The sequence below is a fragment of the Glycine soja genome, chromosome 13 (genome assembly GCF_004193775.1).
Source record: "Glycine soja cultivar W05 chromosome 13, ASM419377v2, whole genome shotgun sequence".
In the NCBI taxonomy this organism is placed as follows: Eukaryota; Viridiplantae; Streptophyta; class Magnoliopsida; order Fabales; family Fabaceae; genus Glycine; species Glycine soja.
Window position 1 is genome coordinate 17595578 of NC_041014.1, and position 72089 is coordinate 17667666.

Sequence of the window (72089 nt, forward strand, 5' to 3'; positions counted from 1 at the left end):
TCATGATAAAGACCAGAAAAACATGACTTCTACTACCAATGTAGTTTTTAAAGAGGTCTTCAAAAATCTTACAAGGTAAATTTTAATTTTCCACCAACAGAAGTTTTATCATTTATTGGCAATAATTCTAAACTGCTATCTTAATCATAAACATTCTAATATGCAGCTAAATACAAGATCATATGACCCACTGTTAAATATTATATTATGAGGTACGTAATCTTAGTTACTACATTAAAATCTTGCAACTCAAATTTATAATTCTACCTCTGACTTAAAAATTCCATTTGTTTAACTTACTTTTAATAACGTCATATTATTAATTGCTTTACGAAGATATCCATAACCTGTGAATGTTTAGCACTTGACCACATTTTAGTCTGGTTCAGATATCATATGATTATTATCCAATTAATAATCACATAAATCTAACTTACAACTAAATTTCTTCTTGCCAAAAATTACTTCTCACACATGCAATCCACTTGGCACACAAATCATAGTTCGTGTTCATACTTGATTACTCTCCAAGTATTAATAAATTTAATATATGATTTAATCTATATAGATTATTTTGTTCTACTATTATTAAATTTAATCTCCAACACTACAACTCCGATTCAATTCTGATTTTCGATGCTTTTATTACATGTCTGCAGAAATAGTCACATCCATTCATAAAAAAAAAAAAACTGCACTATTAATACTATAGCATACAAACCGTCTTAAGCTTATCGATTCATCAAAAACTCTTCAGTTTCTTGCCACCTATTTCACTTCACAACTATTGACATATGCACTAAACTTAAAACGTCAAAAATAATAATGAAATCTACCGCCACTTACAACACCGGGAACAACCATTACTTAAATGCTACACCTACTACAAGAGCACCCTGCAACACGCGAAAACCTATCTTCTCCTGAAAATTCTATTTCACTTTCTTTACATAAAAATTCAAGTTCATGCCATCACCAAAATGACCACCGCATCTTCAACAACATTAAGTCAAGTAAGTCATTCCTTATCTTCTCTTTTCCACAAAACTACATTTCCTCCTTTTCTTCAACCTCAACACTTCAAACACTAAAATTACAATGGTTGTGACACTGCAGATGAAATATCTGATCATAGGACCACTATTGATCATGCAATTTAACGCTGCTTTTCACAACGACAAAGTCATGTTTTACTATCCTTTCATTGCCTAATTTTTTTATTATTATTATCATTCAATATACATGCACTTACCTTTTTCGACTTTTTTCTTCCAGACTATCATAGGAGTTCCATCATTCTACCATAAACAATGGGCACCAGACTATCCCAAGTATGTTCATTTAAAATATGATGGAGCCATCTACGAAATACGGGTCAGACGACACAAAGCAAGATGTTATTTGGCAGATGGACTCGAAAACTTCAAAAGAGAATTAGAAATCTACAAGTCCACAACAATCAAGTTCTTTGCCTGCGATCATAGCTACCACTTTGACATACACTTCACCCCTCCACTAGACCAACAAACATGCGGCAGACCAAGACATATATCCAGAGACCATATTTGGACGGTTGAAATTACTCAGACAATGCTCGATACCCTTGAACCCTTGGTAAGTTAACATTACTTAGATTAACATCCTCAATAAAATATTAATTTGTATATTAATTTTACTTTTCTTTTATCTACAGAAACTTCCTCCTTCTACAGAAGTGTCTCTTAATTCTTGTGGACATCAAATGACAATATTAAGATGATTTGGCCCTCCATTGCAATGGATTGTTGAAACCCTCAACCATGCCATTGCTGGTACAACCATTGTTCAACCATGGTATGACTTTCTTGTGGAAAGTAACTTTGATCATGGAGATGAAGTCTCCTTTTATTATAGACATTATGAAAAAATTTGGGAAATTGTGATTAGAAGATAAAAGAATTGGGATGATAGTAACAGCGATTAAAGTTCCTTTTGTAGTTTGAAATGTTAAACAAATGTTTTCTGGATCATGTAATTTGAACAATCAATTTATTATAAATATTAAGTTTGTGCATGATTCAACTATCTATTTGATTTTAAGTCTATATTGCAATTACAAAATACTTGCAACCTCACTCACCAAACAAACAACCCATGCATGTGCACGGACGGCAGACTATATATATATATATATATATATATATATATATATATATATATATATATATATATATATATATATAATCACTCAACTTTACAATAGCAATCAGATTTAACTTAATTTAAAGTTCCTAAATGTGTCTAATCAAGAATTAATTTATTGTTATTATTATTATGATTATTATTCTTAAAATAATAATAATGTACTATTAGTTTTTGTCATACCAATAACTAGTTTTAAAAATAAAATATATTTAATTTTTATTATACTATTTTATTAAACTTCTGAATATTTTTTAGATATATAACTTTTATAATAAAAACATTGAGTATTATATTAATACATATTATCTAATTTATTATATTTTTAAAAATAGCTACTTTAAAAATATTTTATAATAATAATTAAAAGTAATAATTTATAAATATGAAGTTAATTAATTTAAATAATTCATAAAAATTTATTTATTTAAAAATTAGGGATGTATATTAAGAAATAAATTATTTTATATAAAAATTATATTTTTCAATTTAATTATTTAAATAATTTTATGAACAACTGAAATTTGTTTATAGATATTTGGATCATTTTAAAGTAATATTTAAAAATAAAAGTAATCAAAAAATTATATATATATATATATATATATATATATATATATATATATATATATATATATATATATATATATATATATATATATATATATATATATAACTTCACTTTAACTTTACTTTTTTTTTATAAAGAATTACATCAACTACATTAATATAATAATTATTACATATCTATATTTTAACCACATGTTTGCGAAAACAAACATAAAAAATCAAATTATTTTTGTTCTATTCTCTTATTATTAACTAATATATAAGTAGATTTTGATTAGTAAAATTATTATAAATCATTGATTCGTCTAGTATTTAATATATTTAAATTCATTTGAGTTTGCCAGATTAAAAATTTTGAATTTTTTATATTGAAGAATTACAATCCAATATCACATTTATCATAATCGTTTTCAACTATTCAAATAATATAGTATCTTTCGAGGCTTTGCCACTTCATAATCTTGAGTGTTGCTAGGTGCACTGGTTTTATTGCTTGTGCACCTAGTATTTTTTGTTAATTCCAAAATTATCCTACATTGAAGGTATGTGAGTTCGTGGTTGATCCATATAAAATATACAAATTATATAATCCGTAAATATAATTTAGACATACGGATCATGTTGATCTGTATGAGTCATATAAATCAACTTGAGTGAAAGGTATTTTCGTCCATTCACCTAAAATGTTGGTGCACCAGTAATAATACTGGGTGCACCTAACATCATCCCATAATCTTATAATTTTTTGTTCTCATAATCTTTTCCTATTAACAAGTATAGCAAAAATATGCTGCAACCAACTTGTTAGTACTATCTACATATATTCATATCCACTAAAAATGAAATAACATGAATACATGATTTATGGTCAACTTTAAATAGTAACCTGTCTACAACTTATATTATGTGATACGCAATACAACTTAACATTTATCCTTGTGTCATTTTCCGCTCATTCAACAACGTGACTAACTACCCATGTGCAAATCACTACCAGCAAATGTACACTATTTATAATTGATATCCACATATATCCACAATGATCATTCACCTACAAATTTGTTTTGGTTATACATTCAATTTTAAACAAAGACCGTATTGTTGAGAATGAGGTATACGTCATGAGTTTTATTTGGTGTTATCTCAAATGGAGATCATATCATGCTACCTATAAGTTTAAACTTTTGTTCCATGCAAAAACAAGTGTTCTCTGTTGTGACGATTTTAACATTCCTATGAATTCATGACTTAATCCAATAAGTTCCAGTGAAATTTTAAACCGCAACGATCAATCTGATTTCTTAATAGGTATGAATATGTATTACAAAATTATACTATCCTTATCCATTAAGTTATAATGATCTAAGATCAACATATAATTATAGATGTCTTGGGTGTCATGAATGGCATTTCTGCCGAAAAATTTCTGTCAAGGATGGAAAGTCTACAAGACACATTCAAATGCAATTGATCGATGAAATGTAAGATTGTATTTTTTTTATTTCTTTTTTTTTTAAGTTTTTATATATTTATTTTAAAATAACTACTTATTGACTGATATATATATATATATATATATATATATATATATATATATATATATATATATATATATATATATATATATATTAAAACAAGTGGAACAATTCAATGTGCACTATTTGACGATTATGTTGACATGGTGAATGGAAAGATTGATGCATCTCACAGTGAGGCTCCACTTCTGGCTATACAATTTTCCAAGATAACATGATATAATGAATTTTCTTAAATAAACAACATGGTATTTCATATCATATATACAATTTTAAGATTAGTATTTATATCTATATAAATGAATATATTATGAATTTATCATGTCATATATTTTCAGGTGAGACTGTTATACAGAACGTGATGAATACATCTAGGGTGATATGGAATCCTCAAGATGAACACGCAATGTCGTTTAAGGAAAGGTATTACATCGTGGGAGTTTATTTAAAAAATTTAGTTACAATGGAAATCTTTTTTAAGTCATTTTTAAGTTTTAATCTCTATAGGTTAGTTTTGACTGGAATTGTTTTCAATGGCCCTCTACTCGAACCATTGGAATTGGAGGGCCATATGTTCCTTTGAATGAAGAGTTTTTAACTGTGTTTCCAAAGAAAACCGTTCCTGAGTTCTATAATTGTGAAGAGGTAAATGAATAATTATTTTAAAAGTAATATAATTATGTTTTTTCAATTTTTTAATTAATTATATATATTATATTACAGAATATTTATTGTGAATGCAACCATATTATTCATACTCAATACCGATCAGTGGTATTGCAAATCATGTAACTGCAAACCAGCAGTTACTACAGATTCTGGTGTTTACTATTGTTCTTCATGTAGGAAAAATGTCCTTGATACTACCCCAAGGTATGTGTAATATAGTTTTATTTGTTTACACATGCAATGAATAATTTTACGTAACAATAACATTATCGTACGTATATGTAGATATAAGCTGAAACTGGAAGTCTTTGATGGGTTTGACACAAATGCTTTTGTATTATTCGATACTGATTGTGAGAAGATCATGAATCAATCGTGTGTTGATTTGTTGAGTGAGCTGAAGGTAAATCCTTTGATTTATTGATTTATTGTAATTTTTTTATTTTGTTTTCTTTGGCAAACTGATTTTTTTTACAATTTAGAAAAATAATGTGAAGTTCTACGAAAAGGATCGGAATTTAATAAGCTAACAGGAGTCAAACTTCTTTTCAAAGTGAAGGAGGCTGATTATGCTTTTCGTTTTGACGATTCTTTTAAGGTGAAGAAAATATGTGACAATGAAGATATTATCCAGCAGTTTCATTCTTCTGGTTCAGTTAATACTCCTGAAAAGGTTTGTAAGTCAAACTATATTTTCTTACAACAATAAAATCTTGTGAAATGACTGAGTATATATTTTTCGTTTTGCTTGATACAGTCAAAATTTCCAATTGACTTTCAGACCAATATTGATCGTGACATTGAGCTCTCCAAATCTTCAACAAATGAAGGAAAAATGAACATGATTGATGGAGACAATATTAAAAAAAATACTGAAGTTTCATCATGTATCAATGATGAAAATTAACACTCGTGATAAACACTACAAAAGACTTTCAAAGACGATTATTTTACACTTTTCACCACGGTTTCTAATGTTTTTGAATCCATTGTGGTTTAAAGTCAATATTTTTCACGATAAAACTTTTAAACTGTCTTAGAATCTCACTTTCTACATTGATTTTTGTAAAAATCATCTTAGAATATTTTCTTTTATTTTAAAAATATTAAAAAAATTAAGGATTTGAAGATGATTTTTTGAAAAATCATCTTAGAAAGTAGACATTCTAAGATAATTTTTTTTATAAAAAAAACCTTGATGAGAATCGAACACTTTGTTATATCCCTTGAGACTCAAATCAACTCATGCAGATAGGTTGTTATATCAACTAAGAATCAAATTAACTCAGATAGGTAGGTTGTCATACTGAGAATCAAATCATCTCATGTGGATAGGTTGTTATATTCCTCGAGAATCAAATGAACTAATGCAGATAGGTTGTTATATTCCTTGAGAAACTTTTGTTTTACTCTTCTGGATAGGATGTCATATCCCTTGAGAAAGAAGTAGATTCCATATGAATAAACTATCATGGACTTTGTTAAGTGTGAACACACAACCATGTATCCTGATATATCTCTCTCTGAAGTAGGCAGGATCGGGAAAATCCAAGTTGACCGGGTACAGGTTCGGGTTCAAGGATTACTCGACTTTATTAATCGGGGTTGGGGTCGGGGACGGGGATGTCACTACCCGTCCCATACACATTCTCGTACCTGCCCCAATGATGAAATTACTAAAATTTTATTAATTACTTGTTAATTTTTTTTATAATTTTTACATAATTTAAGATTTTTTCTTGATAATTTTTGTAGACAAATGCTCTACAAATACAAGTAGTTAAAAATAAATGTGTAACAATCATTTTTTTAAAATCAGGTTTTCAATATAATTTTCTTACAAAAAAAATTTACAAATCTAAACCGAGGACGGGACAGGAATACCCGATATCCGACAGATACGGGGATGGAGTGACAAATTTTAACCCATCGGAGACATCAGAGATGAGTACAGGTATATGTTGGGGAGTCGGGGTCGGGAACTAGGAAGACAATACCCGTCCCCACCCCGCCCCGTTGACATGTCTACTCTGAAGGAGTAGAGAATGATAGAAAAAAGGGGATAAATTGCATACATAGTTATTGATTAATCCTTGCTTGATGTGGGGGTGTGATAAAATAAATTGTCTAAGTCAGTTGTCAAATTCTAAAGTATATGTATGTATAGATCACTCACAAACTTTTTTTTTTGTGGTATCTAGATCAGTGTTGTCAAATAGCGGCTATCGTGGTGCTATCACACTATAGCATAGCGGGTTTTTGGGAAAACGCAATCACGGGCGCCTTACGCGTCGCAAAATCTCATTGTGTTGCGGTTGTTGTCTCGTCGGTTTCTGGCAAGGTTGAATCTAAAGAGAAATTGCATCTACGGTGTTTAGGGTTTATTGGTTCATCATTATGAAAAAAAGCAAACTGGGTTAGGTGTGGATTCGGGTCGCGTCTACAGTCTACACAACACTTCAGTTTAGAGTTGTTTTGGGCTTGCGGACAAGGTTTTTGGTTTTGTTAAACTCACGTGGTGGATCTTGTGTCTCTATTCAGAAATTGTATAGCCACAAAGTTTCTCAACCCCGATAGAGCAAAGTCGAGGTAGTTTCAGATTTAGGTTCCCATAAAGGAGATTTATGGGTCTTGGACAAATTGGGCTTATGTGCCTTTTTAAAACATAATAAAGATTCATATTTCTTTTTGTTTTATTCTATACTAAAACTCACATAAGTTTTTAAACTATGGAGTTAGAGTCAAATGTGACTTGGGCTTTCTTATTATAAAATAGGCCCAACATAACCTTTTTTATTGAGTGAATAGGCAATTTAGTCTCTGAGATTGTACCCATTTTACATATTAGTCTCTAACTTAATGTTAAATTCAAAATAGCTCCTATCTTTGCATAAGTGTTGCAAAATAGTCCTTCCGTTAAATTTTAAAGTAATGCTGTTAGTGAGGTCAATTTTAGTGTCACGTGAACTATCCAACGTGGCTCTAAAGGATGACATGCCTCTTAAAAGATGTCACGTCATTTGATGATAATAAAACGAGTAAATAGACAATTTAGTCTCTGACTTTGTACCCCTATTGCATATTAGTCCCTAACTTAATGAAAAATTCAAAATAGTTCCTATTTTTTGCATAAGTGTTGCAAAATAGTCATTCCATTAAATTTTAAAGTAACGTTGTTAGTGAGGTCAATTTTAGTGCCACATCATTTGATGATGATAGAATGAGTGACTTCTTCAAATCTAATGGTTCTGAACCAATTGAGGCATATATACGAAAAAGAAGCCACACACACTTGCACAAATAAAAAGAACCAAAAATCCACAGCAACAACCTTATCTCTATAGTCGTCAACACCAATGGATAAGGTTTGCATAACCATTCTCTTTTCCTTTTTTATTTCTTCAATTACCATCAATGTATCATTTCGGGTTCTGATTTTTTTTTTTGTGTGTTCTGAATAGGAAGAGAAAAAACCAGAGGAAAACAAAGTGGAGGAGAAAAAAGCAGAGAAAGAAGAAAAGAAAGAAGAATAGAAAAAACTAGAGGAATCAAAAGATGACAAGGAATCCAAGGAGGAATCTATGCCGCCAGAAATCGTGCAAGGTACACCTTCGCAATGCATGGACACTTTAAGCACGATTTCTGACATCTTTTAAATTAGAGACTATTTTGCAACACTTATGCAAAAGATAGGGATTATTTTGAATTTTTCATTAAGTTAGGGACTAATATGCAACAGAGGTACAAAGCCAGGGACTAAATTGTCTATTTACTCGTTTTGTTATCATCAAATGACGTGACAACTTTTAGGAGGCACGTCCACGTGCCATGCCACGTCATCCTTTAGTGCCACGTTGGATAGTTCACGTGGCACTAAAATTGACCTCACTAACAGCGTTACTTTAAAATTTAACGGAAGAACTATTTTGCAACACTTATGCAAAGATAGGGACTATTTTAAATTTAACATTAAGTTAGAGACTAATATGCAAAATGAATATAATTTCAAGGACTAAATTGCCAATTCACTCCTTTTTTATTTGTATTGCCTTCAACCTTTGAAGATCATTGCCACTTAAACATCTCCTTTACATAAATCCTTCCTCCCAAAATTCAGAACCCTCCAGCCTTCTTCTCCACTCCTTTACTAGGACTTCTTTAGTATTTAGCTCTTTTTTTAATGTTTCCAACATATTTTGTCTTGCACAATTTAACTTTTGAGTTAATATTATGTCAATGTTTATCCTTTTTGCATATAGCTTAATTTTTTATACATATTTAATCGTAATATATATATATATATATATATATATATATATATATATATATATATATATATATATATTATATTTCAACTGGTATGTTGCTTCCGATATTTGCCTGCCACACTATACGCTATATGTTATAGCAGATTTTCAACTCATTGCGATTTTCCACGATCGGCTATTCACAACATTGGTCTGGATGAACTGTATTAGTTGTTTTACGTGCTTGTGAAGTGCTTCAAATTCTTGTTTCAGTATGCAAGTGCATCTGCTCATGAATTACTGTGAGCACAACTGTCTGCATAAATGTATAAACGCATATGGTAATGATTAGCATGGATGTATAATTATATGTACATGTTCCTTGTGTTTGGAATGAGTGTTTATCTCTCCTGCCTATTTCACACATTACTGTGAGGCTCACTTCTCCTTTGTTTCTCTATGTTGTCTGGTTCATCTTTATGATGAACAGCAGGGGGAGTTTATAAGCGCAAGGACAATCTAGTGGAGCAGGTGGATGTTAGCACTAGAGACAGCTAGATCTCTCTTGAGGAGTCTCTTATGTTTGTGTTTTGTTGTTTTGCATTTGTAGATATATATATACTACTAATGTGAGGATGCCTTGTCGGAGGAGAGAATTAGTTGCTTTAAGTATGTTTCATATATATGTACCTGCACTCTCATGACCTTAGTAGACATGTAATATTTTGAATAACTTACACCTCTTTATTTATGTTCTAAATCTCTAAAACCTTAGGTTATATCATTACTTAGTTTACCTTTATTTGATTTACTTCCGCTAACATACTTTAATTATTTTGGGAACTTAATTGATCATGATTGTCTATCAGGTACTTGAGAGCTTTAGAAGTTTATGCATTGTTTTATGATTTAATTGATTATTAGTTTATTACGAGATCATGTTTTTATATTCAACTGCTTATCAAGTACCTACAAATAGCAAAGTAGCCTTTATACCTGCAATTGTGTATAGTTACCTAATAATAATAATAATAAAATTATATATTATTACCTTACCATACAATATTGATTTCTTCGCAGAGGTTTTTATTCATGCTTTTACAAGTAAACAGGTTCTTCTTTTAAACGCACAAAAAAAAAATCCTACCATTTTCCCAAGTCTTTACTAAAGTGTTTTAAATCCTTGAAGAAAAAAAAATCAATTTTTTATTCTAGCTCCAACATGGCCAGTCCTTACACAAAACAATAATGCAATTTATGTGCCAAAGTCTTCGACAAAAACATACCTCTTTCTCGTTTTTTCCAAAATTGGCAAGAAGCCCAAATTTTGAGTTTGGACTATTTTTGCTATCAAAGTGACCATATTAAGCTTACACCTTAGCTAGATTCGGTATGCTCATCTTTCAACAAACTCATTTACGAAAGGATACTAGTCAATTTGTTGATGATAGATCTAGGTAGACATATGTGAGTGAGGCCATTCTCTTACATTTTTTTTATTCTTTAAAATGTTTATTATATTTATGAAATAATAACTATTTATGAATGATAGAAAGAATTTAAGGCTAGACTATCTCAAACTAGGTTTGGTACTGCATCAAGTGTTGGTGAATCACAACTCACTCCTTTAGACTTTGCTGAAGAACAAAGACTTAAGACTCGGTGTTGGGTTGCAGCTACGAGATCAAAGCGTAAGGGACACTTTTACAATACTAGAGACATTGCTCTTTTAAATGCGGAGATGACAACTTCATGCAACATACACAAGGATCTTCCAGACGCACTCTAGATGTCGGCAGAGATTAACCGACTAAAGGATAAGTTTTGTCAATCAAAGGAGGAGATTAGTATCTTTCAGTCAATTGTCATTCAGTTCCTACCTCATGAAGCACGAAACATTGTTGATCAACATCAACACCCTCACTAGCAGTAGCAGGACTAGCAGCAGCAACAACAATACAATGACTAACTAGATGACCACAAGCAGATGACCAGAGACACTCTCCCAGTGAATATTTTGATTACTAACTTAGCAACACTAAATTACTATTGACATATTACATTGTGCTTTTCTTTTACATTTTTTTTCAATTTAACTTAATAATTTATTTTACTATTTGTTTTGGATTTATGAATTTGAGTATTTCGTTAATTATATGTATGTGTTAATTAAAATTTTGACGTTAAATAATATAAATACAAAAAAATGAATATTAAATTATCGATGTTAAATAATAAAAATGAAATAAATAATTCTACATAAAATAACATTTCCAACGGATATATCTGTCAGTAATTTCCCACATAAAGATTCCGTTAGAAATTTCTGACGGGAGGCAAAAATTCGTTGGTTAAAATTTCCTATGACTATTTTACTAACAGATCTTGGTCCATTGGAAATTTTGAATTACCAACGGATTTTCGAGGTTTCCGTCTGACCATCGAAAATAGGCTTTTTTGTAATATTTAAATAAATAATGAATAATAAAAGAACAAGGTCATGGAGTATTCAATTAAAATTACTTGGATTAATAAGATGTTGGTCCGAGTAGTGCTAGACTTAATTCCTTCAAGCAAAGTTTTGAGTTCAAGTCCTCTGAATGAAAAATACGTGATTGGAATGGAAGAATTCCACTAAGTGATCAGCTAGGTTGACAGAGGATTATTCAAGGCGTAGGAGATTTTAAGAAGAGTTTGACGAGAGACTAAATTATCTCATAAAAAACAGTAAAACTCATAAATTTTAATCAACTTTTAGAATAGGATTTATTTTCATTTTTAATTGTATTTTGGGCTTATTATTGGACTTGTAATGAAGTACCACGTCCTTTTATTGTTGTTTTGAGTTAATGGTATTTCATAACTAATCGATTGAAGTCTTTTAACTATTAAATTAGTTATTAAGCCTTTGATCTAATATAGGGTTATTAGTAGGAGCTACAAATAAACTTCCTAAACACTTTGTTAGGATTTTTTGATGAAATTTTATGTTAGAACAGTTAAGAAACTGTCTCCCTTGGTTCTTATGTAAAACTTTAGGTTCTTATCAAAGAATGAATTCTATTCTTTGTGACAAATCATCCTTAACTTATAAATCTTCCAAAACTATAATGTATTCTTTCTATCTCCTTTTCTATTTTTTTTATTTTTTTTATTTTCCCCAATTTCAATTTGAGAGTCTTAAATAAGTCCCTAGTTTAATGATACTAAAAATTAGATCTGCAAATTAGAATTCATCACAAGTTCCTCAACAAAAATTACTAGAAAAGTCAAACGATACTTTATACGAATAACATGCTAAAAAAAATACTTAAAAAAATTACTTACTACTTATTTATCTTTTGTATATGACTTTGTTATCTTATACATTATTCCTGGAAGATGGACTATGATAGTGCACTGAAGACAAGCTTTCTACAGTATCATTGACCCTCGTCCACACAAATTCAATGCAACAGAAATTGTAATCAAACTATACCTGTCTTTATCTACCAAAAACTATATCTGTCTTTTCTTCCACTATATGCTAATAATTGCAGCACTTAACTAGTACTAACACGGAGATAATTTCTCAGCCTGCTTATAGCTTGTGCTTTTGCAGTTCAATAGTAATTAGACTCAACAATACAAGTCTTATCTGGTTAAAATGAAATCAGTTACATAGATCATATGACACCACTCAACTCATTTAAAAGACCAAATTTTCAGATAAATTATCACAAGACTTGTTAAATTATTTTTTAAGACACTTGAGCAACTGCTTTTTGGCTTAACCTGTTTAATAGTGGCCTTACACTAGTGGAAAGCACGATTTCTACATCGGTGGAAGTCCACATTCAAAGACAGTGCATAGACGATGTAGAATGTAAAGTCGCTAATAGGCTAACGTTTCAACAACGTTTGTTAATTGCCCGATGTAGAAAGCCATAATATTCTATATCAGTGCCAACATAATGATCGATGTTGAAAGCTTCGTATCTAAATCGGTGGTGCTTTCAGCAACGACGTTGAGCGCGTTCATTCAACATCGTTTGTTAAGCCATGCAGGTCCTTGAAATGTTGGCATTTACAACGGTGCTGGCGAAAGCACAGACGTTGTAATGACACCATCTAAGTCAGTGTTCATTAAATGCCCGATATAAAACATTGCGTTTTTGAAGTCGTTTCTGCGAGCGACCGATGTAGAAATCGCGGGTTTCGTAGACGGTGCTAGCGTAAGCACCGTCTTTGTAAGTTAGTATTTCAACATCGGTGCTTACATCAGCACCGATGTTGAAAGGGGGTCAACCTGCAATTAAAAATTAATTATTTTTTTAATGAATATTTGAAATTTATTAACTATATATTACTAATAATAAAGTTACTTCACACACAGTAACTGCAACAATACAAATAAAACAACTCAAATCTTAATGACTAGAGCTAGCCATGCATGCGCTTGAGGAAAATTTCTGATACCCTGTGCTCGAGTAAATTCATTTAGTCACTACACAAGTTGGGCAAAAATATGTACAATGGTGAATACACTTATGCCCGTTTAGGATCTGGAGCATTGCAATCAGCACAAAAGCGATTATCTTTTTGAAGCAATAAATCCTTCACTCTTCTTTTACCTATAACAAACCTACCCAAGAATAATTCAGTTTAAAACTTGGTGTTAAGACTTAGAAGTATTATTATCTGGATGGGCAACCTAAAACTATATATGTACTAACCATAGAAAGGAGAATCCCTCATTTGGTGTCAATTTTCTTCATTCTTAAAACCTTTGAACCTTCAAACTCACATCTATATCTTAGAAACTCCTCACAAATACAAAATAGTACCATAATGGGCAGAATAGATTCTCATGGTTAAAGTTTAAAAGAGAGAGATGATTGAGAACAAGTGTACCTAATGGCCATTTGGACATGTATATAAGAAAAAAATAATGAAATGGACCTGAGAAGGTGGACTGAAGGAGACATACATGTGTATGAGAGATAGGAAAGTATGCTGTCGTGAATTAGGATGAAATGGTGGAGGGAGAGTAACAAATGTAAATGTGGCAGCGGGGTATTGGATGCAATGATGAGAGTAAAGAAAATGCGAATAAGGAGGGGGGATTTTGCAATGTGGTTTAGTGGCCCAGGCCAAGGACGGAAGAATGTGTGAATTCAGCTCGTTCTCTATTCTGCCCACTTTCTATGTTACTTGCTGATTTTTTTTTTTTGTGAATGTGGCTGAATTTCTTCTTTCGTAAATGAGAGTTTCTGGTTGAACTTTATCTTAGTTTCTAAATATATATTCCTAATTTTCTTGTTGGATGTGCATTGTGGATGCCTGCTGCTAGTGTTGGAAAATGTGATTCAATGTCTATTGGTAAATGTCAAATGATAATATGAATTTGTTCTCTTTCTGTCTGCAGCATACTTCATTCAGCCTTGATGGGAAACTAGATGTTATTGTTGGAGACTACCCAGAAGGGTTACTAGTGGATTCTCAAACAGGAAAGGTTGGCATGCTCTCTTTGTCTATATCATAGGTTCATGGCTGTATATTTCTCTAAGGACTCTCTTGAATGGGATGAGGGTGGGGGGTGGATGTGCCAAGTGTGAGAAGTTGTGAATGTCTAATTTTAATTTTGATTGTCTTTGTAGACTATCACACCTTTTCGTGGACACTTGGATTTCTCTCATTTGCATTTGCATGGCATCTTGATGGCAACATATTTGCTACTGGGAACCAAGACAAAACATGTCGTGTTTGGGATGTTCGGAACTTGTCAAAATCCGTTGCTGTTCTTAAAGGCAACCTTGGAGCTATACGCTCAATACGTTTCACATCTGATGGACAGTTCATGGCGATGGTCGAGCCAACTGACTTTGTGCATGTGTACGACGCAAAGCATGGATTTGAGAAGGAGCAAGAGATTGATTTTTTTGGGAAGATCTCTGGTGTATCCTTTAGCCCTGATACATAATCACTCTTTATTGGTGTTTGGGATCGCACCTACAGAAGCCTTCTACAGCTCAATCGATGCAGAGAAGTAGTCGAAATGGATGATTGTCGTAATGGTGATGGTAGCAGAGTTCATTGTCGTTTGTAATGTTGTCAGATTTAAAGTTAAGACTGTGTCAATAAATGTTTGAAGTGTTACCATATAATCGTTTGTAATAGAGTGAGATATAAAGTTAAGAGTGTTCAATAAATGTTTATAGTGTTTTGTAAATGTTTAAAGTGTGACTAAAGGCAAAGTTAAAAAATACTTGTTTATATATATATAGACACACACACAAGATAAGTTGTTTCTTAAAATTATTAGATTGAAGGAGGGTGATAGAGACCAGTCTAAAAACCACTAACAAACCTAGAAGCATTGATGATATTTCTGATTTTCTAATGTCTTTGAACTGTTGGTGATTGGGTTATTGTAAAAAAATCAAGTGGGGGAGGGAATGGAGAAACAAAAGAAGAGTTTGGAATTGTTTAATATGGTATATATTGAGAGAAAGAGAGAGAGAGGTGGGTGAGCTTTGAAACTAAGTAAAGAAGACTAATGGCGCCGCTGGTTGGAACAAAAGGTGGGGTCCACGTTACACATAAGACAGATAGAGACAGATATATGTCGAGTGCAAATTGAGAATTATTGGGTGCTTCAATCTAGCACCGCCTTTCCTTTTCTTCTTTCTCCTTCCTTTGGAAATTCAAACCACTATCATTTCCATTTCGGTCAAATACTCCTCACTTCTCCTTAACGTTGTTTCTAAACAATCCTCATCAATTCTGTCACACTAAATCGCTCATTATGCTAGCTAATTACCGGTTAGGTTTCTTTTAATCCAAAATCCAAATCCTACCAACCTTACTAATTCGTGTGTCTTGAATAAAGCTGGCTACCTCCTCTCATTTTCACCTAGACCTACTCAATCTCCTGATTAATTATTATCCTTTTATAATTAAAAAGAATAGGGTAGTAGTATAAGTTTTTTGTGTGCTGCCAAGTAAATTGATAGCAGAAACAAAAATCTCTCTCATAATGTTTTTTTTTTACAGGAATGTCTCTAGTCATTGGTTAAACTCACTTTCTTTAGCTACAACTTATTTCTAATATTTTATTTTTGGTCAGCCAAAAATATAATATATTCATTAATGAGTTTAGAAGTTCAAATCATAGCTGGTTCACTAACAGGTCTTGTGATTACACAAGCTGAGAGATACTACAGTAAGGTATTAGTACAGGAATGTAGCCTATTTCCCTATGATCCAGTCTGGTCAAGAAGATTTCTGTTATTTACAATATTGAAGAGAGTGGCTCTAAATTTTCACCCACCCCCGATGTTTACCATTTTCCCCCCTACATTTTGCTTATTTGTATAAGCAGTGTTCATGTTGTGTTTTCTAGATAGTTAAAACATCTTCAGAGAAGTTGGTTTTCTCTATATAATTACATGATAGGTAGCAATCCAGTGCCAATAACTTGATGCTCTTCAAGACAAGAATTACAGGCAGCCATATTTATATGCTAGACCATAGTAGTTGATATTAGTAAATGATTTGCTATAATTAATCTACATGTGTGGTTGACAATTAATAAAAAAAAAATATTTTTGCTACATCTTATTCCTATGAAGACTTTAACTGAGGGCCTGTTGTAAATTTGTCAGTTGTTCTGCAAAACTATCTACTTTCTTATTTTTTTTAATCCTTAGCAATCAAAGATAGATCCTAGAAAGTTTATGACAATAGATACTTAGGACTAGAAAGTTTATAACTATAGATACTAGGAGATTTATAACATAACAGAGCTGGACTTCATTGGTACTGTTTATCTATTTATGGTAATCTAAAGCTGTAGGAGATGCTATCAGTACTAGGCCAGTTGCAAAACTGGAAATTTAGGTGATTTATTTTTTAAATGAATTTTTTTTCCATGGTTTGTGATGCTGCTTTACCTGATGCATGCCATGCTGTTTCAGGGTTTGAGCCTATGCTTCCTCTCTCTCTCGCACACACATATTGTATCAAAGGATAAATCATTCAAACCATGTTCTAGGAGAGTTCTGGAAACTGTATATTATATTTATATTGTTTTTATATAAATTGTTATTATTCTAACTTAATCAGCAACTCAATTGTGAATAACTAAATTTTGTTTCATATATTGTATTTAAGGATACTAATGACTAAATTCATTTTTCGAAAATTTTCCAAAAATGTATACCATGATGCAGGGCATTCTGTCAAACAGTAAACCAATAGCAGTCAAACAACTATCACCTAAATTAGAGCAAGGAACCCATGAGTTTATAAAAGACATAGGCATCATCTCTGGTTTGCAACACCCTAATCTTGTTTAACTTTATGGCTGTTGTGTTGAGGGAAAACAATAGCCTTGCAGCAGCGTTATTTGGTTAGGGATTGCTTTATATACTCAATTTTGGTTCCTTTTAATGTAGCATTTCAATGTTGATAGTACTGGTTGTCTAAAATCTGTCACTGTCACAAAACACTCACCAGATAGACATTTCAAATTCAGTTGGCCAACAAGGAAGAAGATTTCTGTTGGTATTGCTAGAGGTTTAGCTTTCATGCATGAAGAATGAATTCTATAAAAGTTGTTCACAGTGATTTAAAGACCTCTACTACATAATGATTTTCCTCTACTACATAATGATAGTACTGGTTGTTCACAGTGATTTAAAGACCTCTACTACCTAAACCCATAGATATCTGATTTTGGTTTTACCAGGCTTCGTGAGGGAGACAATACTCACACCTTTATCTCAATTATATGTTTAACAAATAGCTTCATAATGATTTTTCCTACTACAAAACCATAATGTAAGCTTGTTTCAACATTAAGGCACCAACAATAATGAAATCTTGGTACCGTACTTTGACTGCATTCTCACATAATTCAAAGAAGAACTTGGGCAAAAATATTATTTTTTTTGTTATAATATGGCTTATGGGTGTGGACCTAGCTAGGGTTTGCAATTTTTTAGCCTTTGCCTAGGGCATTGGACAGAATGCAGGACATATCCTGCCTTCAGATGTACACACTACATTCATTGGCTCAGATGATAGGATCAAAGCTTCCAACGCACTGCTTGGTGACCCTTTCATTTACTACATTGGCTTTCACCAGCTTAAATACTCTATAATTAATTAAAATTTTGAACATACAGCCAAACGAAAAGGTCCATACATTTGTTTCAAGTTACAAGCAAAGACCATAACACAAAGCAAAAAATAACAACTACCCTACATGAGGCCAAACAACAAGCATAAGTAAACTACGTATAGTCATGAAACCAGACAATTACATTGGGTTCAAGCATAAAACCCAACATACACACACAAATAGTGGGACAAATAGGGCAAACAACCAACATACGCACACCCAACATAACTTAAATTGGGCAAACACCCAACATAAATGCGTTCAAGCATTGTTCAATGTTTGAAGGAAAACACTCGTTCACAGTACTTACATTTCATGCAGACTTCACAAATGAACTTTTATGGCATTCCTTCGCAGAGATTGAACGGAACGGTGAAGGCTTCACTTCGAGGGATTCTGTAAACAGGAAGCACAAATTGAGGGTCACACAGTTAAAGTGGAACACAAATTAACGGTAATGGGCTTTTGAGGGAGTACACAACTACCTTCGAAGACGATGAACGGAAGAAGAACACATGCAAGGTCACTAGCTAGGGTTCGAGGTCAATCTTCACTGAGACCACAGTAGCGCGCTACACCAAATTAGTGTTTTTGCGAAATTTTTAAAACCATATTCAAAGACGGTGGTTATGATATCTTCAAATAAACGTCATTGCACTGCTTATAAACATTGTTAAAAGCGGTTTTCTTAAGAAACATCGTTGTAAACTTTATCAAAATTTCAAAAATGCCACCGCGTGACCAATTACAACGTTTCTTATGCGACCGTAGTAGTTAGTGCGTCTTAAAAAACATATATTAAAGTAGTATTACCTTCAGCATTTTCGGGGGTTAGGCAAAGGCAACCAAAATAATATTAGATTAAATTACTTATTTGATCCATATAGTTTCACAATTCGTTCCTTTTAGTTCTTATAATTTGAAAGTAATTTTTTTAATCCCCATAATTTACATTTTAATTATCTTTTAGTCTCTATAGTTTAAAAGTGATATTTTGAGTTCTTATAGTTTGTATTTTAATTATCTTTTAGTCCCTATAATTTGAAAGTGATCTTTTTAATCTTAATGATTTGTATTTTAATTACCTTTTAGTTCTTACTACAAAAAATATATATATAAATAATTAGTTACAAATTAGTTATAAATTATCAACTATTTTTTATTACAAATTATCTTACGATAAATTAATTACAAATTAGTTGCTAATATTTTTATAGTTAATTGTAATTGATAATATTATTCATATTTTGATGATAAGGACTAAAAGTAAATTAAAATATAAAATATAGGAATTAAAAAGACTACTTTCAAACTATATTGATTAAAAAAAATTAAAATGCGAATCATAAGGACTCAAAAAACCACTTAAACTACAGGAACTAAGAGATAATTAAAATGTAAATTATATAAACAGAAAAAACCACTTTCAAACTATGGGGACTAAAAAATACAAATAATGAAACTATAGAAACAAAAAAGTTCATTAAACCTAATATCTATCTTCAAATCTACCCATTACAACTTACAAAACAAAACAAAAAAAGCAAAACAATTCAAAAGCTTTAATCAAACAATTTTTCTTTTTCCACCAATCTCCTCATCAACATCGACCTCCTTTTTCATTCGTGGAATGAAATGATGCAAACCATTTCTTCCAAGGTGTGTCCTTCTGTTGCTCCAACCATGACAGAAAAACACTGTCCAGCAAGCAGAACAAGTTTACATAGAGAAGCTGGTACTTCACGGGAAGATACCAAAAATTAAAAACCTGGACAACGGGCCACACACCGCCTTCTAAAATCAGGGCCGGGACGTAATTCCTCTTCAAGTCATCCTTCACTTGAGCAACATTCTTGCCAGCACATAATCCCATGTAAGTAAAGAAGACAAACAAATGGAGAGGACCAAAAATTATGCCATCCATTGCCACTTTAGTGGCCACGGAACGCACAGACTTTGGCTTTAGTTGAAGCTTGAACCTTATAAATTTGTCCAAACCTTCATACCTACAAAGACATGAAAGTTGGTTCCATGTGATTACGACTCCTTTAGCAGCAGGAATTATAACTTGGTCTGTACTTATTTTCAGAAGAGCTGTTCTTTAAGCATGTTAGTGAAATAAATGTCACACTTTTCAATCTTAAAATCCCAAAGCAAGTCAACTTGAAACTTGAGAGCTATGTCAATGCAGTTCCCACTTTTGAAAATTACAACCACCTTTGAACAAAAATTCATGTAAACTAAAGATTCAACAGAGTTAACAGTGGCAACAGTTATGAGGGACCTAATTGCTAACCAACGCTCTCACTATCCTACTGATGGAAAGATCTTGTCTCTTAATTACTAGGTGAAATCCAGTGGGTTCAAGTGCACATTTACAAATCAGAATGCATATAATTACTAACCCAGTAGGTACTTAGTAGATGGCATGATATGGTCAGCAAATGCTTGAGAATGATATCAATATGATTAAAAATTAGTGTCCCCATTTATATAGTATCTTGCATTCATATATACCCCCTTGCTTATAGCCTTTCTAATTCACTTCATAATCTTTCCCCACACGTTCCAGAAAATAAATTCCCAAGTAATTTTCATGATTCAGAAGGTCTTTACTCTTGACGGAAGTTATGAAAGCAACATTTTAGGTAAACTGAAATCAAAGCTTAACATGCCCCCTGCCAAATTCTGAGAAGTACCTAACTCCTACTAAGAGCATAAACATTTACAGAGGGATTTCCAAAACCAGATGCACTTATTGCCGAAAAATCACGAAGTCCAAAGTCCTATATATGTTACGTCTCAAAAATTGGATGCAATCTCATGTTGTAACAAAGTCATTTACAAATCCCCCAGTCCCCACATAAAAGATCATACTTGTGCCATTACTTTGCAAATTAAAATCTGTCTCCTTGATATGAATATATTGAAGAATTTCTTTACAGGTGAATTACATGATAATTGATCAGCGGATAAGTAGGCAGTATGGAAAGCTGGTAAATAAAAAGAAAATATGATTCACATACCAGAAGTGGCCCACTGGTCCAACGAAACCGAATCCAAACATACTTGTAACAACCAAGCGATTCCAGTTTATCGTAAATTTAGCATCTGAATCCTACCACATACATCAATATATTATTAACTAAGGTTGCCAAGAAATCTTGTCCATAATCAATAAATCAAAACCAACTTGCTTCAACCAAAAAATTGTAGATGCCAACTTAACTTCCCAACAAGGCAAATTGCCGAAACCACCACCAGGAGATATCAAAATTCAAAATCAACAATAAAGCTGGAAATCAAAATGATGTCTATTGATGGTATATATATTTTTCATTAAAATCAGCTTCCATTTTCCATTAAAAATACAAAAAGAAAGAAAAAAAATGTCATCTTTAGAAATGCAAACCATCTTAGCAAGTATAGAAGCAAGCAATTGGGAATCCAAAACATGTGAACACTTCAACAACATTGCAGTATTTGTTAACATAACAACAATACAAAAATTGATAAATGAGAAAGGGAAATGGGTTGTTACATACAGATAGTTGAAGGGGTTTTTTTGCAGCTGAATGAGTGATGTACTGAGCTGAAAGATATCCAACGCCCCAGAGAATGGCAGAACTGATGGCTTGGGTCTTTACTGGATGAACAGAAAGGCAATTTTGGTACCAGTTCCACACCTTCATCATCTTTTCGTTCCACCAACGTACGTAGCAGACAGATACGAGATGCTGTGGTGTGGTAGTAGAAAAAACAAGATATTGAAGTTTGGTTTCGAAAACAGTATTTAATATGCAGATTTTGGGGAACTTCGTAATCGCTTCCACTTTATGGCAAAACTTGTTTGTCACTTGTTTGCTGATGGGCTTGGGCTTCAGCTTTCCCATCACTATCTCATTAGGTGTTTGCTTTGGGCACCTAACATGTTTTTTTGGACACCCAACAACCAAAGTAAAAGGATTAAAATGTCTTTCACCTGTTCACTATAAAAAAAATAGTGACTCATCCGTACGAAGCACTCGTTCACACTTCTTCGACATTTTTTCACGCTTCTTCTTTCTGGTTCTTCATCTTCTTCCTAGTTTGTGTTCTTCTTTCTAGTTCAGGCTTCTTCTTTGTGGTTCATCTTCTTCGTTGCTTCCTCATCTTCGTGGTTCCTGGTTCATGCTTGTTCTTCTTCTTCGTTGGTTCATCTTCTCCCAGGTAAGTTATTCTTCTTTCCATGTTTTGCTTGATTCGTTGTTTTTGTTGTTGGTTGTTTGAATCATTGTATTGCGATTGTTTGAAGCATTGGCGATGAAAAAAATGGAATTTTTCTGGAGAAAAACCCATACGGATCAACATCCATATGGGTCATATGGATTGCTAATATGTATGAGTTTTTTTAAAAAAAAAAATTGAATTCTAAATATATATTTTTGAATAGTTTTTTAAGTTGTTTTGTAATAGTTAGTGTAATTTTATAATTTTTTCTGATTTATTTGTTAAGTATTAATTTTTTTATAAAAAAAATATTTTATTTATTACTAAGATTAAATTAGATTGCTAAGACTAAGATTAGATTAGATTGGCCAAAAAATTAATTTAAAATATTGTAATATTATTTTTTTAACTTTTTCAAAAAAAATTGAAACAAATATTTAAAGGATATTAAATTTGTTACTTATAAAAAATATTGAAACCATAATTTAAAATAATTTAAATTTTTTCGTTATAAAAAATATTGAAACAAATATTTTAATTGTATAATAAATTTTTTAGTTATAAAAAATTATTGAAACCATAATTTAAAATATTTTAAAATTTTTAGTTAGTTTTAAAATATTGATGAAACCAAAATTTAAAATTTAAAATATATTAAGATTTTTAGTTTTATAAAATGATTGAAATCAAATTTTATTTGTTAGTTATAAAAATATATTGAAACCAAACTTTAAAATATATTAAGATTGTTAGTTTTAAAAAATGATTGAAACCAAATCTTAAATATATTAAATTTGGTAGTTATAAAAAATATTGAAACCAAAATTTAAAATAATTTAATTTTGTTAGTTTTAGAAAATAGAGGCAGATATTTAAAAGTGATAATAAATTTGTTAGTTTAAAAAAATGATTGAAACCAAATTTTTTTTAAAATTGTTGAAACCAAGATTTAAAATATATTAAAATTGTTTGTTTTAAAAAATGATTTAAACAAAAATTTAAAAGATTTTAAATTTGTTAGTTTAAAAAAATATTGTGCAGATAATAGTTAGAGCTAGAGGTTTCAGACAGACTTTAGGCCGAGCAATAGGAAAAGCCCTGGGGAAGAGAGAGGCTAGTGATGATGATAATGATGTCTCCAGCAGCGAAGGCTTACCACATCTACCCATAGGTAATGACAAGAGACGCATGTGGTTAAGGATCCTCCTACGATCACGGAGGATTTAAATGAAGAGCAGCAACAACCACCTATTGAAGAAGGTGTTACTGATGTTGAGGATTTTCCAGGTGGACCCCATGACACATCAGTTTTGAGAGATTTTGAAAATCAATTGCTTTGAGTGTCTGGAATGGAAAGTATGTAAATCTTAAAAAACATAAAGCATGTAGCTTATAACTTATTATTTTTTTGTTGCATCATCAACATTATTGTTTGCAAGAGCGTCCTGAGTTGAAGCTATCTTTCCATGGAAGGAAGATGGCTAAGTTCAACAGGCATGCTCCAGAGATTGAAGTCCTTGTGCCTATTAGCGAATTAAGTCCTTTGATCGCATGTTCCCTAGATACATGCAATCGATGACTTATGTCTGCTTTTGTGGAGCGCTGACATAAGGAAACTAGTAGTTTCCATTTGCCCGTAGGAGAGGTGACTATCACCTTGGATGATGTGGCGTCGTTGCTACATTTGCCTATCGTAGGGGCGTTCCATACCTTCGAGCAACTTCATATCAACGAAGCTGTCGATATGTTGTTGGAATTACTCGAGATCAGCGTTGTAGAGGCATGACCTGAGACAATTCAATGTCATGACTTTTATGTTCGACTATCCTGGCTGCGAGACGTGTATCAAACAAAAATCAAGGCATGTCACTAGATCGTAGCAGCACGAGCGTATTTGTTGCATCTGTTTGGATGCACACTCTTTGCTAACAAGAGTGCCACACGCGTGCACGTTGTATTCTTGGATGCACTGTGTGACTTGAATCAGAGTGGGACGTACGCTTAGGGCGCTGCTGCACTTATGCATATGTATAATAATTTAAATGAGACGTCAAAGAGCACGGTGAGGCAACTTGCAGGATATATCACTCTGTTTTCATTGGTGTTGGTTATTATATGTTGTCACCTAATTTAATGAATATGTTTGCAAAATATCTTTAGTGTTGGATCTACAAGCATTTCCCTTCTGTTAGTTCCGTCCTAACTACAGAGGATTATGACAAGCGGAGACCGCGTGCATGCTGATGGACCTCTAGCAAGGCACTACCCATCTCAATGTATTGTAGGCGGCTGGACAAACTGATCCCCGATGTTGTGTGTTGGATTCCATATGGTGACCACCGTTCGTTTAGAGAATTTGAGGTCATCTTCTTGATTTTCAACCATCTCAGATGGTGTCCCTTGATGGCATTCACCGACCAGAGAGAGTTGTATGACAGTTTAGGTACATCCAGACCATTCTGCCACATCCTACTGCGCCTTCGTCTTCTATTGAAGAAATGGATGCTAGATGGATGCAGTTCGGTGACTATATTGTACCTATAGGGAAAATTTATGTAGTGCATGGCCAGTGTTAGTCAGATTACATGGAGTGACTCTATATGATTTCACATTTGTTTATGACTTTGGCACAACCAGAAGATCCTCCTTGAGTTCCGCCAATTCAATAATATGACACATTTGTTGAACTAGATATGCCTCAACAACTGGTGGCGGCAATGACACCTGATGAAATAGACGTTGATGTGCATCGTCCTCAACATGCAGTGGTAATATTTTTCTTTTGTATTTTGTGTTTGTTGTTTTGTTTTTGATTTTATTACTAACAACTTTTATGCTTGTTTTTTTTGCACTTACTAGGATGGTTATGTAGCAATTGTAGATAAATTGGAGAGACTATTGAACCTAAGGATCCTGACCGAAGGAACAGAAGCCTATATTGTTGCTGAAGAATGTCTGAGCATCGCAAGAAGCTACATTGGCCAACCAACTGTAGGTCACAGATCGAGACGTAGGCGGCGTACGGATGATCATTGAAGTTTTTTTTTGCCTTATAGATGTTAATTTTAATTTTTTGGATAATTTATTTATTTGGTACATTCATTTATTGACATTGACATTTGGTTAATTTAAAATTTTGGTGTGTTACTTACGGACACATTTTTAATTATTTTATACAAATTTTTGTTATCCATTTATCGTTAATTAACCGTTAATGTTGATTTGAGGAATAAATTAATTCGTCCTTAACAAATTATGAATGTATTTTTTTGCAACATTTAAGCATCATAAATCATTTTCAAACTTCACAACACATTATGAATTGCATGCGTCTGTTTAAAAAAATGAATATTACACCTACTTAGTGACATAGAAATGACTACTCAGTTATTTTAATTCTGATAGTAACAATGCATGTCTGATGCAACATTAAAGCATGAAACAACATTGTTGTACTTGACAACACATAGGAAGTGACACGCGTTTATTTTAAAAAAAAAAAAGCACAAGCAATCTAATTGAACATCTATAAATACCACAAAAACACTCTCAAAAATCACACATTCTCACTCAATCTACCTTTACAAACCAATTTGTAGTATAAAAACTATAGCATTTTTGGGAGAAACAAGTAGTCAAACCATTGTCAACTCCAGATTAGCTTTTATTTTTCCAAATGGATCGATTATTCACAACGAATATGGTGTTTATTTCCAAAGTTCCACTCCGATACCCATTCGAGTACCTAATGATTATAGTTTTGAAACAATAAAAAGCAGAATGCACAATACCCTTCAACTAATCAACAATCAATATTTGGATGAAATTTACTACCAACAACGATTCACAGATGTAGGTAACCAATTTGCATTTCAATCTATGCAATTGAAAAATGACGATGATGTTAACAAAATGTTAATGTGTAATGATCAATACTCGTGTGTTGCCCCAATTGAGCTATTATGTACCATTGGTAGAACACCGGATGGTATATTAAACGTACATCAAGCCACTATGACTCCTACTAATGATATCCTGCTATATCACAACAGGAGGTGGAACATGTCACGCCAAGATGACTTTTTGGGTTACTCATTCAGAGGAAAAAATCCAAAAAGATTTGACATTCTTTCGGGATGTAGCATCGACAGACTAAAGGATGTGATCAAGTAAGTTGCACATCAAGGGATTCCCCTTTATGGTATTCATGAATTACAAATGGTAAGGCGATTGTTTTTTCAATAACCAGGTCATTCTGAGTATTTAGAAAAAGTTATCAAATTTGAAATAATTGAGCTAAAAATTGATGATGACATGCTGAAGATCTTAGTACAGTCTAACTACTAGAAATGATTTGGCTCAATAGAAATTTTAGCTATTTTTAGTAAACCGCTAACCAAAATGGAAGACATGTCTCGATTGCAACATGATTCAATGCAAAATTAGTATTAGTTAATTGTAGTTTTTGATGCATTTTCTGTTTGTTTCAACTATGTTGTAAGTTAATGTAATGTTTATATTGATGTCCATTAGCTAATGAAACTGTATGTTTATTATTTTCAAAGTACTTATTTATGCCTATATTTTTAACATGCATAGCGTAACAAAATGGAAGACAAAATAATTATTTACAGAAATGTCAGTGGAAATAACATATTTTATGTTCATTCTTCACCTAAATCAACAAATTTGGTTTTTAGCCTGGACAAATTTATGTAACGTTGCATTCTACCTATGTATAGGGTGGGCCACTGCTTTGCTTCATAATGGTAATGTGTATTCCACAACAACACCAATGGTGGTAAAGGACAATGGTTTCGTAGAAAAACCTGTTACATAATGACAAATAGATTGAATGTAAGATAACCAATAACATTGTGAGCATTTATACTAACATAATAATTATGCAATTACCTGAACAAAATGATTCACATACACATGACCAATGCATATTACATGATGCACAAAATAATCTGGTGGTGGTTGACTTCTAAGAGGAAAAAATGTCATGCTTTGTTGTCTTGAAAAAGAAACAATAATCATGTTGTATCGTGAAGTAATGACATATCCCATTTCCATAATATTCATCCACTTGTCTATGGTAACCTACATGTAACAAACAACAAATAACAATTACTTAAATGTTAATTTAAGAAAAAGTGACATAACAATAAACTTACACACCATAGATAATCCATCAACAAGTAGGGAATGCTTTAATTCCTTAAATCTCTCTATGCCACCAAACAGGTTGATATACTCTTTCGACCAGTTTGTGAGTTCTTTATGCAGATGGTTGCGCACCAATGATCACGATTCTTCACCCATACCCAATAAGGCCGCTATTGCGCAATAACCACAGTTACCATACGCTTTGACATCAACAATGTTTTCAATAGAATCCTGGTTTACCGCATGAAATTGATTCAACATTGGAATATTCTGTCTCTGTATTGATTGCTCAAATGATGATGCACTACATTTCACTAAAAGAATTACTATTTTGGATAGAGTGTAACGCATCAACATACTCCCAATAAGACAAATCATGTTTTGTTGACTTTTGTTGTTGGGTCGACGGTTTTTTTGGAGCACCTTTGGTCTTCACCTTTTCTGGAGGACGACACATAGAGTTCAGATCAGGATAAGCAATTTCTCGAAGCTTTGTCTTCAAATTTACTTTGTCACAAGCATCGAGCTGCTCAAATCATTTCGATATGGTTTCCATCTCCTAAGTTATGGTCACCTCAGCCTCACATAACCCTTGATCTAAAAAACTAAGTCTACACCAAAAAATGTGGATGGTCTCTAGTGGTATGGAGCCAACAACATATTTAGACAAATCACATGCACATGGAAGACCGTGGTTAGTCCTCACGATACATCCACGACGTGAAGGGTTTTTGCCTGCATAAGGTACACACTCATACTCACTAGCAATTTCATTTAAAGTGTACCTTGCTACCATGCCAAGTAGTTCTTTGTACAAGGTAACTTTAAACACATGCCTAACCACGTGCATACTTGTCTCAAAAAAAGCTTTAATTTGGGTATGTTGAACTGTCAACATGTTGTTCATTTCTTCTCAACCATTGTATATGTCACCAAGACTATTTTGTAGAAGTTGTTGGATCAAGTGGCCTTGAAATAATTAAGAAGGGGGGTTTCAATTAATTATGAACATGTCTTGACTAATTAAAAATTTATTCTTCTTAATGTTACTAGATTCAATTAGGCTTTACTACTAAGTTATGAGAAAGTAAAGAACAGAAAAAATAACTTAGACAAAAGTAAAGCGGAAATAAAAAGTACACAGCGGAAAGATAAAGAGTATAGGGAAGAAGAAGACAAACACAAGATTTATACTGGTTCGACCACAACCCGTGCCTACGTCCAGTCCCCAAGCAACCACCGGTTCTTGAGATTTTCAATAACCTTGTAAAATCCTTTACAACCAAAGATCCACAAGGGATGTACCCTCCGTTGTTCTCTTTGAACAACCAAGTGGATGTCCCATCCACTTGAACTGATCCACAAGAGATGTACCCTCTCTTGTTCTCAGTATTACAACCCAAGTAGATGTACCCTCTACTTGTACCACAAGGATGTACCCTCCAATGTGTTAAGACAAAGAATTCTTAGGCGGTGACTATCTAACTCGGGGGTGGCACTGAGTTGGACGCGCCTCTCTCTGTGGAATGACCATCCTTTGATGGCCTCGAAGCGCTGCTGGTGCTCGGCGCTCCGGAAATGGTGACTATCTAACTCGGGGGTGGCACTGGACCCTTCCGCTGCGGCGTCTCTTCTAGACCTCTTCGTGGAGAGTTTCTTTGGAGGCATTTCTTGCAAAATCGTTTAGAAAGTTAGTTCAAGAAAAACTTACTCAAAACGAAAGCCAAATCAAGCCAAACAACGTACCCTTTTTCCAACAAAGCATGAACATCCATATGAATTTTGAAAGGAATGCTTACACATTAATGCACGGGTTCTCCTAGTATATTCATACATTTATACCTATCTTTCTCTTGATGAATGACACCCTACAAGATGCACCTACTTTTTTTGGCAAATAAATTCCTTACACTATGTGTCAAACTATCCATACATATTTTCCAAGGCTTTTGCTACCCACCTACCTCATTCTTTTTGTTATACGTTCATACATTTGAGAGGCAACTTCACATTATATATTCGCACATGTTTACACTCATTTGAAAACAATTTTATGTTGCACCTTCATTGAAAAAGCAATTTTTGTACTACTCATTCACATTCTTGAAAGGCAATTTCATATCATATGTTCCTACTTTGAGAAGCATTTCCGTGCCATTTTCAACATATATGCACATTTTGCAAAGCATTTAGCTACCTATTCAACATACACATGTACATGGTGAACAACATTTTCACACTATCTAGGTACAAGGAAAATATGGTGTAGTCCAAACCAAGCGTTTCCGTTAAGGGGAAACCTCACCAACATGCTCTCACACATCATGCCTTCTTGTATTTCAACAAACAAAAGCATGCCCCCCCTAGGCCTAAGTCATGTTTTGGCATTTATCCTAATTCTCGCAAGCTGTCCGCATCCAAAAAATGGTAATCATACATACACAAATACAATCTAAAAGCCATTTTTACAAACTTTAGGCAAAAATACCATTGGCATTTCACCGAGCACTTGGTGGGCGCACTTTTGGGTACCAACAACAAGGGAATGGGGGCAATGTGGCTTGTCCCATCATCTCAGAACACAACCTAGGCCTAAGGCCATCCCCTACAACCCCTTAATTCAAAGAAACAAAGCATAAATTTGCCCCAAATTGTCTCACAGAATTGGTCAAATTATGTACCATTTAAAGCATAAAAGGCATCAATGGAAAGCTAGAAACCAACGGGTAGTGCACTTACTTGTATGGAGTGACCAAAGACACTAAAAATGGAAGCCAAAGCGCAAAAATGGTGGCCTAGGGGCAAAAATCTGCAAATCCCGTGGGTGTTACATTTTTTGAATGAGGGAGGGGAGTTTTGGGTGGAGAGAAACTCCCCCTCCCTCGTTTTTATGTTTCTAGGTGCATGGGTGCTCGCCCAGGCGAGCTAACCCTGTATTTTTTTTTTTTTTTGGGAAGACACAGGTATGCGCTCTCTATGGGTCGGCGTTCGCTTACTCGAACCCCCTTAGGGTAGATTAGGCATTCGACATTTACTTTAAAGACACAACAGTAATAATTACTGGGAATTTAAAGGATACTAGGCTGCCTCCCAGCTGCGCTTTCCGCTTGTCCAGAGCTGGGCATGGGACGAAGATGTATCGATTGTGATCCTAGCCTCTACTCGCGTCTGTCCCTAAGTACCTGAAAACAGGAAACGACATTGCGCAGCAAACTATGGTTGCGCTACCGTTTACCTTGATTGGTCTCTGCCTTTGGATCCGGCCCGGCATTTGACCATTGCCTAAGACGATTCTGCTCCTGTCATAAGATAACAAAATATGCATGTGTATGCGTATGCATGAGCATTTTCAAATGCAATAATCTTTTTAGTGAAAGCTGGTTAGGTTCAGTTTTAATTAAGCACTTGGGGCATTCCATGGACTGAGCGAAAAGGCTCAGGTTATCAAATACTGCACATATTTTAAAGCACATAGTGAGGACCGGAACCTCAATCCCATGTTCTCTTCTTTTAAAAGGCTGTGACGAGAAAATTACAGCGAACATGAATCCCTGGGGGAAACCAAGAAGGACACACAAAAATAAAAGAACATGCAATGACTTCCTCAATTTCCCCAGATCCTAAGCGTAGTACCGCTTGACAACATCAGAGTTCACGGGTGAAGGTAGCTCCTCACCATCCATGTTGGTGAGCACCAGGGCCCCTCCGGAGAAAGCCCTTTTTACAATGAAAGGCCCTTCGTAGTTCGGGGCCCACTTCCCTCTGTTGTCTTTCAGAGCTTAGGAGACTTTCTTCAACACCAAGTCCCCTTCGCTGAACCGGCGCGTACGTACCTTCTTGTCAAAAACGTTCTTCACTCGTTTATGATATAAATGCCCATGACTCATGGCGGCCAAACGCTTGCCTTCTATGAGATTAAGCTGATCGAAACGTGCTTGGGCCCATTCTGATTCCGCCAAGATTCTTAATGACGGGACTTCCACCTCAAACGGTAGCACATCCTCTATTCCATATACCAACAAGAACGGTGTTGCCCCGGTTGACGTGCACATTGAGGTTTGGTAACCGTGTAACGCGAAGGGGAGCATCTCGTGTCAATCTTTGTATGACACGGTCATCTTCTGGATAATCTTCTTGATATTCTTATTGGCTACTTCCACGACTCCGTTCATCTTTGGTCGGTAGGGCGTGGAATTGTGATGTTGGATCTTAAACTCTTCACACATTTCCCCATCATCTTGTTATTCAAGTTGGTGTCGTTGTCCATGATAATCTTCCTCGGCAAACCGTATCGGCAGATGATTTCCCTCTTAATGAACCTGACCACCACACTCCTGGTGACGCTAGCGTATGATGCGGCTTCGACCCACATAGTGAAGTAATCAATCGCCACTAGGATGAAACGATGTCCATTTGCAGCTTTGGGCTCTATGGCCCCAATCACATCTATCCCCCACATGGAAAATGACCATGGTGCGGCCAAGACATTCAAAGGCAAGGGCGGAGCGTTGACATTGTCTGTGAATGTCTGGCATTTATGACACTTCCTCACATGGAGACAGCAATCGCTCTCCATGGTGAGCCAATAGTAACCTGCCCTTAAGATCTTTCTAGCCATGGCGTGCCCATTAGCGTGCGTACCAAAAGAGCCCTCATGGACCTCCCCCAGCATGTTTTCTGCTTCCTTAGCGTTCACGCAGCATAGCAGAACCATGTCATGGTTTCTCTTGTATAGTATGCTTCCACTCATGAAGAAGCCGGTCGCCAATCTCCTCAATGTTCTTTTGTCGTTGTCAGAGACCTCCGGTGGGTACTCTTTGCTTTCAACGTATTGCTTGATATCAAAATACCAAGCCTTACCGTCCCGTTCCTCTTCCACCCGACAACAATGTGCGGGTTTGCCACGACACCAGAATTCAATGTACGGTAGGTCCCCGTGCGGTGTTAGCTAGAACATGGACGCTAAAGTGGCAAGTGCATCTGCCATTTGATTTTCCTCTCGGGGAACGTGATGGAAGGAGATCTCATCAAAGAGTTTGAACAACGGTTCATCAAAGAGATCACATTTGTCTCTGTCTCGCATAAACGCTGAGACAAGGTTCTTTTGGACCTTGAGCAAGCAGCTAACTCCTCTTTTAAGACCATGCTATGTGCTCGTGATTGGTCTCTCTCTTCCCTTCGAAGCTTGAGCTCACTGTTGTTGTCCCACAAAGCTCCACGGAATTTGTCTCGGCCATGCTCTTCCTTGCGAGTCCTCTTGGTTTCTTGTTCAAGGGCTCTTGCGGTAGCTGCATTTTCTTCTCGTAACTCGGCACACTCTTTCCGGACGTCCGTAGCAACTATCTTGAATTTTTCTTTGGCAAGTCTTGCTTTTCCTAGTTCTGTTTTTAGAGCTCAGACTTCTTCATCCTCTTCCGGAGCTTCGAAGTTCTCCTCATTGATAATTTTCAACTTGGAGAGCCAATCTAACCCTCGTGTATGAACTTTCAGCCATTCATGATAACCACCGATGATGCCATTACGGATGCCCCTAAGTTCTTTATCTTTCCTTAACGGGCTTTCCCACGCCTTGTGGACTCTTTGTATAATCTTGAAACTTTGCGCGCCAAAATCTCTCACAAGGAAAGGATAGAGGCTCTTTTCCGCCGGGCTCCCCTCATGGGGTACCCTAACTGTCTTATAGCAAGTGCGGGATTGTAGTTAATACAACCATTCGTCCCTATCAAAGTGACGTTTGGGTAGTCCCCACATGAGAAGAGAACTCCCTCCTTTCCTTCCTTCCATCGAGGAAACCATTTGATTGTTCTGCCTCCTATCCCAACCAAGTGTTGGTCCCAATCTACTCTTGTCTTTTCGACACATGAGCGATGGCTTCGGAGCGGACATAGGTGTCTTATGTCTTGTTGGAATAGGTGCGAAACCAACCATACACAAAGAGCGGGTAAGCAGCAGATGATCCGTGCGCTACTCTTCTCAGTCCTTCGGTCAAATGTATCAAATAAGTCCGCCAAGATAGCTACCACCGGGCTCTCTTTGCTATGGTGATATGCAAGGAAAGCATCAATCGCAGCTAGGTCCACCAAACCGTCCGCGTTTGGAAAGAGGACAACCCCAAAGATTAGCAATGCTAATACGTCCACAAACGGGACCCACTCCTCTTGATTCGCCATATCTCTTGCCTTGCCTTCCAAGTACTTCCGTGGTAGGCCCACTATGCCGTTTCGAGTTTGCTTTACACGATCTAACTCTCTTGCCGAATCCCTGACCACAATTGCAATCTTGCTCAAGGAGGGAAGAAACCCGGAGAAAAGATACGGTTTTCTTCCCCCAAGAGGACATCCTAGAATCTCCTCAAATTCTTCAACAGTCGGTACTAATTGGAAGTCTCCAAACGTGAAGCATCTCAAAGGCTGGTCATAGTATTGGGTGAGGGATACAACGGTTTCCGTGAATATCTCCGCTATGGTCAAATCTAAAATCTTTCCGTACGCCTTGCGGAAGGCTTGCATTTGGAGAGGTCCCATCAACCGCCCTAACTCTTTAAGGCTGGTGACATCTAGGCCCTTAATCTTGACTTGATAGAATCTTTTTCCGGTTTGATTTGTTCCCATGTTTTACTAAAGCGAAACAAAACCAGTGCGAATCAAAACTCCGACATCTATCATGGGTGGAATGGATGAATGCATGAAGAAATGCATATGACACAAATGCAATTTTATGAATACGGGAGCCCGGGAAATTGTCTCCTTCTTAGATACAACGTTTGGGGTAGCACGGCGCCCGATGTATGTATTTAAGAAGGTGACACAGACCCTCCGTTGGTTTGCCAAAGTGAGGGGATCAAGACGAAACCCGTGCATGATGCATATGCGAAAGGCACAACACGGGGATGTACATAGTACAACAATATCCACAAACAAATATAATCAAAGGGCTACACGACATTTGACTACATGCATGGCAGTGTAAAAAATGGCACGCAGTGTGTTTGCTTCGTGCCCCTATTTTAGGGACCTATATGGGAGGGAGCTAAAAGGGCTTTTAGTGATAATTCCCAAGGTGGTCATATCTCTCTTGATGGTCTCTAGAGGTATCATCCCCTTCGAAGAACATATTGCGGCAATAGGGACTACTAGCAACAATATGTTATCAAAGAGAAAAACTCTAGATGAGGGTTCACTATAATCAAGCAAGTCGGAGACCTAGCATGACCACAAATTCACCTCCACTCCTTATGTTCCCACGGACCCGGGTATAGGGCCCCTTTCCAACTCATCGTGTGTGCAAATAGTGTTTATATATACAAGAACATAAGAAGAAGAAAAAAAGACAAAGAAAAAGAACAAAAGGGAAGTAATAGTAAGGAAAGCACACTAATTGATTGGCCTAACTCTCTAAAAAACGTCCCCAGTGGAGTCACCAACTGTCGCAACCTACCCTTCGACGGGAGGGCGACGTGAGACTCATGGGTGCGTCTTCCAAGAAAGGAAAACGTGCGGAGTCGCCACCAACGTTTATTCGAGAAAAACGTCAGAAAAACCGGAAAAGGCGTGGTCTATGAACTATAAGGGTGAAAGGTTCGGGAGTTGTATTTACGCATGGGGAATGTATTAGCACCCCACACGTCCGTCACAAGGGACGACAACCTTTAAGTGTGCAAATATGACTTCAATTTGTTTTATCTTCCCCTTTTTACGTTTTTATGCCTTTTTGTATTTTTTATCTTTTTGTGGTCGACAAGGGTGTTTCCCTTGCTCCTACGTATTCCTCAATTGTGATAAGGAAATCAGACCTACGTAGTTTTTTGAGAACTAAACGTTGGTTAAATTGTTTTTATCTTTTTGCAAGATATATTTTGATTCAATAAAAGGTCATTTAAGGCGTTGGACCATTAAACAGTCTTTCGATTCTTTTGAAATGAGAAAAAACATTAAGGCATTAGACCATTAATGATCTCTTGGTTTTTTGAAAGAGGTGACAAAGCTTATGTGTTGATTTTAGGTTTTTTAAAAATCCACGTTTAACCAATAAAAGCGGAAAAGACCATTTTAAGACGTTGGACCTTACAAATGGTTTTTAGGTGATGACAAAAGCTTGGTTTATGAATTGATTTTAGCCTTAGTTTCACTTTGGTTATTAGTCAATTCAATTAAGAAAGAAAATCCCAAAGAAAAACATCCGATTGATTTTTTATTATTATTTTATTTAAAGATATTTTTTATTATTATATTATTATTTTGCCTCTTTTTGGTTTTAAACGTGGTTACGACATGATAGATCGGTCGGATTTTATTCTAACAGAAATTAAAAGATGTTACAACTTAAATGATCGGTGGAAATTTATTTTATTTTTTATTAGGCGAGAAAATGACTTAACTAAATGACTAAAGCACGTCAAAAGGGGGTACGGAAAGCAAATGAAATAAAAATAAAAGCACGTGAAATAAGTGGAGACCACTAAAGGTACATAGAATGAATTGAAAGGTTTGATTTCGGGAAATTACCGGTTGAAGATCGAAGAATGACGAAGAACGAACGAAGAATGATGAAGAACGGTGGAAAACCTTCGAGAAATCACCCACGGAAACGTCTCGGAAGCATTATGGAAGCGCCTCGGCTTGGATTTTCTTCACGGAAACAATTTTCCTCACTAATTTTAAGTGATTCTCATATACCAGGAAGGTTGAACAAATTTGTTCTGCACTCCTTCCCCTATTTATAGGGAAAAAAGGGAGGTGGTTGTCGCCCAGCTCGCCCAAGCGAGCTGAGTTGCTTCCACCAGAAGGCACCGCCTTCTGTTGGAACATCCTGGAAGGCCCAAGTGGGCCTGATTGCTATTTGCACACCCCTGTTTACTAAATGCACCCCCTCTGCCCTTTTTTGTTGATTCTTTTTCCGTAATGTTACGAATTACGTAACGATACTTGTTTTCTTTCCGTAATGTCACGAAACCTTACGGATTATGCAATCATGCCCTCTTTGGCTTTCGGAATGTTACGGAACTTTACGGATTGCGCATTAACACTTCCTTTCGACTCCCGACATGTCGCGAAATTTCACGAATTGCCTAACGATGGGTATCAAGTACCTCGAAGTGGTCAAGCGAAGGTCGCATCCCACCAAACAGATGGTTCCCGAACGAAATTAGGGTATGACAGGTAAAATTTGAGAAAACTCTTTTGTAAAACAAAATTGTGCTATGTTTGGTTTTTGAAAAATCCTTTTCAATACTTCCCTTGTGAAGTCTTGACTTATTGCTTCTTGATTTCTTCTCTTGAATCTTGAATTCATCTTCTCTTGATTCTTCTTGATGTCTTTTCTTGAATCTTGAAATCAATCTTGATCTTGAACTTGTTGACTTAATCTTAAAATCATTCTTTTGGGTTCTTTTGGGCTTTTTGTCATCATCAAAACTACTTGACTCATACTTGATTCATCATCATGAAGCTTGCTTCTACACTGAAGTTAATGAGATGCAAGAAGTAACCAATCCATGCCCGTGCACACTGCCACCATCACCAACACAACATGACCAACAGCACTAGCAAGAAGAAGTAGAAGAAGTCCCACAACAACAACTTCGAAGATCAGCAAGGCCACACAAACTGAATCCAAAGTACACAAATGTTGGAATTTTTGCTTGTGAACCTCCAAAGTTTGAGGAAGCATCGAAAAAAGAAGTTTGGAGAAAATCCATGGATGAGGAAATCAAAATGATAGACAAAAATCATACATGGGAGCTCATGCAAAAACCAGAAGACCAAGAGATCATTGGCTTGAAATGGGTTTACAAAATTAAATATAATGAGGATGGAACAATCCAGAAACACAAAGTACGACTTGTCACCAAAGGCTATTCACAACTGCCAGAAGTTGATTTAAATGAGACATTTGCTCCCGTTGTGCGCATGGAAACAATCAGAACTGTACTAGCCTTAGTTGCACAGTTGAAGCTACAAGTCTACTAGCTAGATGTAAAATCATCTTTCTTGAATGGAGAGATTGAAGAAGAAGTCTACGTGGAGCAACCACAAGGATACAAAGTGTTCAAGGAGAAGAAGACAAAGTATATCGCTTGAAAAAGGCACTTTATGGTCTCAAACAAGCTCCCCAAGCATGGAACAACAAAATAGACAAATACCTCGTCGAGCATAGATTCCTCAAAAGTCCAAGTGAGTCGTCACTATATGTGAAGATGCAAGGTAATCATTTCTTGATTTTGTGCCTATACGTAGATGATTTAATCTACACCGGCAACAACTCACAGATGATGGAAGAATTCAAAAAGGCTATGATGCAAGAGTATGAAATGACCGATCTTGGACTCATGAGATATTTTCTCGGCATGCAGGTCAAGCAAAGACCTGGACAAATATTTATCTCGCAAGAAAAATATGCGGATGACTTACTGAAGAAGTTCAACATGCAAGATTGCAAACCACTTGCCACACCTATGGCGATGAACGAGAAGCTTTCAAAAGATGATGGGCAAAACAAAGTTGATGAAATAATTTATAGAAGCCTTGTCGGTTCGCTAATCTACTTAACCAACTTAAGGCCAGACATCATACATGCAGTTAGCATCGTGTCTAGATTCATGAGTAACCCAAGCAAAGCACACTTTGTAGCAGCCAAGAGAATCCTAAGATATGTCAAAGGCACAAAGGATTTTGGCATTTTGTACGAGGTAGATAGAGACTTTAACTTGACAGGTTATACAAATAGCAACTGGGCAAGAAGCACAGATGATAGAAAAAGCACAAGTGGATATGTGTTTCTTCTAGGCAACAAAGCAATATCATGGGCGTCAAAGAAGCAGAATACATGGTTGCAACAAGCGTTGCGTGTGAAGCGACATGGCTCAGAAAAATTCTGCAAGACGTACAACAAGACTCCAAGACTCCAACAGTTATTCATTGTGATAATATGTCAGCTATTGCAATGACTAAGAATCCAATATTCCACAGCCGTACAAAGCACATTGAGATTAGATACCACTTCATCAGAGAGCTCGTGGAACGTGGAGAAATCAAAATGGAGTTCCGCAAGACTGAAGAATAATTAGCAAACATCTTCACCAAGCCAATTACAATAGAGAAGTTCATCAAATTTAGAGACATGCTTGGAGTTCAAGACTTTTCTAGATTAAGGGGGAGTGTTGAAGATTAATCTAGAAAAGTATAGATGTATAATTGGTGGTCCATTATCTAGAGAATTCTACACCTATGGAGATGTTGTAGTGTGTAGAAACTTCTTGATGGATGTAGAAAAATATCTTATTATCTAAAGTCATAGAAGCACCTAGAACATTATAGAGATGAATGGTAGATGATAGATGAGTCTAGAAGACTCTAGGACTAAGTAGTATAGAAGTGTGTAGAAATCACCTATGTAACCTATATAAAGGCATAAGTTGTAGCAAGTCATGTAATGTAAGTCAAGAAGCTAATAAGCACAATTCAAGTTAAGGTGTCAATTTTATGAAAACCCATCCTCTTCCTACTCTCATCATTTCTATCATACAATTCTATCATATCTTTTCATAGAAAAAAAGACATAACCACATCTCATATCCTAACATGAAGTTATCATTAGCTGTGAATATAGTTGTAGTTATTTTAGGTTTTGGCTTAATGTTAATCCAACTGTCCCTAACCAATCTGATCTCTATACATTCTTAAATCTCACTCCTTGCACACTTTCATCAACAAACATTCACATTATACAACCAAAAACGTTTCTAATAAAAATTGGACAATGATATGGAATGGTTTAAAGAAAGGGCTAAAAAAAGCATTAAAACAACATACTAGCATACCGGGAAAGTAGACTTCAACATCACGGCAGTTCTCAATTCTAGTTAAAACCTGAAATTGAGACAAACATCAAACAACTGAAAATAAGGAATTGATCAACATATATTGTATCTGCATTAACAAGGATACTTATTGCGTCATGTCACTTGACATTTAAAGTTTAAACTCCCACTTTTGCTATCGAGCTCAAAGCAATAATGTTTTGTTGGTTGAAAGGAAGGTGGAAAAGAAAAGGTGAGAAAAGTTCACTTCTAAAAATAAAAATTCAATTTTTTTTCTGTTTTTCTTTCCTTTCTTTATAAGATTCGGAAAACATTGACCAAGTTAAACCACAATAACATTGAAGCCAATCTATTACATTTACTAAACAAACAAAATATTAAATTGCAAAAAGCAGAAAGAAGAACGTTGTCATAATTTTCATTATTCACTTCACATTGTCCCCATAAAGCTTATATATCATATACAAACACAACGTGCTGAATTAGTACATTCAAGAAACATGATTAATTAAGAAATGGAAAAATTCCTAGCAACACACTACCCAATACAATACAACATGAAAGAAATATCAAAACACACACAAACCTGATAGGTGGTGGGTCAGAGTAATCATTAAGGGTTCAGGGAAATAATGCAACACCTCTAGAGCAATTAACAAGACAACAGGGGAGAAAAACAATACTTTAGAACACGTCACCTTACAAAAGACTGGCGGGTTCAATTTCTCAACCATAATATATTATAACCACGCACCTTAGTCATTTTTTTTCTTCTTCTTTTTAACAATTTCCTGCAATATATCTTATCACTGCAATAATACATAAACTGCCTAAAAAGATGAATAGATAAAACCTTACCTTCAATATCGAAGCAATATCGTCTAATGATAAAGGGTGTGAGAAAGAAGAGAAAACATGGAGAGAAAGGAAGAATCAGAAAGCATGGTAATGCAATGTTGAACCATCAACCATGAAACATGCTCTATGCGATGCATGTCTAAAGAAAAAACAATTCTTCTCTCTGATTCTTCCTCCCTCTCCAGATCTTCTCTTCCTTCTTGAATAGAAATCCTGAACCATAAAGAAATGCAGAAGCGTGTTTTGATTCCTAAGATTGTGTAGCTGTATTTAGATCACAGCTATAACTAAAGTTTGAATTTAAAAGTAAAATGGAACGAGATAAAGATAGATGCAACTGAACAATAGATAATGATAAAAGATAACATTAAGTTTGAAAATTGAATATTTTCTTAATTAAAAGTTTGAAAGTTCTAAATAAGTTTGATTTAAATATTTTTTTACAATTTTAACACGATGTGTAATAAATATGATTGTCATAATGTAATAAAAATAATATATATAAGATTTATCAAATAAGAAATCAAATATTTTAAATATTTAATTTACGTGAGGATCATCATCACAACCACTATCATTGTTACAACCACAATCATCATGATCTCCTTTAACGGTGGTGGGTGACAACAGTCATGTTAGTGGTCATGACGGCAATCGTGTTCATGGTGATTGTGACAATAACAACAAAAATCATGTTAGTGATTACGACTTGAGGATCTCAGTGGTTGTTGCGATGACGGTCATGATAGTTGTGACGAAAACGGTCATGAGAGGTTGATGGTGACAATAAGATTAATTATTCTTATTTTTCACATAAAAATAGTCATTCTCATGTAATATATATATATATATATATATATATATATATATATATATAAATCTATAATTTAAACTTTAACGCTGGCTAATAAATGGAAATGTGTTTCCCATTTAAACCTTTTTATTTTACGCTAAATTATATGTTCCGAAGGTTTCAGACTTTTATTTTTAGTAATCAAAGGACTTTATGGTATCAATTCTTTTATAAAACGAATGCTTGTAAATATATGTGAAGTATAAAAATATTAATTTAAAATAGAAAGATTAATTTATGGTTTTTTTAATTTTATATTTTAAAAAAAATAATTAAAAGATATATCTTTTATTCATGTATATTTTCAACAGAAGGTAAAATCTAAAAAAGCTTTTTAGTATTTTTTTCATAAGTAAAAACAATTAGTTTTAAATAAAGTTTAAAAAATATCATAAAAATATTTTTTGAGTTTAAATAAACATATACTTAATTGTTAAAAAATAATTTCATTATCAATAAAATTATAAATTAAAATAAAAATTGCAAGAACTTTCAACTTAAAACAAATCTCAAAGACTATATATTTGAATGTGAGACTAGAAGATATAGGCATATCAGATTTTTCTATTTTTTTTTTTATTTGTTTTCCACTTTTTTTTTATAAGAAATTCTGTTTAAGGTAGCGATGGATATTAAATATGAATATTGGTTGTTCCGTTGGAAAATTTTTAAGATTTAATTCACCCCCCTCTCTTAAGTTACTGAGGCCACTTATTCAACAAAAGTTCCACAATGATACTCTTCAAATATTAAGAGCCTTGTGCTGTTGAAAGATCTTAAGTTGGTAGGCTTAAAGTCTCACGATTGTCACGTCTTGATGCAACAATTGTTAGCCGTGGCCATACGAGACATTTTGTCTAACAAAGTCAAGCTTGCCATAACTCAGCTGTGCTTATTCTTCAATGCCATATGTAGCAAAGTCCTTGATCCTGTCAAATTAGATGAGTTGGAAAATGAGGCTGCCATTATATTGTGTCATTTGAAGATATATTTTCCTCCTACTTTCTTCGACATCATGGTCCACTTAATTGTTCATCTGGTCAGAGAAATCAAATGTTGTGGTCTTGTTTATTTGCGATGGATGTACCCGGTTGAGCGATACATGAAGATCTTAAAATGGTATACAAAGAATCTACATCGTCTGAAAGCATCTATTGTGGAAAAGATACATCGCAAAAGAAGCTATTGAGTTTTGTTTTGAGTACACTGAAAAGGAAAAACATGTTGGGCTTCCCAAGTCTCGGCATGATGAAAGAGTGGGAGGTAAGGGTTCAAGAGGACTGCATGTTATCACTCCAAGTGTAGAAGATTTGCAACAAGACCATTTGTATGTATTGAATAATAATAATGAAGTTTTTCCATACATACTTCACCATGAAAGGTTTAGTGAAGGAAAGTAATCCAAAAATGTCGAAGAACAGGATGTTGAAAGAGCATAACAAGACTTTCCTAAATTGGTTTAAAGATACAATCTTTGGTGATGATAATGCTTCTGAAACATTAAGAAAGCTAGCAGATGGGCCTAAAAGAAATGTTATAACTTGGCAAGGATAAGTTATAAACAAGTATTCCTTCTATACAAAAGCACAAGATGAGAAAAGTACAATACAAAACAGTTGGGTTACCTTAAGGGCTGAATCTCAACACTTCGCTAGTGTACATGATGACAATCCTCATATAGCTTTCATCCCTTACTTTGGTTTCGTTGAAGAAATCTAGGAGCTTAATTATGTCAAATTCATTGTTTGTGTTTTCAAATGTAAGTGGATTGACAACAATATTGGTGTGCGGACCAATGATGTTGAATTTACGTTGGTAGATCTTAAGAAACTCGCTTACCAGAATGACCCTTTCATCATGGAAGAACAAGCTAAACAGGTATTTTATGTTCAAGACCCTTGTGATGAAAGGTGGTCGATGGTTCTACACGGGAAAACAATTGGTGTTAATGTTGAAGATGATGATTCGCTCATTGATACTTATGTTAGTCCTTTGTCCACACAAATCTCGCCTACCATCGTCGGAGAAGAAGAAGATGATGACGTTCATGCAAATCGTAATGATCATGATGAAGGAGAATTAATTAATATCGTCTAATGTAATTTTTTTTATATGTACTTCATTTCAGTTTATTCAATTACATAACATAAAATAATAGTTTTATGATTATTTTTAAAATTAATGTTTCTTTCTTAACAAGAAAATGGATACACCACCCAGCTCCGCTCCTCTTCCTCCTCCTACACACACACACACACACACCCACGCACGCACGCACACACACACACACACACACTCCCTCACTCACACTCACTCACTCACTCACTCACTCACTCACTCACTCACACTCACTCACTCACACTCTCACACACACTCACACTCACTCACTCACACACACACACACACTCACACTCACTCACTCACTCACTTCAATTACGGAACAACTACTTCACGGGACCACCAAAAGAGCAATAGCAAGAACACAGGGATGCAGGTGAAATGGAAGGGTGTAAAACGAAAAACCAACACAGTAAATTTAAAGAAAACTACACAGGGGCAAAATCGTCATTACATATGCATTAGATATTATTTTATTTTTTATTATTATTATAAAATGAAATTTATTTTTACTTGACGTTGTTATAAAATTATAATTATTTTTTTATTATATATTAAGTTTTGTAATACAAATTAAATGTTATCATAATAAATATTTTATATTTTTTATAAAATATACGAATTAATTAATTTTTATGATTTAAATTATACTAAATTGTCACACAAATTATTATTTACATTTACATGCACGTAAAAAAAGAATTACAAATATTAGTCATAATTATGTTCACTACTAATTTATGTACAATAACATTATTTATTTTAAAACGTAATTTATTTATTAAAATTAAATAATTAGAAAACAAAGTATTTTTTAAAAAATAAACAAATTCCGGAAGACCCTTCTTCCGGAAGAAGAAGGTGTGATTCCGGAATTCTTCCGGAAGAAATCCGGAATGTTTCCGAAAGAAGGGTCTTCCGAAAATAACCTTTGTGGAAGGGCAAAATTGCCCATTCACTGTTTGCTGGTGCACGTAGCAACTCCCTTTAAATGAGCCCAATTTGTCCAAGACCCGCAAGCCCAAATATCAGTCATCTCCTTCACAGGAATCCTCAATCTGAAACTAGCTTGACGCCGCTCTGCCACGGCTGAGAAAATAGCGACGCGGAAACACGCTCGTCTTCACGATCCAGCGATTCCGCTCTCCGACGAGTCTGCGTAAGGTGAAGAATCACGAGGCCAGCCGCCGGTGAAGAATCGCGCGATTCGTCTGGAAATCGCGATTCAAGCTCGATTCATCTCCGTTATAGAGATTCAACCACGATTCAGGAACAAAAACAAGACAACTTCCGATTCGTTTCAGTAGCAGCTAGAATCGTATCGAATCGTGCGACACGTATCGTGAACCGTACGATACTAACTACCATGTGCATAATTAGAGTTTAGTTGATCTGTGTTATTGTCTTTTTTGCTGTGTCTTGTTTTTTTCATCACTTTCTGTCCCATAACTGTATGTATGTATTGTTGATAAGGGTTTTTATGATTTTTGACTTATAGGGCAATTTTTGCTGCTGAAATTTCTGTTGTTTTGATTCATTTCCACTTCAACATTTTGGAGATATTAGTATTTGGGAGTTACGACGTTTGGTCAAAGATGATTACGAACCCTTCATTGCATGCTTCAACATTGCCAAGTGCTTTATCTTCATCTCTGGTTACTCTACATGGAAGTTTTGTAAATTGTATGCCCTGCTTTCCATTTAGACCCCAGAGAAAAATCAATAGGATAAGAGCTACATCTGCTGCAGATGGAGGGCCTGTTGAGTCATCGCCAGCTTCGGGATCAAAGAATCCTCTTGCGGTTGTTTTGGACATTCCTGGTACCCTTTGGAAGCAAACAATGCGTCCATTAAGTGATTTTGGGTTTGGTGGTAGGAGCATATGGGAAGGTGGGGTAGGATTGTTTTTAGTTTCAGGTGCAGTTCTATTTGCACTTAGTTTGGCCTGGTTGAAGGGTTTCCAAATGCGATCCAAATTGAGGAAGTACACAGCAACATTTGAGTTTGATCAGGCTTGTGGTATATGCACTGGAACTCCTGTGAGGATCAGAGGTGTGACTGTTGGTGACGTCATTGGTGTGAATCCTTCCTTAAGAAGTATTGAAGCTATTGTTGAGGTGCCGCTTAATAACAAAATGTTTTGGATGGATATGAAACTTTGTTTAACTTTCTGTACCCTAACATCCCAGTATTAAAATATTGCTTGGCTTTGAACTTTGTTATTTCAGTTGGCGCGTTAAGTTTAAACCTTTGGTTTCTTCTATTTGTAGATTGAAGATGATAAAACAATCATACCACGGAATTCATTGGTTGAAGTTAACCAGTCGGGTCTTCTTATGGAAACTATAATCGACATTACTCCTCGTGATCCTATTCCAACACCTTCCGCTGGACCTCTTGACCAAGAATGTTCTAGAGAAGCTCTCATAGTTTGTGATAGAGAAAAGATTAAGGGTATAGAAGGAGTAAGTTTGGATAAATTGGTTGGGATATTTACCCGTCTTGGGCAAGATGTAGAGAAAATTGGCATTGCTAATAGCTATTCGTTGGCTGAACGAGCTGCTTCAATAATCGAAGAAGCAAAACCACTTCTTATAAAGGTGTGATGTAACTTTCTTATGGTTGTGTGCTTGATTGATGATAAAATATCCTCTGAACTAGACTGCTGAATCAAGCGATTTTCTTGCCAATACAAAATGGATGGTTTCCTGACTTTGAGTTTTTTTTAGTATTAGAAACTAGAACAAGATTGTTTGTTAATGCCTTGGATTCTCTGTTTGAAAGTCTTGATTTGGGAATTTAGTTGTATTGTATGCTCTTATTATATTGATGGTAACCTGTTACCTTTTCCAGCAAGATTTTACTAATTTGGGTGCATTTGGTTAAACAATTTAGTTAAGCACTTATTCAATAAGCTCCTATCACATTAGGGCTCATGCCATAAATTTGATCATGAAAACTTATCAGCAAAATAAAGCTTATTTTGATAAGCTACACCAAGAAGTCATAAGTTATCTTCGTAAGCTTAAATAGGCTCCCCGTTAGCTCTTTCAAATGCACTCTTAGAGAAGTTAATGAAAGAACATGGCACATGGAACTTGATTTTCAAAGATATGTCATTGTAATCTGGAAGCTTAATATTCATGTTCCAATAAATACCTTATGTATTCAATATTTTGGGCTATTCTCCAATGGCATACTTGCAGCAATTGCATCAATTATTGTAATCAAAAGCAAAAAACATATTCCATATAAAAATCTTCTGACCTCATGCAGATTCTGAGGAACTTATTTTGGACTTGTACTAATTTTCTTTTGGCTTCATTATCCATTAAATAGTAATATGTTTTACATTATGTACAATTTGGTAATTGATAACCAGAGTGAGACTATAATTATCTATGATCTCTGGTGTCTTAAATGCACCTACATCATATTTATGGTTTTCAGGTTCTTTGTTGTGTGTGTGTGTGTATTGTTTCCTTTATATATATTGTTGTGTGTGTGTTGTTTCCTTTTATATCATATCATTCTATCATGCATTCTCATACCCGTATTTTCCATTTGATTTAGTGATGTCACAGATGAAAGCCATGGCTGAAGATGTTCAACCTTTGTTGACTGAAGTCCGTGATAGTGGCCTGTTGAAGGAAGTTGAGACTTTAACCCAAAGCCTTACACAAGCGACTGAGGATTTGAGGTTAGTTTGTAAATCTCAATGGCATTTGTTCAACTCTAATTTAGCACACATACATATACACCATGTTGTGAAAATTGAGACCTTGCTTGGGATTGGAAGGTAGATGAAAGATTGTAAGTTGGAAAATCGTAACATGGATTGTATGATCTTTCAAAATTATGCAAAAGTTGTACATGTAATTAAAATGACATAGGTAAGGAAAATATCCTCTAATTCATCAACATCCAACTAATCTTAAATAAAAATTCGTATTCATAAGTTTATTACATGTTAATAAAAAAAGGTTTGTCAAGTGTCAACATTTCAGAAAACAACATTTCACCAATAAAAAAAGAAAAAGAAAACATTTCATAAAATAGTATTATAGGAATACAAAATAGAGGCTAAAGATAGCAAAATAAGAGTGAGACTTATTGCATGTCAATAAAAAAAGTTTTATTATGTGCCAAAAACTTTATTATGTGTAAAACATACATTTTAGTTTGTCAATCAAATACGAAACCCGTGAATTGCATAACTGGGCAAAATAGAGGCATAAGTTTGTATGACCCATATACAAAGCAGAGGCATAAATTCTGATCTTATGCTGCAAGAAGAACTGGGCTATTGGACCGAGTCACAAAAAGAAAAGAAACCTGCTAATCACACAAAGTGAAGAATGGAGAGTCTAGACGAGCGGACAACAAAACTGTGTGAACTTAGTTGTGAAGACTAAAGAGAATACATTAAAAAAAAAGAATCAGATTTGGTAAAAAAAACACGGGTCTTGAAGTGAAAACCGACCCAAAGTGAACCCCAATTAGCCATACGAAAAGATCAAAACGGATCGTAGCTTACGAGTTCTCACGATTAAACTTGAGATCTGGTGCAGTCCAGATCCTGGTGTGGTCTTCCTTACTATCCAGCACAGTTTGGGGTGCAAACTCGATTATATTGCTACTTTTACAGCTGTGCATATACATCGCCACACAACTTATTAATATTAGTTAATCTTGGGATAGATCCTGAATGAGGAGATTTAACAGTTAAGGTGTCAACATGATGTGATTGTAACTCCTAACATGTCTTATTTTTAACCTTTATCCCTAAAATGTTGAAATTGCATGTAAAGTTCTCTTACACATAGGTGTATGTGTGAAAGTAATGAATGGAAAAAAAAATGAAAAATGTTATTTTATAAAAAAATAGAAATTATAAGGATAGGAAAAGTTGGAGAAGAACTTGGAGAAAGATGAACCAAGTGGATAGAGAATATTATGAGTTTTGTTATGTGGGTTCTTTCTTTTTTCTTCAAGGAAATAATAAATGGTAAAATGAGTGCATTTAATTTCAAAGTCAACTTAAAAAATAAGAGTTTTTTTTTTTGGGTTTTTTCTGTTCAAAAGTATGAAATGGATACTGTTTGAGAGTTCTCTAAAGATATGCCATTTTTCTAGTGCCGTTGCTTAACCATGAAGATCCAAGACAATTATGCTTACTGTAATTGAACTGATACAATAAGGTTATTAATTTTTATTTTTACAGTAAAAACATTCTTTAAGTATAATAGTTAGTTCAAATCTTTTGTTGTATTCTAATTAATCGAAATCGTGCAATGTTTTTTGCAGAAGGGTACACTCATCCATTATGACCCCTGAGAACACTGAACTGCTCCAAAAGTCCATATATACTCTGATTTTTACCCTGAAGAACATTGAGGTTGGACCCTATTTTTTAAATGGCCTACAAGTATAATTAATTTAATAACTTTGCTACTTCATTGATCACTTTTTGTTATGTAATTGCAGAATGTTAGCTCGGATATTTTGGGTTTCACTGGCGATGAAGCTACAAGAAAGAGTTTGAAATTACTTATCAAGTCCCTCAGCAGGTTATTGTAGGTCAAAATTCCAATTAAAGTAGGATATAACGCAATTAGGTTATTTCCAATGTGTTTCACCAACCACAACATTGAAGGAGTAAATAGTATTTTGTTACTGTTTTTTGTTGTCTCTAAGGAGTGGCAGTACTGATGGTTTTTACATTCTACTGTAATAGAAATTTGTTTACAATGAGGTGCAGAGATGTTATTGATTGGGGCAGATGATTGCTGTGCACATTCTTATGATTGTCATACTTCGGCTAAAATGTTTGACCCTCACTTTTGTTAGTTGTCATTGCAAAACAAACAATTAATGGAAATTATCATCTTTGATATTTGAAGGGCATCACATGGTCTGATGGTTGTAAATTCATTCTTGGAAGTTGGGATAAAAACATTTTTTCTTTGTTGTTTAAATTTCATATTAACCACGCTACACTAGAGCATAATACAATTACGAATAAGAAAATAGCATGATACAATTTAACAGAAGATAAAAAACAGCACTGTACATTCAGCTCACTAGAGCATAATACAATTTTTGCCACAAACATAAGAGAATGAGGGTACATGCTTTTACATTATTTTTCTTGTGTTTCATTGGAGAGGTTTCAATTGTGGTTAGTTATCTTCAAAATTAAAATCTGACATCTGAGATGGATAGCCATTCGGTATCCATGCAAACTGGTCCTGAGTTATCGAAATGTCTTTGTTAATACACGATTTTATCAAGTGGTATAGGAATCTAGAAACGTAGAGTTTTGGCACTATTTTTCTCTTTTTTTTTTGTAATAATATTACATAGTTTCTTTCTTTGTTGTTTAAATTTCATATTAACCACGCTACACTAGAGCATAATACAATTATGAATAAGAAAATAGCATAATACAATTTAACAGAAGATAAAAAAACAGCACTGTACATTCAGCTCACAAGAGATAATGAATGTGTACAGAAAATAAGTGTTGCAGGGGTTAAAATAGGGTGTATTTGTAACATTTAAGAACATTGTTTTTTTTAATAGCCTAATTCATCATTTTATTCATGTACTGTTTAAAGTTATTTGTTAGTTTTACAATTTTGTAATTGCAAATAGGTGAACTCTGGATTGTCGGGTATTGCTTGAGTGGAAAAGCACTCAGCACTCAGTGTCTTTAGAGATTTTGTCATAATGTCTGCAAGTTGATCATTTGAGTTAAATAGATTCAGTACAACTCTAATAAAATCATCCTTCCCATCCATAAAATTATTTTAAAATTTATATTTTAGATATAATAAATTATATAATACTCTCTCCCCACTCTCTTGTTCTTTTATTATTTATTTTTATTTCCCATAAAAGATTAGATTTTAAATAATTTTGGATGGATTTCATTAACTCATGACAATACATTCTTTCAATTTGCTCATCTTGAAATTGCTTTACAATGAAAATTGAATTAATTGTCTCCTATATAAACTACCATTAACTCAACTTGTACGGTATGTATTATGGAATTCATTTGTAGTGTAAAATAAGTCAAGTTGGATGTTAAAATGTTAAAAATTAGGAAATAGTTTGTTCCATACCCGTGAAGGAAGTTTTTTAAATAGAATAGAATAATACCCCTATTACCCACTTTCTAGTAACTACAGTAAAATTATTAGAAAACTTTCCACTCAGAACAAGTGGTGACAAAAACAGAAGAAATCCTAATAATCCGGTGGCATAAGAATCAGGAGTTTTCACTTAGCCGATATACTGTGATTTCTTGCTGCTTGAAGTACCGTCTGTCCTCTTCATCCACAAGAACAAGATTTAGAAAATACTTCACACTGAACTTGTTATTGATGTTGTGGTATGTAGGGGTCAACTCATATGGACTGAGGAACAATCTCACAGGAATTGATTCTCCTGAAAAGGCAATATCAGCAATACTTATATGTAGTTTTATGTATTGATTTTAGCCAGAAAAAAGAACAAAATCTACTTAATTATAAAGTAAATCAGCCAGTAAAAGCATCCCTTTCAAAAGCAGAAAACAAAGAAATACTAAATAATAATACATTTGAAACTTGATAACAAACTACAATAACCTGATTGTTTTTTGGTAAGCAACAATAACCTATTTTTAATTTTATTTTAAAAGAGTGTCAGAAGTTTGAGACTTCTCTAACTAAAAATCTGACACCAGTGTTTTGAGTTATTTAATTTTATTTTGTTTCCCCACTCCCCCTTGTTGGCTAAAGAAAGGATGTTCCTTTTTGAATTTGTATCCATCATCCAGTGCCCCTTTATTCCTTAAATAATAGTACTTACATCTAGTAGTAGTATTCGTATTAATTTTTCAACTAATCAAAAAGTCTAAGAAAATTTCTAAAACATTGAATAAAGGATTCCATTAGACCAGGCAAAACATAAATGATGTGTATGCATCAAACACATAAAAAAAACTTTATTATGCCCTAGAAAAATTCTAGAAGTGAAAGATGTAGGAGACAACAATGTAGGGGGAGAAAATGAAGCAGAAATATAGATCTCAAGATCTATGTTAACTGAGCATATTTTCTTTTCCTTTTTCTGTTTTCCTCTTTTTTAGTATTTGATAGTACTTCGTGGGTTTTTGTAATTTCTCTAATGCTAATGTCAGTTAATGTTTGAATCTTAAATTTTATTTAATAGAGCTAGGTTCCAACATCCAATGCATAATCAAACTCGACATATCAGTTAACACGGGATTAAAATAAGGATTTCATTTCACTAATCACTACAAGTCAAACATCATGCATATAATATAGAGTAAAGAATGATTTCTCTAAATAAAAAATGAAGTAAAGTATATAAAGATTGCAAACCTCGGACTGGAACACCATCCATCAACTCAAACTTTGAAAGGGTCTCTGTCTCAACATATGTATTGGTCCCAGATCCAGTTGACTCTCGGCGCCTGACTTCGAGTTCCATGGTTTTTATTTTGATTCTCACCAGAAGAAAATATATTTTGCCAACAATGACATCCTTCAGATGATACCTGATAATTTTTAATTACCACAAGCTAGTTTCCTTTAATCTTCTTTAAGAGCATTAAAGATGTAAATTTAATAATGAGCTATTTCAGACTCACTTGCTCTTGCCGTATTCAAACTCTATGTGTAAGCATTCTTCAATTCCTACTTCCATCTGCATGAAGCATAAATGCAACAAAAAAAGTTATGCTATTATTAAGCAATATCAATTCTCATCAGAGTATACCATTAGATTAACAACCACATTACTTATGAACTAAAAACAACTCCCTCGATCACCCCAGTTGCAAAGGTGAGGACTGAAAATAGAAACTGATCCAAGCAGTTTTTGAACAAACACATAACAGCATCAGAGTAAGGGATTTATATTTTATAGCATGAATGGAAAACTTGAGTTTTAAGTGATGAAGCATGAAGTTTCAACAAGATGAAGAAAGTGGATTGTGGAAATTTTTTTCCAGTACATTCTCTATTAGAGATAATATATAGGTTATTAATGAGGCAAATTGACAATTCACAATATGCATCTACTGATAACCACCATATTCTCCTCACCTTAATGCTGTTATTAATAGGTGGAGCTGGAGCATAATTGCGTACCTGAAAGGAGATTGTAGTAAAAGAGGTTTACTTTGGGAAAAATTAAAAACTTATATTCTGTATTAACCTGAAACTGATATATATAAACTAATTACTACAAAAATCAGAATATAAAAAAAATTAATCTTGTCATAGCATGATCAAGCAAGAAACAGTATGTTTCGGTCTGAAAAGTTCCTATGTTCTACTTTGTACTATACAAATCCAATAGATGGTTGGGTTTATTCTATAGTATACAACATTCAAAAGTGCAAGAAGTATTTGTGAAGTTAGAAAAGACAACTTACAAGAAAGGATGATTAAAAACACAATTAAAAGTAATGCAAAAGCTCAAATAAAAAATTGGATAAAATATGTTTGTGGTCCCCCGTTTTATCTTGATTTCTGTCTTTAGTCCCTCATAATATTTTTTTATCGTTTTCAGTCCCTCATAAATTGTTCCGTTTTGTTTTTAGTCCCTGACGTTAAATTCAACTGTTAAGTGATGAAGTAGGTAGCAGAATTTGCGCTTAAAAATTTTCCGTTAAGTTTCTTGTGGTTTTTAACTACTACAAGTTTTCTGATAGACTAAAACCACCAGAAATGTTTCAAAAAAGAAAATCAAAACCCCGAACACTAGATTTTCTGAAACCACCAGAAATGTTACAAAAATATACATTCTTAGACCACCAGAAAATTTGTAGTGGTTAATAGCTGCCAAAAACTTAAAACAGAAAATTTTCACGCAGTTTATGCTTGCCATGCCATCACTTAACATTTGAAATTAACGTCAGGAACTAAAAACAAAATGGAACAATTTATGTGGGACTAAACAATTAAAAAAAATTGTAAGGAACTGAAAAACAGAAGTCAAGAAAAACAAGGGACCAAAAACATATTGTACACTAAAAAATTGAATCAAAGAACTAATTATCTAGTTCCCCCTTGCTTCTCTCCTTTCTCTTTAATCTTTATAAAATTATAACTCATACCTTCAAACTTCCTAGAGATGCTCTCCATCTAAAAACTACTGTTGGACATGTTATAAAAGTATAAAACCATGCATATGCCTTCACATAACCTTTCCGGATTATTAGTTCATGGGTATATTAGTTGTAGTGTGATCAATACACAAAATTAGTTAGGAGTACAGGTTTCTTTGATTTTAATATGAATTTAAATTTTATTTATAGAAGCAGTACACAAGACTAACATTTAAAAGAATCAGAATATAACAGAAATCATTAGTATATCAGGCAATCATGAAATCCCATCAAATAATTTAAAATTTTCCAATAAAATATAAACATTATAATATATTAAATAATATTAAAAAACTGCTCACACTTTGTACCCTGAACAAGTGCTCCCTTTTAAAAAGAGAACTGAAATTTTTTCATAGGTCACCATAATTATATGCATATAAGGACCATAAAATGAAGACATTGAAGCACCTATCACAAAACTGAGGTTCAAAAGTTGAGGAAATAAAAGTATAATCAAACAAGTGGCATGGTAATAATTTAAGAGGAAAAAGCAATTTACAAACATAGTGCATTTAGTTGGAGCATAACTATATTGTTAACAATGATTTAATTCTAGACCATATATTTTGGATAAGATTAGATGTTTGGCTTCTATTTGATGACCGATACATGTTTTCTGTTTTGAACTTTTATTAAGAAGGAGGTTGGAGGTTTCCATATCCTTCTATTTTCTAATCTTTTCCTGTTGTCTCAATAAAATTATTTTATTAAAATAAAATCTGCCTAAACCTTGGGTCTACCACAAATTGGTTTCTAGAATATAGTGCCAGGCCCCATGTCTTAAAAGTTAAAAAAACTAATTCAGTTAGTAGTACCAGAATGCATTTGATGTACTCTGATAATATTGAGGACATAAGTGACATAAACAGAAGTACATACGTATACAGAATCAATAAATGAGACAGTGACAGTTGAATGAAAATATTATATAATCATATAAGTCATATTATTGTTTTTCTTTCACATGATTCAAACATGCAGTCAAGAACAACATAAACCACAAAAAATATGTATGATAATCAAAACAATAGGGAATAAGTAGCAGGCAAGCTTTGAAAGTCATGATGATATAGTAGAAAATCAACTCACAACAAAATCCATGTATTCCACAATGTTGTTGACATAATTTCGACTAATTGTCACTTTCAAAATGTACCTGCATGATTGCCAAAAAAGGATCTAATGCATTCAGTTAAGTCATTATGTTCAATCCTTTCCACCTTTAATTACTTTTTTGGCTTATGACAATATTGATTGAAATATGAAAAAAGGGAACAATAATAAATAACTCAATAAACCATTGATATAGTCTGATGGTAACTGTGAATTAATGGGTCAGAGAACCAACCAATAGAAAAAAAAGTAAAATAAACCACCATGGTGTGTGTATTCATATTTCTAGGAGAAGGTGTGGAGGCCAGAAATGACCGATGTGATGGCAGTTAAAAGGAGAGGAACTAGTAGCAGATATGTATTAGGATGGCAGTTATGGATTAGCATAGCAGTTATTTAAAAGAAAATTGTAGTGTGTGAAAATAGCCCTGTTGTAATTCTGTAAATCTGGACAAAGAATATTCTCAGTAGGAGTTATATGATTCTGGGACAACAATCCTCTACTGTACTGTAGCTTTTATAATGGAAGAAAAAGCTCAGAAGCAAAAACAAAAGGTTATTATCATGATAAGTCATTGATTTTACGAATAAGCCAACCAAGAGAAACAAAGTAAAATTTTCAATCTTCTGTCCACCGATCGAAATAGATTTCTACGGCTATCAAATTTTTGCCCCTTCTCATTTACTATTATTTTACCATTCTAGAAAGAAATTATAGGGTTAAATTGTATATGTAGTCTGATTTCAAAGCAACAATATTAACAAGCATTTCAATGATTTAGGAGAAATTTGATATAATCAGTGGAACTAATACCAAAATGATCTTGTGATCCTTTGACATTATGCAGGAAAACTTGATTTCCTTCCTGTTTAAAATAATGGAGGAAAAATAATATTTACATTTTTTTCAACTAAGGTACCACTTAGATATATAGCTTAAAGCAATGCCAGAGTCATGAAAGTAATTCTTCAGCACTATCTTAGCAGCTTATGCTTCTAGGTGAAGTATTTCTTTCATATGTTATCAGGATCAAGTGGTCTTGATTCTTGACCCTTCCCATAACAGCAATAAAATAGCCAGCCTTTACCACCCAACCACATTATCTTTTTTGCATTTTGACAAGAGTATATTGATTTTTAGTTCAATAACCATCAACCATTAGCTGCTTGCCTTTCTAAAAATTGACATTAGAGAATCTAATTATTCCATAACAAATTTATTGAAGAAAAGTATAGAAAAAACATAGAGAAGTTGAGAATTCATGGTTACCATAGATGTAAAATAACTATCATACCTAAGCCTAACATTGATTCCATTGTATGATTCATACGGCATTTCAACAGTAGAGAATTCAAACGGGTATGTTTTCCTTTCATACAAGTTGCCAGGAACATCAAGTTCGCGTACTGCACATAAGTTACAGGGAGTTAAAAACTGTGGAGAATTATGATATAAACTCTAACCAATGTTACATCAAAAGCATCATGATGCTCCCCACAGAGAGCAAGGCACTTTGGAGGGCAAAAAAGAACAAAACAGATTACATACTGGAGCTTCTAAATATAAACATGATTTAGATGTATAGCATGTATTATAAGTATGACAAGCAAAAATTTAACTATTCAAATGCCTATGCAAAAAACATCTGAGAATTGTAACAGAGTAGAAAGGAAGAGACAAAAAAGGAAAGATCTCAGTTGTATAAGCTTGAACTTACCAAGAGAACTAAAGTCATAGAAGTTGCCTCTATCAAAATATAACTCTGCAAGGAAGGAAATGAACTAATGGAGCATCATTCATTATATACACACCCAATACTAAAAAATAATGCCCCCACTGAAGTCATTGTACACAAAATTAACTCCATACACCAACAATATCCATGGAGACAACATATAAAATAACATGAACACCAATTTTTTAGTACACTTCATGATGGCATTTAGAGGGCTCTGCTTTGTAGCCAGAGTATATAGTAAAGGAGCAGAGGATAGAAGGGATTCTAATCCAGCTTCCCTTTCACTAGATATCTTGAATATGATATATATACATTCAACCACAAGTTCAAATCATGATAAACAAACTAAATAATAAATAAATAATATAAAAAAAGAATATACATATTATTGTTGTACTGATCCAAGCTAAACACTTTACTTCTCATTTGAAGTTATAGACAAACAAAAAGCCACATAATTACAAATTAGATGCAATTAAGGGTACTGCCATCAGCCCATCAGTGACAATGGCTATTGCATTTACAGATAGAAATCCTACATTTATACCAAAAAAAAAAAAAAACAACCGAAGGAAACACACCTATTTGACCAAGAAGCTCAATTTTTACACCATTATGTTCAACCTTCTTCCCATTTGAAGGTTCAATAATAACCTGGTCCCAAAGTGTCAACAATTAAATTCCAGTCTACTAACAGAACAAAATCCCCACATCAAAAGTAAAACACAACAGTTGATGATGCCATGCAGTGTACCTCCCCAACTATATTCTCCTGACTTTGAAAGAGAGGAACCATGACCATTTGGCCATTTTCCTTCTTTATGCGAACCTAGCAAACACGAGATGGTACAAAAGTGTAAATCAAGGTGGCCTTGTTAAAGCTTTTGAAAAACAAATGAAATACCCTTCCTCAGCATCCTGGAAGCTAATTCCAAATCTTACTTAGTGTCATAGTGATAATATCTGAATAACAATAATGAGGAAGTTTAAAACAAACAAAAGTTTGTATTTCCATAGAAAGAATATACTTTGAGGGATTAACATGTTACTATAAGAAAGATTAAACAACACAATACCTAACCAGACATCCCAAATCTCAAATAAAAATTCAGAAGTTGAACATCGGTATATAAAGAACGGACTAGCCACTTTCTGTTACATAAATTATACTATTTATCACAAATAACCATGCCAATCAGATCACTGAGTCATTACACTATATGACATTACCTTATAATTTCATGTCATATGTGGGTCAGATTAGGAGTTAGGACCAAACATAGAAACCCACATGGATTCAGATATTGAAACCATTTAGATATTCCGTGAGTCCAAAGTTTTAAATTGAAGTTGTGGTTGTGATTTAGCCATAATCCTTGATATTGTGGAAAATTGCAAACAAATATAGCTGATCCAGCCACAATTGTGGTCCCAATGCGGTTACAGATACCCAAAAATCTTGACAATTGCATCCACAATTGCAGTTGCGAACCATTTATGACAGTGATAAGTAAAATGTTTAACTGGGTACGTACGGTACTCTGACTCCGAAACCCCTTTGTGATGAAAAGGGCCAGAAGGAGCTTCCTTTATGAAAATCTTCTTATTGAGATACTCATACAGAGGTCCAACTTTCACATGAATAGACTAGAATAAGGAAAACCCAAAAAGAACAAGTTTTAAACATAATGGAAAAAGAAGGGTTCATGATCATTTTCATTCATTCAGATCACTATATTCATCCGTGAATTGCAGCACAGCACACCTGCTTGGGAGTACTTCCATCAGCAAGACAGATTGAGATCTTGCATGGGGGCTTGAAAGCTCCCGCAATTATATTCTGATCAAACAACAATGCACACATGTGAGGCAAATTGATTAGCACATCTCATGAAACAATTGCAATGCAAAAACAACACCAGCAATAACAAATTGATGATCCAATTGCATTCACGTTTCTTTATTTTACCCTTCAGAAAGAGAAACCCACCATGATTTTTCAGAGAGAGTGATGATCGAGAGAAAGAGAAAATGATAGAAAAGGAAAACAATTCAGGAAAAAAAAAGGTTCTGGAAATGGAAAATGGCACCACATGCAAATGCAACAGAACAAACAGTCCACAGTGTGATGAAGGTTAGGAACGTGCGTTTAGGTAACGCTGTTCCGTCTGTAAGTACACGTTTGTTTAACTAACGGACATGATACGACGTCATTTTCATTAATTGCATTTTTTATGATATTTTTAGGAATACTAACTACCAAGATAAATGTTAATTTTGCACATAAATTGAGATTATTTGAGGTTCTCTTCACTTCACTAGTCAAAAAATCCTTTTACTTATTTTTTTATCTGTTTATATATTTTATCCTTTGATTTTATTCACTCATCTTTTTCAAATTATTTTTATCTCTATTTTGAAATTAACTTTTATTAGTTTTTCAAAAAAGATCTCAAAGATAAAAAATAATTTATATTAAAATTTTAATTTTTTATTATAAATTAAAATTTTCATTTATATATTATTTATTATAAACTTAAATTATATGAAATAAATATTTATATATAATTTATAATAATACTAGGTAGCATGTAGTAACAATTTAAATTTATAAAAAGAGTACATGAAAAATAATTTATTAGTTTACGGTTGCTTTAGACATGTGAAGTTTCACGTGTAATTAGCCAATTGTGAGCATACAATTATTAACTATATTATAAAAGTAAGTTTTCTTCTTCATAGATAAATGAACTTAGTCTAATTGTAGAAAGAAATATTAAGTATTGAGTTATTGTATCCATAAAGTTTGTGTGTAACATAAAGGGAATCAACAATCAATTTTTAGTCACATCATTGTAGTGAGTTGTTAATTCATTGTGATAAATGGGTCGAGTTTCTATTTGTTTTTAAAAGAAGGTTTCATTCTAGTGAGGTGTCAATTTGTTATGGCAAAATTAAATTATTTTTGGTTTTCAAACATAATATTTGGAGCGAAAATGAAATTAAACAAAGAAAAGTGTTGTTGAGAGTCAATTCATAAAATTATTCATATGAAACTTATTCCTAATCAATCTCTTAGTTCAATACAACCAAGATTCAAATTACATTGACTAATCTTAATTCCTTAATGATTAATCCTTGAGTTCCAAGCCAAATCCCTAATTCCTAAGGTGATTTAGACATAGAAACTCAGAGCTAAAACAATGAATCCCTACAAATGCATGTATTTGATCTATTCCTAGCATCAAAGCCTTGTACAATTCTAATTCAAATCTAGGATTTGAACTTGTTTCCACACAATCTATGTTAATGGTTGGATGATGGACAATGGAGATAGGGTGGACGACAACCTTGGTCGTTTAGTCCATTACTCTTGTCTTTTGTATTGGCGTATCTTCTGTAATCTGGTGGAGCATCCAGCCTTATAGAAGGGAGCGTTCAATTTGGTGGTTCATAAGCATAGGTTGTGTTGTAACTGTAATTGTTTTCTGTTGTAACAACTAGTTGTTGTCTCCTTTATAAGGAGCATTGTATTCTAGGTTTTGTGAGCTTAAGAATATTTTGAACCCCTTCATTGTAAATTTTATTATTTACAATAACCTTAACAATTTTGTGCGATATCTCTCTTCTCTTTCTATCATCTGAACTTCCTTATTTAAATAGAATATATTGAATCTTTTCCAACAAATTGGTATCTAGAGCTTCAATTCAAGATCAGTTCCGCATCTGATTCATGGTAGATAAATTCATCAGTGATCAACCATTATGTTTTTTATCTGTTTGTGTTGTGTCTTCAAGATTCTATTTGAGAAGATGGTCAACACAATTAAGTTTGAGAAATTCACAAGGAAGAATAGCTTCAACCTTTGGCGCATCAAGATGTGAGCCTTGTTGGAAGAACATGGCATCTAGGCTCCTCTCCCCGGTCAATCGTTGAAGATTGATAAGTCAGTGCTTGAGTTATAAGAGCAAAAGACACATTCACTAATTCTCTTATCTCTACTTGATGAGGTTCTATATGAAGTTTTTAAAGAAGGGATAGTTGTTAGGTCTTGGCTTAAATTGGAGAAACTCTTCATGATGACATCAATCTATAACAAGTTGTTTATGAAATGATGTTTGTTTGGCCTCTGAATGAGGGAAGGTACAACACTGAAGCAATACCTTGATGAGATAAACATTGTTCTAATGGAGCTACATGACATTGATGTCAAGATGAAAGACGAAGATCTGACAATCATTTTGTTAGCCTTTGTTCCTCCCTCCTACGAGAATTTTGTGAGTTCTCTTAGTGCAGGCAAGGACTCCATTGCACTTGAAGAAGTCAAGCCTAGTCTCTATTCTAGAGAGCTTCAACTAAAGGCGTTTGGGAATGCTGATAAGGCCTTTGCATCCAGATTATCAATGATTGGTTCTGCTTAAAGGTAGAAGAAGAAGAAAGGAAAAGATGACAAGAAGAGCAAAGTTGATCCTAAGGACATCTATAATTACTACAAAGAACTAGGTCATTGGAAGGAAGACTATCCAAAGAAAGCAAAGAAAGATTTTGTTGTTGCTCTTGTTCAAAATGACTCCTCATTGGAAAACAATTTGGTTGTGGCTATTGGTGAAAACCTGCAACAACATTCTAAACAATGAGAACTGGACTCGGGTCATTCTTATCATATGTGTCCAGACAGACATTGGTTTGTGGCATATGAGAAGAAGTTTGGTGGTAACGTTCTCATAGGTAACGATGTTCCTTGTAAGTCTGTAGGTATAGGTTTTGTACAAATTAGAATGAATGATGGTGTTGTTATAACCTTAACTGAATTTTGTTACATTCCAAAACTTAAGAAAAATCTTGTATTTGGGGGTGCCATGGATTCGAAAGGCTTTCTTGCTGGGTTGAACGTAGAGTATGTAGATCAGAGGAAAAGGGAAGTATGTGGTAATGTAGGGAACCAAGCAAGGAAATTTGTATATCCTTCAGGGGTCGACTGTGACAAACTCTGTCTTTGCTATTTCATAATCTGGAAGTCATGCGTCTAATGGCTCATTTGATAATTCTTTATGGAATTTATGTTTTAGCCATATGAGTGAAAAAAGTCTAGATATTTTGAGCAAGCGAGGCTTACTTGGAAATCACAAGATGGAACTTCTTTAGTCTTGTGAGCATTGCGTCTTTGGGAAGCAACATCGAATGAAGTTTCCAAAGGTTGTGCACACTATAAAGGTCATGTTGGACTATGTCCATTCTGACTATTGGGGACCTTCGAGAGTTCTATAATTATGAGGGGCAAGGTATTTCCTATTCATCATCGATGATTACTCTAGGATGACAAAGGATTCATGATGAAGCAGAAATCTAAAGCTTTCAAATTTTTCAAGCATTAAACGATTCTTATGAAGAATCAAATAGGAAGGACAATAAAGTGTCTTAGGACTGATAATGACTTAGAATTTTGTTCTACTGATTTCAATGAATTATGTATGTTAGTGCTTAGCTCTACTGAGCTTTAAAAGATTGGCTAAGATTTTGTTAAAACATAAGCACTTAGACAATGAAGGAAAGCTGGAGTTGCTGCACATGATGTCCAACGTTATGTCAAGGAATAAGATCGGGCTGCACAATGCACAAGGCAAGATAAAAAGTCAAATGAAGAATTGAAGTTGCAGGAAGAATTGAAGTTGCAGGATCCACGATGTCGGATACAATGTCCTGACATCCTGCCCGAGAATACTGGAGTTGCTGTACAATGCAAGATAAAAGTCAAGTGCAGAAGTGAAGCTGCAGGATCCACGATGTCGGATACAATGTCCTGACATCCTGCCCGAGAATACTGGAGTTGCTGTACAATGCAAGATAAAAGTCAAGTGCAGAAGTGAAGCTGCAGGATCCACGATGTCGGACACGATGTCCTGACATCCGGCCCGATAATACTGGACATATAAATCTGTTATATCTTTAACAGATTATTGTGCAGTTAGCAAGAGATTAGATGATCTATCTTCTGGAACGAATTAAAAGATAATTAAAGTTCGAATTTCAAAGAAGAAGAGTTCGTTCAGGGATTAAAGATTAAAGATTAAAGATTCAAACTAAAAGATCAAAAGTTATCTTTTAGTTCTTTAACTGCAGATTTTTTCAGAAGAAGATAGATCTCCTCCAGCACAAGCCGTTGCAGCCCAGAAACGCAAATTGCTATATAATCATGGAGGCTGCACGAGTTCTGTACCAAGTCCAGGATTGAAGAGTTATTTTGTGAGTTTTGGGACTTGAGTCTTTTGTGAGCCACCTTGATGGTACCCTAACATCAAGTGTTGGACCTATGTGTGTAGAGTTGATCTCTAGTGTGTAGAGTTGATCTCTTTTGTTCAGAGTTGATCTCTGGTGTGTCTTTGACTTAATTGTAAACACGGGAGTGTGAGTGAGAGGGAGTGAGCAGAGGTTCTCATATCTAAGAGTGGTTCTTAGGTAGAGATCGCACGGGTAGTGGTTAGGTGAGAAGGTTGTAAACAGGGGCTGTTAGACCTTGAACTAACACTATTGAGAGTGGATTTCCTCCCTGGCTTGGTAGCCCCCAGATGTAGGTGAGGTTGCACCGAACTGGGTTAACAATCCTCTTGTGTTATTTACTTGTTTAATCTGTTCATACGGACGCATATAATCTGCATGTTCTGAAGCGTGATGTCGTGACATCCGGTACGACATCTGTCCCCTGGTATCAGAATTTCAATTGGTATCAGAGCAGGCACTCGAAATCACTGAGTGAGATCTAGGGAGATAAATTCTGATGAACATGGAGAAAGAAGGCGGACCAGTGAACAGACCACCAATTCTTGATGGAAGCAACTATGAATACTGGAAAGCAAGAATGGTGGCCTTCCTCAAATCACTGGATAGCAGAACCTGGAAAGTTGTCATCAAAGGCTGGGAACATCCCAAGATGCTGGACACAGAAGGAAAGCCCACTGAAGAATTGAAGCCAGAAGAAGACTGGACTAAAGAAGAAGACGAATTGGCACTTGGAAACTCCAAAGCTTTGAATGCACTATTCAATGGAGTTGACAAGAATATCTTCAGACTGATCAACACATGTACAGTGGCCAAGGATGCTTGGGAGATCCTAAAAACAACTCATGAAGGGACCTCCAAAGTGAAGATGTCCAGACTGCAACTATTGGCCACAAAATTCGAAAATCTGAAGATGAAGGAGGAAGAATGTATTCATGACTTCCACATGAACATTCTTGAAATTGCTAATGCTTGCACAGCCTTGGGAGAGAGAATGACAGATGAAAAGCTGGTGAGAAAGATCCTCAGATCCTTGCCTAAGAGATTTGACATGAAAGTCACTGCAATAGAGGAGGCCCAAGACATTTGCAACATGAGAGTAGATGAACTCATTGGTTCCCTTCAAACCTTTGAGCTAGGACTCTCGGATAGGGCTGAAAAGAAGAGTAAGAACTTGGCTTTCGTGTCCAATTATGAAGGAGAAGAAGATGAGTATGACCTGGATACCGATGAAGGTCTGACTAAGGCAGTTGTGCTCCTTGGAAAGCAGTTCAACAAAGTGCTGAACAGAATGGACAAGAGGCAGAAACCACATGTCCAGAACATCCCTTTCGACATCAGGAAAGGCAGTAAATACCAGAAAAGATCATATGTAAAGCCCAGTCACAGCAAAGGAATTCAATGCCATGGGTGTGAAGGCTATGGACACATCATAGCTGAATGTCCCACTCATCTCAAGAAGCAGAGGAAAGGACTTTCTGTATGTCGATCTGATACAGAAAGTGAACAAGAAAGTGACTCTGACAGAGATGTGAATGCACTCACTGGGAGATTTGAATCTGCTGAAGATTCAAGTGATACAGACAGTGAAATCACTTTTGATGAGCTTGCTACATCCTATAGAGAACTATGCATCAAAAGTGAGAAGATTCTTCAGCAAGAAGCACATCTGAAGAAGGTCATTGCAGATCTGGAGGCTGAAAAGGAGGCACATAAAGAGGAGATCTCTGAGCTTAAAGGAGAAGTCGGTTTTCTGAACTCTAAATTAGAAAACATGACCAAATCAATAAAGATGCTGAATAAAGGCTCAGATATGCTTGATGAGGTGCTACAGCTTGGGAAGAATGTTGGAGACCAGAGAGGACTTGGACTTAATCATAAATCTGCTGGCACAATAACCATGACAGAATTTGTTCCTGCCAAAAACAGCACTGGAGCCACGATGTCACAACATCGGTCTCGACATCATGGAACGCAGCAGAAAAAGAGCAAAAGAAAGAAGTGGAGGTGTCACTACTGTGGCAGGTATGGTCACATAAAGCCCTTTTGCTATCATCTACATGGCCATCCACATCATGGTACTCAAAGTAGCAGCAGCAGAAAGAAGATGATGTGGGTTCCAAAACACAAGATTGTCAGTCTTGTTGTTCATACTTCACTTAGAGCATCAGCTAAGGAAGATTGGTACCTAGATAGCGGCTGTTCCAGACACATGACAGGAGTTAAAGAATTCCTGGTGAACATTGAGCCCTGCTCCACTAGTTATGTGACATTTGGAGATGGCTCTAAAGGAAAGATCATTGGAATGGGAAAGCTAGTTCATGATGGACTTCCTAGTCTGAACAAAGTACTGCTGGTGAAGGGACTGACTGCAAACTTGATCAGCATCAGTCAGCTGTGTGATGAAGGATTCAATGTAAACTTCACAAAGTCAGAATGCTTGGTGACAAATGAGAAGAGTGAAGTTCTAATGAAGGGCAGCAGATCAAAGGACAACTGTTACCTATGGACACCTCAAGAAACCAGCTACTCCTCCACATGTCTATCCTCCAAAGAAGATGAAGTCAGAATATGGCATCAAAGATTTGGACATCTGCACTTAAGAGGCATGAAGAAAATCATTGACAAAGGTGCTGTTAGAGGCATCCCCAATCTGAAAATAGAAGAAGGCAGAATCTGTGGTGAATGTCAGATTGGAAAGCAAGTCAAGATGTCCCACCAGAAGCTTCAACATCAGACCACTTCCAGGGTGCTGGAACTACTTCACATGGATTTGATGGGGCCTATGCAGGTTGAAAGCCTTGGAGGAAAGAGGTATGCCTATGTTGTTGTGGATGATTTCTCCAGATTTACCTGGGTCAACTTTATCAGAGAGAAATCAGAAAGCTTTGAAGTATTCAAAGAGTTGAGTCTAAGACTTCAAAGAGAGAAAGATTGTGTCATCAAGAGAATCAGGAGTGACCATGGCAGAGAATTTGAAAACAGCAGGTTCACTGAATTCTGCACATCTGAAGGCATCACTCATGAGTTCTCTGCAGCCATTACACCACAACAGAATGGCATAGTTGAGAGGAAAAACAGGACTTTGCAAGAGGCTGCTAGGGTCATGCTTCATGCCAAAGAACTTCCCTATAATCTCTGGGCTGAAGCCATGAACACAACATGCTACATCCACAACAGAGTCACACTCAGAAGAGGAACTCCAACCACACTGTACGAAATCTGGAAAGGGAGGAAGCCAACTGTCAAGCACTTCCACATCTTTGGAAGTCCATGTTACATTTTAGCAGATAGAGAGCAAAGGAGAAAGATGGATCCCAAGAGTGATGCAGGAATATTCCTGGGATACTCTACAAACAGCAGAGCATATAGAGTATTCAATTCCAGAACCAGAACTGTGATGGAATCCATCAATGTGGTTGTTGATGATCTAACTCCAGCAAGTAAGAAGGATGTCGAAGAAGATGTCAGAACATCGGGAGACAGTGTAGCAGATGCAGCTAAAAGTACAGAAAATGCAGAAAACTCTGATCCTGCTACAGATGAACCAGACATCAACCAACCTGACAAGAAACCCTCCATTAGAATCCAGAAGATGCACCCCAAGGAGCTGATTATAGGAGATCCAAACCGAGGAGTCACTACAAGATCAAGGGAGATTGAGATTGTCTCCAACTCATGCTTTGTCTCCAAAATTGAGCCCAAGAATGTGAAAGAGGCACTGACTGATGAGTTCTGGATCAATGCTATGCAAGAAGAATTGGAGCAATTCAAAAGGAATGAAGTCTGGGAGCTAGTTCCGAGACCCGAGGGAACTAATGTGATTGGCACCAAGTGGATCTTCAAGAACAAAACCAATGAAGAAGGTGTTATAACCAGGAACAAGGCCAGACTTGTTGCTCAAGGCTACACTCAGATTGAAGGCGTAGACTTTGATGAAACGTTCGCTCCTGTTGCTAGACTTGAATCCATCAGATTGTTACTTGGTGTAGCTTGCATCCTCAAATTCAAGCTGTACCAAATGGATGTGAAGAGCGCGTTTCTGAATGGATACCTGAATGAAGAAGCCTATGTGGAGCAGCCAAGGGGATTTGTAGACCCAACTCATCCAGACCATGTATACAGGCTCAAGAAGGCTCTCTATGGATTGAAGCAAGCTCCAAAAGCTTGGTATGAAAGGCTAACAGAGTTCCTTACTCAGCAAGGGTATAGGAAGGGAGGAATTGACAAGACTCTCTTTGTCAAGCAAGATGCTGAAAACTTGATGATTGCACAGATATATGTTGATGACATTGTGTTTGGAGGGATGTCGAATGAGATGCTTCGACATTTTGTTCAACAGATGCAATCTGAATTTGAGATGAGTCTTGTTGGAGAGCTGACTTATTTTCTGGGACTTCAAGTGAAGCAGATGGAAGACTCCATATTCCTCTCACAAAGCAAGTATGCAAAGAACATTGTCAAGAAGTTTGGGATGGAGAATGCCAGCCATAAAAGAACACCTGCACCTACTCACTTGAAACTGTCAAAAGATGAAGCTGGCACCAGTGTTGATCAAAGTATGTACAGAAGCATGATTGGGAGCTTACTATATTTAACAGCTAGCAGACCCGACATCACCTATGCAGTAGGTGTTTGTGCAAGATATCAAGCCAATCCTAAGATAAGTCACTTGACTCAAGTAAAGAGAATTCTGAAATATGTAAATGGCACCAGTGACTATGGGATTATGTACTATCATTGTTCAAATTCAATGCTGGTTGGGTATTGTGATGCTGATTGGGCTGGAAGTGCAGATGACAGAAAAAGCACTTCTGGTGGATGCTTCTATCTGGGCAACAACCTTATTTCATGGTTCAGCAAGAAGCAGAACTGTGTGTCCCTATCTACTGCAGAAGCTGAGTATATTGCAGCAGGAAGCAGCTGTTCACAGCTAGTTTGGATGAAGCAGATGCTGAAGGAGTACAATGTCGAACAAGATGTCATGACATTGTACTGTGACAACATGAGTGCTATTAATATTTCTAAAAATCCTGTTCAACACAGCAGAACCAAGCACATTGACATTAGACATCACTATATCAGAGATCTTGTTGATGATAAAGTGATCACACTGAAGCATGTTGACACTGAGGAACAAATAGCAGATATTTTCACAAAGGCTTTGGATGCAAATCAGTTTGAAAAACTGAGGGGCAAGCTGGGCATTTGTTTGCTAGAGGAATTATAGCAACTACAGCAATCTGAACGTGCCCAAACGAATCACTTAACATTAATAGCACGTTCACTACTAAGCCAAAACGAATTCGACCGTTGCTTCACACGCCCCTCTACATTATTCATTCAAATTTATATCTGCTTGGCATTCGTGTTTTCACCAGCATTTCCCAATAGTTTTCTGAGATTTACGAAATCATTCCAAACGCTCTGCTTTTCCATGGCTTCCTCACCAAAAGAAACTTCCGCTCCTGGTTCACCCGCTGTACCATCATCTCCGCACCAGGAACAACCAGAGTTCAACATCCAACCCATACAAATAATTCCTGGTCAAGCCTCTGTCCCTGAGAAACTGGTTCCCAGAAGACAACAGGGAGTGAAGATTGCAGAAAACCCTAGCCTTGCAACAAGACCTAGGGAAGTAGACACGGAGATGGACAAGAAAATCCGCAGTATTGTGAGTAGCATTCTGAAATATGCTTCTGTGCCTGATGCTGAGAAAGATGTTCCAAAATCTTCCACCCCGAATGTTTCTGTGCCTGATGCTGAGAAAGATGTTCCAACATCTTCCACCCCGAATGTTTCTGTGCCTGATGTTGAGAAAGATGTTCCAACATCTTCCGGTCCAAATGATGAAGTACTCTCTTCCCCCAGCAAAGAGAGATCAACAGAGGAAGATGATCAAGCCGCAGAGGAGACCCCTGCATCAAGGGCACCAGAACCTGCTCCAGGTGACCTCATTGACTTAGAAGAAGTCGAATCTGATGAAGAACCCATTGCCAACAGGTTGGCACCTGGCATTGTGGAAAGACTTCAAAACAGAAAGGGAAAAACCCCCCTTAAGAGGTCTGGAAGAATCAAGACTATGGCCCAGAAGAAAAGTACTCCAATCACTCCTGCCACATCCAGAAGAAGCAAGGTTGCTATCCCCTCCAAGAAAAGGAAAGAAATTTCCTCATCCGATTCTGATGATGATGTCGAACTAGATGTCTCGACATCTAAGAGGGCCAAGAAATCTGGAAGAAAGGTGCCTGAAAATGTTCCTGATGCACCATTGGACAACATCTCTTTCCACTCCATTGGCAACGTTGAAAAATGGAAATATGTGTATCAACGCAGACTTGCGGTTGAAAGAGAACTGGGAAGAAATGCCTTGGATTGCAAGGAGACCATGGAGCTCATCAAGGCTGCTGGACTACTAAAGACAGTCACCAAATTGGGAGATTGTTATGAAGGCCTAGTCAGGGAATTTATTGTCAACATTCCCTCTGACATAACTAACAGAAAGAGTGATGATTATCAGAAAGTGTTTGTCAGAGGAAAGTGTGTCAGATTCTCCCCTGCTGTGATTAACAAGTACCTGGGCAGACCGACTGAAGGAGTGGTGGATATTGATGTTTCTGAACATCAAATTGCCAAGGAAATCACTGCCAAACAAGTCCAGCATTGGCCAAAGAAAGGGAAGCTTTCAGCAGGGAAGCTAAGTGTGAAGTATGCGATTCTACACAGGATTGGTGCTGCAAACTGGGTACCCACCAATCATACTTCCACTATTGCCACAGGTTTGGGTAAATTTCTGTATGCTGTTGGAACCAAGTCCAAATTTAATTTTGGAAACTATATATTTGATCAAACTGTTAAGCATTCAGAATCTTTTGCTGTCAAATTACCCATTGCCTTCCCTACTGTATTATGTGGCATTATGTTGAGTCAACATCCCAATATTTTAAACTACACTGACTCTATGATGAAGAGAGAATCTCCTCTATCCCTGCATTACAAACTGTTTGAGGGGACACATGTCCCAGACATTGTCTCGACATCAAGGAAAGCTGCTGCTTCAGGTGCTGTGTCCAAGGATGCCCTGATTGCTGAACTCAAGGACACATGCAAGGTGCTGGAAGCAACCATCAAAGCCACCACAGAGAAGAAGATGGAGCTAGAACGGCTGATCACAAGGCTCTCAGAAAGTGGCATTGATGATGAAGAAGCAGCTGAAGAAGAGGAAGAGGCAGCTGAGGAAGACAAAGAAGCAGTTGAGGACGAAGAAGAAGCTGCTAAGGAAGAGGAAGATGCAGCAGATACAGAATCAGATGAAGATTCTGAAGCCACCCCATGATCATCAGACCTTTATTTTTACTTTTACTAGGGGCATGTCCCTTTGAACAATTGATTGTTATTGGTCTGTAATATTTGCACATTAATTTCATGCATCCTACTTTTGCCAAATTTATGTCTAAAAAGGGGGAGTAATAGTATTATGCTTGCTATTATGCATGATTTTGAGTAGTAGGATACTATGTATGCCATAGTCGTCTTATGCATGATTGATACGATGTATGGCAGTAGGAAACGATGTATGCATGATTCATGATTTTGAGGGGGAGTTGTATGAATATGATTTTGAGGGGGAGACTGCTGCTAAGGATGAATGATGTAAGCTACTAGAAGCTGCTAGAAGATGCTGCAGTAAGAGCATGAAGACAGGGGGAGCAGATAGCGGATGTCACATGAGATGTCTCGATATCCTGGAAAAGACTAGTAGCTGATAGAAGATGCTGCAGTAAGCATGGAGACAGGGGGAGCAGAAGCAGAAAGCTGATGTCACGCGAGATGTCTTGACATCCTGGAGAAGACTTGTAGATTTGCAACTTGAAGAATTTCCGCTGTGCTTGATTACTCTGATAATGGAAGTTGCTGATCCCACCTGCATAACTGCTCGTACCTGCTCAGGAAGTGTCTAAGTATGTTTTAGACAAAATTTGCCAAAGGGGGAGATTGTTAGTGCTTAGCTCTACTGAGCTTTAAAAGATTGGCTAAGATTTTGTTAAAACATAAGCACTTAGACAATGAAGGAAAGCTGGAGTTGCTGCACATGATGTCCAACGTTATGTCAAGGAATAAGATCGGGCTGCACAATGCACAAGGCAAGATAAAAAGTCAAATGAAGAATTGAAGTTGCAGGAAGAATTGAAGTTGCAGGATCCACGATGTCGGATACAATGTCCTGACATCCTGCCCGAGAATACTGGAGTTGCTGTACAATGCAAGATAAAAGTCAAGTGCAGAAGTGAAGCTGCAGGATCCACGATGTCGGATACAATGTCCTGACATCCTGCCCGAGAATACTGGAGTTGCTGTACAATGCAAGATAAAAGTCAAGTGCAGAAGTGAAGCTGCAGGATCCACGATGTCGGACACGATGTCCTGACATCCGGCCCGATAATACTGGACATATAAATCTGTTATATCTTTAACAGATTATTGTGCAGTTAGCAAGAGATTATATGATCTATCTTCTGGAACGAATTAAAAGATAATTAAAGTTCGAATTTCAAAGAAGAAGAGTTCGTTCAGGGATTAAAGATTAAAGATTAAAGATTCAAACTAAAAGATCAAAAGTTATCTTTTAGTTCTTTAACTGCAGATTTTTTCAGAAGAAGATAGATCTCCTCCAGCACAAGCCGTTGCAGCCCAGAAACGCAAATTGCTATATAATCATGGAGGCTGCACGAGTTCTGTACCAAGTCCGGGATTGAAGAGTTATTTAGTGAGTTTTGGGACTTGAGTCTTTTGTGAGCCACCTTGATGGTACCCTAACATCAAGTGTTGGACCTATGTGTGTAGAGTTGATCTCTTGTGTGTAGAGTTGATCTCTAGTGTGTAGAGTTGATCTCTTTTGTTCAGAGTTGATCTCTGGTGTGTCTTTGACTTATTTGTAAACACGGGAGTGTGATTGAGAGGGAGTGAGCAGAGGTTCTCATATCTAAGAGTGGCTCTTAGGTAGAGATCGCACGGGTAGTGGTTAGGTGAGAAGGTTGTAAACAGGGGCTGTTAGACCTTGAACTAACACTATTGAGAGTGGATTTCCTCCCTGGCTTGGTAGCCCCCAGATGTAGGTGAGGTTGCACCGAACTGGGTTAACAATTCTCTTGTGTTATTTACTTGTTTAATCTGTTCATACAGACACATATAATCTGCATGTTCTGAAGCGTGATGTCGTGACATCCTGTACGACATCTGTCCCCTGGTATCAGAATTTCAATGTAGAAAATGAAGGCATAGCAAGACAACATACTATATGACTCCATAACAAAACAAAGTAGTTGAAAGAACGAACAAGACCTTGTGGGAAAAGGATAGATGCATGCTATC

General features: G+C 35.3%; 4 protein-coding genes and 1 long non-coding RNA gene across 9 annotated transcripts; 2 read left to right on the forward strand and 3 right to left on the reverse strand.

Moving 5' to 3' along the window:
- Positions 1–18348: 18348 nt before the first annotated feature.
- Positions 18349–18997, reverse strand: LOC114381826. The gene is made up of 2 exons (XR_003660089.1): positions 18854–18997; positions 18349–18764 (listed from the first exon to the last, which is right to left on the reverse strand). It is a non-coding gene; the product is annotated as an uncharacterized LOC114381826 (long non-coding RNA).
- Positions 18998–19733: 736 nt separating this feature from the next.
- On the reverse strand, positions 19734–22161 carry LOC114381517 (protein sym-1-like). The gene is made up of 3 exons (XM_028340793.1): positions 21914–22161; positions 21395–21486; positions 19734–20374 (listed from the first exon to the last, which is right to left on the reverse strand). Exons 1-3 carry the CDS (start codon positions 22061–22063, stop codon positions 19969–19971), a joined length of 648 nt encoding a protein of 215 aa, XP_028196594.1. The 5' UTR covers positions 22064–22161; the 3' UTR covers positions 19734–19968.
- Positions 22162–38019: 15858 nt separating this feature from the next.
- Positions 38020–38694, forward strand: LOC114381653 (uncharacterized mitochondrial protein AtMg00810-like). Its single transcript, XM_028340899.1, has one exon. The coding sequence runs from the start codon at positions 38020–38022 to the stop codon at positions 38692–38694; it is 675 nt and encodes a 224-aa protein (XP_028196700.1).
- Positions 38695–44413: 5719 nt separating this feature from the next.
- On the forward strand, positions 44414–49303 carry LOC114381787 (protein TRIGALACTOSYLDIACYLGLYCEROL 2, chloroplastic-like). 3 transcript variants are annotated; one of them, XR_003660067.1, is made up of 6 exons: positions 44414–44745; positions 44895–45513; positions 45667–45996; positions 46981–47096; positions 48533–48597; positions 48704–48794. XR_003660067.1 is itself a non-coding variant. In XM_028341002.1 (6 exons), exons 2-6 carry the CDS (start codon positions 44992–44994, stop codon positions 48974–48976), a joined length of 1152 nt encoding a protein of 383 aa, XP_028196803.1. In that variant the 5' UTR covers positions 44414–44745; positions 44895–44991; the 3' UTR covers positions 48977–49303. The 3 variants fall into 3 exon arrangements, 2 of the variants coding, with proteins under 2 accessions (XP_028196803.1, XP_028196804.1); XM_028341002.1 differs by lacking the exon at positions 48533–48597 and adding an exon at positions 48884–49303; XM_028341003.1 differs by lacking the exon at positions 48533–48597 and adding an exon at positions 48884–49303 and having other exon boundaries at positions 44423–44777.
- A 1132-nt stretch (positions 49304–50435) lies between these two features.
- Positions 50436–58584, reverse strand: LOC114381788 (vacuolar protein sorting-associated protein 26A-like). Of its 3 annotated transcripts, XM_028341006.1 has the most exons (12): positions 58410–58584; positions 58206–58280; positions 57671–58087; positions 57195–57269; positions 57022–57094; positions 56420–56464; positions 55997–56108; positions 54678–54744; positions 52519–52563; positions 52062–52117; positions 51793–51968; positions 50436–50851 (listed from the first exon to the last, which is right to left on the reverse strand). In XM_028341006.1, the coding sequence occupies exons 4-12, from the start codon at positions 57240–57242 to the stop codon at positions 50673–50675; spliced, it is 801 nt and encodes a 266-aa protein (XP_028196807.1). In that variant the 5' UTR covers positions 57243–57269; positions 57671–58087; positions 58206–58280; positions 58410–58584; the 3' UTR covers positions 50436–50672. The 3 variants fall into 3 exon arrangements, with proteins under 3 accessions (XP_028196807.1, XP_028196805.1, XP_028196806.1); XM_028341004.1 differs by lacking the exon at positions 57671–58087 and having other exon boundaries at positions 58431–58584; XM_028341005.1 differs by lacking the exon at positions 57671–58087.
- Between the last annotated feature and the right edge of the window lie 13505 nt (positions 58585–72089).

Coding starts and splice junctions, on each gene's coding strand:
- LOC114381788 (XM_028341004.1), bottom strand. Junction 57,270..58,205: donor ATGGAAGTACTCCCAAGCAG/GTGTGCTGTGCT, acceptor CGTGTTTGCTAG/GTTCGCATAAAGAAGGAAAA. Junction 54,745..55,996: donor GGAATCAATGTTAGGCTTAG/GTATGATAGTTA, acceptor GCAATCATGCAG/GTACATTTTGAAAGTGACAA.
- LOC114381517 (XM_028340793.1), bottom strand. CDS start 22,063: ATGATGAAGGTGTGGAACTGGTACCAAAATTGCCTTTCTGTTCATCCA. Junction 21,487..21,913: donor AAAAACCCCTTCAACTATCT/GTATGTAACAAC, acceptor TGTATGTGGTAG/GATTCAGATGCTAAATTTAC. Junction 20,375..21,394: donor GGACCAGTGGGCCACTTCTG/GTATGTGAATCA, acceptor ATGTCTTTGTAG/GTATGAAGGTTTGGACAAAT.
- LOC114381653 (XM_028340899.1), top strand. CDS start 38,020: ATGGAAGAATTCAAAAAGGCTATGATGCAAGAGTATGAAATGACCGAT.
- LOC114381787 (XM_028341002.1), top strand. CDS start 44,992: ATGATTACGAACCCTTCATTGCATGCTTCAACATTGCCAAGTGCTTTA. Junction 45,514..45,666: donor GTATTGAAGCTATTGTTGAG/GTGCCGCTTAAT, acceptor TTCTATTTGTAG/ATTGAAGATGATAAAACAAT. Junction 47,097..48,703: donor CAAGCGACTGAGGATTTGAG/GTTAGTTTGTAA, acceptor TGTTTTTTGCAG/AAGGGTACACTCATCCATTA.